Source organism: Camellia sinensis, chromosome 9, assembly GCF_055761805.1.
Source record: "Camellia sinensis isolate YWXY chromosome 9, ASM5576180v1, whole genome shotgun sequence".
Taxonomy (NCBI): domain Eukaryota; kingdom Viridiplantae; phylum Streptophyta; class Magnoliopsida; order Ericales; family Theaceae; genus Camellia; species Camellia sinensis.
In genome coordinates, this window is record NC_138969.1 from 130,432,928 (window position 1) to 130,505,016 (window position 72,089).

The following is a 72,089-nucleotide window of genomic DNA, read 5'->3' on the forward strand; positions in this document are numbered from 1 at the left end:
GATTATGGGAATCTGTAGCCATAATTTTGTCTGCTCACAGTTAAGCATTCTGTAATTTGTACTATGTACTCTGCCCTCTGTAATCTGTAATCTGAAACCTAAAATCTGAAATTTGTAATCTGTTTTGTTTATGTTTCATCTGTAATCTGTATCGGGATTTCTTATAAGAAATGGTCGAAGAACATGAAGATCCCCACCTATATTATGTGTCTGCTTATATGACACTCGTAAAAAAAAAAAAAAAAAAAAAAAAGGGGGGGGTAGTTAAGGACTACCGTGAAACCAAATTAAATGAGTGGGATCTGATAATTTGCCGCAAGAACGAAAACCCTACCTATGTGTATTAATGATATAAGATTGAGAAATCATCTCTGTAATATATTTCTGTGAAGATATGTAAGGGTTGGATATTGCAATTTAATCCTTTATTGCCTATTGAAAGACCATAATGTAAACTGTTCTGCATGACACTGTGCATTTTGGCAGAAACAAATAGTTATAGGGGATAATCCATAATGATGAAGGGCTAGTGATACGTATGTTATATAGATTTGTACAATGCGCACTACATGGTTCGGAATTGATTTACTATCATGATGAACTAATCTTGCCAAGAATTCTAACTCTGATATTAGTTGATTAAAGCACTTTATCGTTATACTGTTGAATTTCTAGATATTATGGAACCCAAATGGATGTGATTACTGTATGTTTACTGGAATTATGACCCTATAAATGGACCTAACAAGACTTACGTATGTGGAAAAACTGGATGCTCTGTTTATGTTAATTGACTGAGCCAGATGATTGGTTTATGATTTCAGTGTGGTTGTTTGCAAACCCATTGTAACTATGAGTTGTGAATATGAAACCATGTGGTTGATCTCGTGCCTTATACTAGGAAAAGAAGAATCATCTGAATAGTGGAATACTGAAATGATTAAAAGAGAGGCCAAATTAATTTGTGCTATAACAAGAAGAAATGTTTACTAAGAGAAGACGTTACCCCTTAAAGTTATGACTGATTAATTGAACGTGATTTTGAATTTGATTCTGGTTTTATTTTTGGATGGCTCTCTATACTTGAAAAGATAATTACCTGATATGTTTTTATTGCTCAGATACGAACTTATGATATTCTGATTAAGTGTCTCTCATGGTACATTTACAGGAAATTGCAAAGTATATAATGCTATTTTTGATATTGCTGTAACTGTTGGATTTGGAATATGGTTCTCCTTGCGTTGCGGTATTTAGACGTACTACTATGAAGAATTAATGATAGTGATTCGGATTCTTCTTCCCATCGTTCTGATTTTGCCTAAATTAGTATATATGGTTTTGAGTCCATATAACGATATGATTTTGATATGTTTACGGAAATGGAGAATACTAAGAACAAATGTGAAGCTAGTGACTATATGCTTACGCAACTTATTATGCCTGTTGGAATGATGTATACCCTGTTAAGTAGACGAAACCTCGATGGTGACTTTGATATTCAATTTTATTATCCATTATATGATTTGAATTTAACTACATAATTGATTTTTGTGACGATGATGTACAGCTTATCTCTAAGTGACTTATAATATGGAATTTAGCAAGTAATGCGATTTGCATATGAACTATTAATATCGGGTCAATCTGGATATGAACATAGTAAAGAACATATTGTGATTGGAATTATGGTATGCTGTGGAATGTGTGACTTTTGTGCCTAGAGAAACGGAATCTACTATATTTTTGTATTTAAGAATTGTATGTTTTGTATTTGGGAATTAACATTGTGAAACTTTGATCGGGAAATATTGTGATTATCGACCCTGCCTACTGAGGATTTTGTGCCTTAAATATTTTGCAATGGACTCTTGTAGTCTTATCTTACTTGACGCATGATCCTATAAAATAAATGTATGGAATGGTTCTTTTCATTTCTACCTGCCTGAATAGACATAAAAACGACTAGTTGGATCAAATCATGAGATGCTTATTATGCTAAAAACTTTGGAATGACTGCGATAAGTATTAAGTTAACCTGAGAACTGTTCGAACCAAGGAATGTGAACATCTATGACAGAATTGGACAATAATGTGAGACTGAGATTGCTAATCTGTCACATGGTAAAACAAGTTTGAGGGGACCAAACTTATTTAAGGGGGGGAGAGTGTAATAACCCGACCCTCGTACATGTTTCCTGATACACTTTCGGTCCCTTATTCTGTGCATCTAAGTACTTATTGTAAAACCTTATGTGAAAGTAAGTTTAATGAAGTGAATCTTATGCTTATGGATGTGTATCTGTTTAATATGAGAAATATCTGTTACAATTCTAATGTTTGAATCAGAAATTGAAAGCCTTAGAAACATAATTATCTGAAATTGACTTTACATCTGGGATCAACATAATTTTTAAGTCATAATATGATTTTCTGTGAAATTTCAATTTGGAATGATTAAACTGATTACATTTCGTCTTATTCACTTTATATATATATATATATATATGTATCAATGCTTCTTATATAATTGACTTGGAACCATCACTCAAAAATATCTCCTGGAGAGAAAAAAATTAGAGAACAAGAGGGTCGAAGGGAAGAGGAGAAAGTCATCAAGAAGAAGGGAGATTGAGAGGAATTTAAGAGAATCAAGCTCAAGAATTTCCTTAGTCATCTTGTGTAACTTTAGTCATGGAGTGGGGTAAGAATTTCCTTTTGATTCATGTCATTTAGGGTTTGTAATTGTGGTCTTGTGTGTGAGCTTGGGGTTAATTGATTGTTTAAACTTAATTTGAATCATCTACTGAGAATTCTATTTCTTCTATTAGTAAGCTTGAATTCATTTCATGACCAAATGGTTATATAAATGTGTGTGTGTGTGTGTGTGTGTGAGAAAGTTAGAAATTCCAGGGAATTGATTGATTATAATTATGAATTCAAAGTGATTACGAACCTAAGTTGATTTATGATTAATTTTCCATGTGATTTTGAGCTTTATTTTGTGTTAGATTGATCTATTTTGAACCTTGCTATGTGTTCTCTAAGTTGGGTTTTGTGTGAGTTTCGGACTGGTTTTTTTCTTGCCCAGACCGCACGAGCAGCCATGGGCCCCGCACAAGCGGACATGAAGAAGAAAAAGAGGTTTTCATTCTGCTTTTGGGCGCTCGAGCGGCCGGGTTCTTCCGCTCGAGCAGAATTGGGCCGCACGAGCGGCCAAAGTGGGCGCACGAGCAGCCAACCCTGTTTCAGCTTATACCTTGTAACTTTGAACAAGCATATCTTTTGCATCCGGACTCCGTTTTGAGTGATTCTTGAGCATAAAATCATGCCCCGGAAGTCTAGTTTCCAATGGTGGTGGTCTCACTCCAAAATGCTATGTACGTGAATAGTTATGCCCAAATTAGTGATGACTATTCACTTTCTATTTATTGAGTTTGTACCGTTTCTTTGCCTAAACCTTTCTCCAATCGATTCCTCCTATTTTATGATAACCTATGGAGGACTAATGAGTCTAGCACCACCATAGCTACTAAGTAAGGAATAAAAAGAGATTGGTTTTATTCTCATAATCTGCTATGGGCATTATGTTTGTAGGTGAAGACGAGGACATCGTTCCACCGCTATCAGAGACCTACCACTGTGAGTAATAGTACTGTAATCACACATTTGATTACCGTTAATAATTCTTTTTATTAACGCTCTGTGCTTCAGACGTAGTTATGTTTATATTATGTTGATTGGGAAACAGTGTGGACATTGAAAGATTTTTGTGAACATTGGTATGACTCTAAACCTACGCTGTATTTTGGCTATGGCTAATGATTATCATGAATGTACCATCCTATGAATTACTCATGATTCTGCATAAGAATTGCATACAAACTATTAACACTATGAAGTTGGTTAATTGAAAGGAATTGAGTATCAATAACATTGTTACGTGGTTCATGTTATGATATGAACTGTTCTAACCTATTGATGTAATGGTACCTTTACCTTCGGACTATTGTCAATATTAATGTTCTATTAATTACGAGACAAGTATGTCGACCTACAAAGAACCATGAGGAAATCTAAGTGCATCGTTGGATCATGCGTTTTGTTTACTGTTGATAGTTAATGTTGACATTCCATTATCTGCAAGTTAGTGGTATTGGTTCATGACAAGCAAATGAGATGTATGTGCATTATGGAACTATGGTATCTACATATCTCTGGAATGTGGTTACCTTTTGCTAACAATTATCAACAACGTTCTGTTAAACTTATATTACCGATGGTAATTCATGTGAATAATGAGAGGAATGTATGTACTTTTTGTATGATTCTGAAGTTAATCTGTTCTGATGATTTCGGGTATGGAACAAAGTGCTATACGGAACTAAGTGCTACACTTTGGTGGAAGCCACCTCTAGAATCCGTACGAGCCACCTCTTGAGTCCATACATATATATATTTCTGGGCCGCTACGCCGTTCTGTTATTCTGGGCTGATAAGCCATTCTGTTATTCTGGGCCGATAGGCTGTTCTGTTATTACTAGGCTTAAAGCCACTTTGTTAAGGAAATTGGGCCCATGGCCATTCTAGAAATGACTACAGAATGTAATTAATCATATGCCTTCACATTTGTATGCTTTGTTATTTAAGTTAACCATTACATTATTCATGTGCTATTATTCACTGAGTTTTACTCACCCTGTATTTTGTCTATTTCTGTAGGTAACCAACTGGAAAGCCAGTCCTAACCCTTGAGACTTGTCTATCTCTTGTCAACCTCAGTGTGCCCAAGCACTTAAGATGGAACCCATGCATTTTGTAAAGCTTTAACTAGGTTTTCGATTTATGCTTTGATTGTCTACCTATGGATGAATGTAAATAACCCCTTTCTTCTTTAGTACTTTCGTATGAATGTGAATGACTATAACTAAAGCTCGGGTGTATGCTTCCTGTGTATTATCTACCTAATGTAATGTTTGCAGTCCTGGCATAGTAGTGGTAGCTCAATGGATGATGTATTATGTTATTTAATTTTATTAATGCTTCCGTCCAGGCCCCATATACTACGTATATCAGGTTAAGTGTCCGTTTCTGAATAAGTCGCGCCCGAAACTTTTAAGGGTGGGTTTGGGGTGTGACAAGCTGTGTGTTCAAAGTGAACAGAATACTGTGTTGACTGTTTCACTATTACAATCCAGAATGACGATCAGAAGTGCTCTTCCTGAGTACCATTCCTCGTCAGAGTAAAGCGATTTACCGCCACTCACTCCATGAGGTGCTTTCTAGAGTGCCGCTTTGTTTATTTATTGCATTCCCTTAGCATCATGCTCCACATTACTTGTAACATGTATTGTATCATCGCACTTATTGCGTTTATTTGCATCTTGTGTTATCTTGTATCATTTATCCTTTTACGCCAAGCTGCGTTTAGGATCGTTGTCCTCTGGGACTTTCTCAGGTGGCACTGAGCACGCGCCTGATAGTTTGTTGGACCTCCTCTCACGATTTCAGCGTGGTTTGAGTGTCCCGTTCCTTACGCGATTTCAGGGTGTTTGGAATTTATCCCAGGTTGCGTTGTAAACGCGCTGGGCGGATTGTTGGACCTCCTCTCACGATTTCAACATGGTTTGAGTGTCCCGTTCCTTACGCGATTTCAGCGTGTTTGGAATTTATCTCAGGACGCGTGTGCGCGAGCCTGGGTGTGTTTTATCTCAGGTTGTGTTTGGTACACACCTGGGTGGGTTGTTGTTGGACCTCCTCTCACGATTTCAGCGTGGTTTGAGCGTCCCGTTCCTTACGCGATTTCAGCATGTTTGGAATTTATCCCAGGTTGCGTTGTAGACGCGCTGGGCGGATTGTTTGATCTCCTCTCACGATTTCAGCGTGGTTTGAGTGTCCCGTTCCTTATGCGATTTCAGCGTGTTTGGAATTTATCCCAGGTTGTGTTTGGTACACACCTGGGCAGGTTGTTGTTGGACCTTGTAGACACCCCATTTTTTGACCGACCTTAAGACTCAGACGTCACCGATTGAGCACTTGGTGATATTGCATAATGTGCTCGTTCAGAAGTTTCAGAGTCTTGGCTGCGAGCCCTGCCTCCGGACTTCCGAACCCTCTTCTGTGCCTTGCCTCGGTTTGCGAACCAAACTCAGTTTTCTCTGTTTCTTTTCCCAAGGGGAGGGAGAGGTCCTGTAGACCATCTCTCAGTGGCCGTGGGCTACATTTCGCGGCCGCAGGCCATTTTGCCCATTTCAGAGTCCGGTTTCCGGTTTTTCGGGACCGTTGGCCGTGTGCCTCGGTTCGGGACTGCCTAACCATCTCCGTTTACTCTAAATTTTGGCATACATCTTATTTTCTCCCTTTTGAGGGACACTGGGGTCTGAGAAACCTACTTCGTGGCCGAACGCCACTTTCGGTGCTTAACAGCCCATTTTCGGGACCCCGAACTGCGTGTTTTGGCCCCCGAGCATTCGTTTTGCATCGGTTTTTGTTCATTTTTGGCAGGTACCTCTGTTTTATCACCGGAAAGGCCGTAGAAGGGTGGGAGGCCAGCAATTATCTTGGCAACCAGTTATGTTCCATTTTCGCCGTCCGACACCCGTTTTTCGCACTTCTGGGCCAATGTTGAACACCTTGGAGCCATTTTCTTCAAACCCAAACCACATATTTGTGATGTACACACATGGGAGGACCCTAAAAGTTCATGGCCGGCCACTAATGTTTCTTGACCCTTTTGAACCCCTCCTTCCAAGCCAATGTCGAACACCCTTGGGCAACTTTCTTGAACTTTAAACCACATATTTGTGATGTACACACATGGGAGGACCCTAAAAGTTTATGGCCGGCCATTAATTCCATTTGAACCTTTTGAACCCCTCCTCAAAATGGCTTGTTCTCTCTCCTGTTTTAGAGTTTCCAAATTCGAACCACAGGGTTGTGAACAGGGGACCTGGGAGGCCACCAATATGTGGTGGCCGGCCACTAAAGCCACTTGGCCTTTTTGACCCTTGGCCGGCCGGCTAGGGGGGGTGGCCGGCCGGCCACATCCAAGTCCAATAATGGGCCGGCCATGTTCCTCTCTCTGCACACTTTATAGCTGTATAGCTGTTTCCCCCAGAAAATATCCCAATCCGGGGGATATTTTGTGGGGGAAAGCTTGCCTCCTTTTTCCCCCACCTTTACACCCTCCTTTGGTTCCTTATAGCCAGCTGCCAACACTGGTATGAGGGGTGGGAACAAAATTACTTTGAAGCTTTACATACAACTCTCCCTCTATCTCTCTCATTTTCTCAAAAATATCCAAGTTCTACACCTCATTTTCTTCATCATCATCAAGCTCTACCACCACCCCTCCATTCCAGCAGCAAGGGGAGGAATTCCAGCAGCTTAAAGTCATCAAAGTTGGTCCAAGAAGCAACAAAAGCATTGGTCTTCAAGGGTGAGTAGCATTTCCCCCTTTTTGGTCCATTTCTTGCACCTTTTGTAAGCCATACATTCTTATTGATTTGAGCTCCGACCAAAACTGAAAAGGTCATTTTTTTGAGCTCATTTTCTTGTTTCATTAAGGGCTCAACCCGGTTTCAGCCCTCCATATTGCACTTGCTTCAATATCCTCCTTGAATGCTTTGGCAGCCTATCATGCTTTGGCAGCCTATCATGCTTCTGTTTTTGGTCTTTTTACAGGCCTAGAAATAGTCTTATTTTGACATTTTTAACATGTTTCATTAAGGGTCTTTGGCTGTTTGATGAATATTTTGCATACTTTGTGTTATAGCCACTTTTGAGCCTCATTTTGCATTGCATTTCTAGCATGTTTGTATACTGTTTTGGAGTTTTTATAGTTCTGTAAATAGTCATATTTTTGGTCCCTCTTCAATGTTGTAGAAGGGAATTTTTCAGTTTGGGCTTTGCATATACCACTTGCCTCTTTGGCCACCTTTTGGCCCTTTTTCTTGCATGGGAGTGCAGCCATACCTGTGTTTGTTTTGGGGGTTTTTACAGTTCTAGAAAACACCATATTTTGGGCCCCTCTTCAACTTTGTTGAAGGGACCTAACCTGTTTGAGGACAGCAGCTGTGAGTTGCTTCTTAATCCCATGTTTAGGGCCATTTCTTGCATGCTAGTTTTGCACTGTTTTTTCTTGCTATTTGGCCATGTTTTGAACAGAAAAAATGCTTATCTTAGGATTTCCTTGCTTCTTTATTTTCATTGCATGTCCATATTGTGCATGTTTGGTATAGCTGTAGGCCATTTCGGGTGCCAAAATTCATATTTCGGGACTATTCCCTGCATCGGGTGTGTTTTCGCCTCATTTCGGGGCTGTTTTCCCCCACTTTTCATTGCTGAAAATCCATTAGCATGTTTGCATATCGTTTTAGCCATATTGCATTGCGTATGCCATTGCCTCGGTTTGCGTGCCCGCGTGCACGCATTTCGAGGCACTTCATTTTCATCCATCGGCCTCTTATGTGAGTGTGGCTGAGGCTCTCTCATGTTAGTATAAGTCCATGTTGCATTCTATATGCCATTTCCATGCCATTGCATTGCGTATGCCATTGCCTCGGTTTGCGTGCCCGCGTGCACGCATTTCGAGGCACTTCATTTTCATCCATCGGCCTCTTATGTGAGTGTGGCTGAGGCTCTCTCATGCTAGTATAAGTCTATGTTGCATTCTATATGTCATTTCCATGCCATTGCATTGCGTATGCCATTGCCTCAGTTTGCGTGCCCGTGTGCACGCATTTCGAGGCACTTCATTTTCATCTATCGGCCTCTTATGTGAGTGTGGCTAAGGCTCTCTCATGTTAGTGTAAGCCCATATCATATTTCCATGTCATTTGCATTGCGTATGTCATTTTCTCGGTTTGCGTGCCCATGTGCACGCATTTCGAGGCATCTCATTTTCATAGCATTGTGCATACTAGGTTGTATCTTAGATCGCATTTATGTATTTTCTCGATTTGCGTGCCCGTGTGCACGCATTTCAAGACATCTCATTTTCATAGCATTGTGAATGCTAGGCTGTATCTTAGTTGCATTCGTGCATATCATGCATATTGCATCGTGTTCGGGATAGGAGTTAGCCCGGGCACGGGAAACGAGATGCGTTTCGTACTCCGAGTGACGGAACGTATCTCAATTCCCAGTCACCGACACTCCGGATTACCCATGATGGAGTTAGGTTCTTGTTGTGTTTATACGTGCATTCATTCTATATGGAGTTGCATATTTCGACTCCTCGGCCATCATGCCTCGATATGCGTGATTGGTGGCACGAGGATCGAGGCATGCATATATCTGTGAAAATACATTGCCATGCCCCTTTCCTGCTCTCTGTTGCAGCAAAATAAAGAATCAGCAACTTTTCAGAGTCTGGCCCGCTTTCCAAGAATAACTGCTAAACAGAGGCTAATTGGGGCATCCCGGTGGATTTCCGCGCAAAGCAGCCTAACATACATCATTCATCAGAAGCGAGGCAGTCCCTGGCTTGCACGCCAGTTTTACAGCTTTCTTAGTTAATTTGTTAATTAAGTAGGAATTTGTATATTTTTCGGACTGTAATATTTGGACTGTACTATTCTTTCATTTGGGACTGTATTATTTATTCGGACCCTCTGCGTGAGGGCACAACTGTAATAAGTGTGCGTGTGTGTGTTGTATGTCTTCCAACCCCACGTCTTTCTCCCTTTTATTTATCCGCTTATGATGGTTAGATTAGGGCATATCTCAATTAGCATACAGTATGACAGCATGTTTGCATCATTCATCTGTTTTGCATGCACCAGGCTCGGCGCATCATACTAACTGCATTTGTATTTCAATTCTAAATTGAATACATGTTAGTTGTAGCATTTCATATGCCATGTTTAGAATAGCCGAGCCTGCTATAGTTTGCATTTTTGCATGTGTTGCATTAGGCATCTCTGTATACTTAAGGATCATGCATGATTTCTAATATAGTTTATGTTTTGGCTTGGAGTACTTGGTGAGTTTTATACTTTAGCATCCTTGCATGCGTGTGAGTGAATGCCATGAATAGCATGCTTACCATGAGGCTAATTGCTTATGTGATATAGCTGCCTGAATGCCTGTGGGTGAAGGTTGGGTTGTTTAAATTGGAACAAATCATTGACTGTGAGTTTTAAGCCCACTAGATAGTGACAAAACCATCTTTTCTAAGCCCACCTGAGGGTGGCAAAATCTGCATTCTAAGCCTACTTGCGAGTAGCAAATCATCCTTCAAATAAATAAGCATGAAATGTTTTGTTCCAATTCGGGCGACCCAGTCTATACTTATATGCTGTGTGCATCACATAGTAACCTAGGCTAATAACCGGAATAAGGACACACAAAGTTTTCAAAAATTGATATCATGGTTAGTAGAGGCCAATCTTTGATCGGGCGAGCGGGGGTGCTCACGAAGTGACCTTCCCCAATCGTATCCAAGTTCCCGAGCCGAGGCAACTTTGGTGATGACGGACACGTGGCCTTTGGCACCGAGTCAGGGTTTCCTAAATTTCCCATTAAAAAACATTTAGGTGGCGACTCTGTATCTGGCAAAGCAGTCCATGTTTAGCACTTCTTTCAAAAAATCTGTTTTTCTCAAAACGATTTGCCGGATTTAGACTCTTTGGTTCAGACTTAGAACCGTGACAAATTTGAGAGTCCTGAGCTGTAGTGACCCCAATATGAACAGAACGGGAGCTCGTTCCCTCCCGGGGCGTTCGGGGGACGTCTACAGTTTCTGGCGACTCTGTTGGGGAGTTAGAGAACTTGACTCGAACTCTTGATATCTGTTTTTGATTACGCTTGTGTGTTTCTTTGCATTGCATTTGCATTGGTGCGCCTAGGACACCGTGTTTGCCATCTGTTATTCCTGAACGGTTTGCCGGAGGCTTGTCTTGTCAAGGCATGACCATAAAGCTGACCGGTTGTGGGCTCTGCCAGTATGGGAACATGAACCCCGGTTTTACCGGGGCACCCTCTTTGACCATTCGACCTAGTGCATATTCGGATCCATAGTGACCATTCCAAACTAAGACAGGTTGCTTACCCGATTGTAGGTTGTTTGAAACCGCTGCGTGCGTAGTGAAACCCTAGCTCCTGACAAAATAGGACAGGGAAACCCTACCCCAACATAGGGGTGTTTTGGCTCTCACTTATCTGTTATGTGCTTTAGAGTGCGTCTCTACAGGAATGCATGTATCAGTATATGAGTTTGGGCATCAGGCCTGCGGGCACCAGTTTGCGAATTTGGGCATCAGGCCTGCGGGCATTACTATCAGTATTTGGGAGTTAGCTTTACCTGTGGGTATTAGACTCAGATTTGGGGCAGATTTTTGAGACAGAATTCAGTAGAGGGCACACTCATTTAACTATGGTCGTATCTGTTCAGATGGAATCAGGCTGAGGTGCTGTCAGTTTTCTCTTTTGCTAGGTAGTCTTGGAACTATAGCTTCAGAAGGCTCCGATATCCCCCGAGGTTCATCGAACTTGTGCTGATAGACTTTGTCAGGCCAGAGATTCAGTTCAAGGGCAATCAGTGTTCCTTTGCCAGAGGCAGGGTAAAAGGGCCAGTCAGGCACAAATCACCAGTTCAGCAGTTACCAGATCAGTGGCCCTTATCCACCCCACCAGTGAACAGTCAGGCTGAGGTCTCAGTTTCTACTGTAGGGATAGATACCAGTCAGTTAGATGGATCAGCAGAACACATCAGAGATGGAGGCAATGATGCGCCAGATGCAATAAAGTATGAAACTCATGCAGCAGGATGCTGCCCGTCAGGAGGAATTTGCCAAACAGCAGGCTGCGGTCATGGCCCAACAAGCAGAGCTAATCACCAGATTGCAACAGCAAAGCGGTGCGTCCGCTTCACAACAAGTTCCTCCCCCAGCAGGAGCTCCAGCACTTGGGGAGACGCCAAACGTCCAGGATGATACGGACATTCCAGGCGGGCCAGCTCCGCCCCCAATTTTACCTCAACTATCTAAAACACCTACCAATCTACCGGACTCTCCCTCCGAGTTCGAGGTTGACCCCACAACGTTGAAGTTGAGCAAGCTTGAAAAGCTGTTCAAGAAATCCCAGGGGGTAAAGTCCATCCCGGGCATTGAGGACGGGTACACCGACGCAGCTGTAACTCTGCCGGACAGGTTCAAGATGCCTCACATCGACCGTTTTGACGGGTCAGGAGATCCCATGGTCCACTTGAGCTTGTTTTCAGATGTTTTGCGCCCGATGGGCTTGACAAGATTACAGAAGCTCTCCCTTTTTGGCAGGACCCTGTCGGGTATTGCAGTCACCTGGTATGCCAAATTGGAGGATTCAGTGAAACAAAGCTGGGAGGAGATGGTCGAGGCCTTCGTCACACAATATTCATACAATACCCAAATCGAGATTACAATCCGTGATCTTGAGACGATGAGGCAGGAGCCGAAGGAGAGCTTCTCAGAATTCGTGACCCGCTGGAGAGCCAAAGCCTCAATGATGACCATTAGGCCAACGGATAAGGATCAAATACGGATGATTGTGCGCAATCTCCAACCCAAGCTAATGTAGAAAATGATTGTGATCCCCTTCCCTACCTTTTCAGATTTGCATGAGATGGGAGTACAGATCGAGGACGCTATGAAGCAGGGCCTTTTTGACCAGGAGAAGGAGCAGCCCAGGAGGGCGTTTTCCCGCAGTCCGAATGCGACCACCAGTGGTGATGCAGCTGCAAGATCTTCTGATGTGGGCATGGTGGCTACCACCGTATCAAAAACAGCTACCCCATTCGCCGGTGCGTCCGGAAGTAGCTCGCAAGCAGCCAAACATTCACCCCAAGCCAAGAAGGTTTTCACCCCACTTTATATGCCTTTGTCAACGGCTCTAGGGGCTTTGATCAAGAAAGGGCATCTGAAGCCCCTAGAACCGCAGCCATTACCAAAGAACCTCCCTCTCTCACACAACCCAACCGACTACTGTGCCTTCCATCAACGAGCTGGCCATGACACTGACATGTGCTTCCGTCTCCGCCACGAAATACAAGATCTGATCGACAACGGGGTCATCCCCGCACCAGGTCCTGCAAAGTCTATCGGCACTTGATTAGTGAACTTGTAGGGGATAATGTGATGTGATCGAGGGATGAACCACCTGCGGGCGGCGCTCAGTTTACTCCAGATATGGCGTATGGCACGCACCGTTTTGAGCAGTTGGCGAATGCTACATTCTGACTTGGGTATTGAGTCAGTCTTGTCATTTTGTTTTGAGTCTGTCGTTTTGTTTTGAGTCAGTCTCTTTTGTTTTGGGTCTGTCTTGTTGTATCGAGTCAGTCCTGTTGTATATGAGTCAGGTGATTCCAGGGGGTGTTGCCTCGGGCATCACCATTTTGTTTTGTGTTTGTCTTTTCGTTTTGTTTTGAGTCTGTTTCTGTCAGGGAGCCAGTTGTGCCAACAGATTCTGAATGAAACAGCAGTGGTTTTTCACGCTCTTGTGTTTGCCTCGGCCGTGTGCCAATTGTGCCAGAAAGTTTGAATGAAACGGCGGTACTTTTCGCCTACTCTTCTGCACCCCAAAATCATTGCATTGACCTAAGTTTTTCAAAACTTTTTGAACACTGCGGTGAAAACGAAGAAGAAGTAATTTCTCGGGTTTTGCAAAAATTTGATCATTTGAGAGAAAGAGAGGCGTGCTAAGCCTTTAACGAATGGAATCATGCTTGTTAGCGTGAGTATTGAGAAGGACCCTGGCTTGATCCAGATTGGTTCTACACTATCTTCAGCGCGAGCGATTTGTCGCTTTCTTAAAAATTTTCAAAAACAAAATGTTTTGCGCGGCCTTGCGAAGACCTGTGTGGAATCACTCCTGAGATTGTGCAGCCTAGGATCGCTCTCAGCCTCGAGACTCAACCCCTTTGCATCCAAACCTTGAAACTTGAATTCAGAAGGTTCAACGGTCAACTATGATGTGAGGCCTGTGCGGCCGGATTTGAAGCAGCCCTCGAACAAGAGGCCAGGAAAGTCAGGTCAAGAAGATCAGATCTCAACAGAAGAAGCTTGCAAAGAAAAACAGCAGCCATTCCCCTAGATTCAGATGACTTCAGGATCTCAAAACCATTTGACATGGACAAAGCTACACTTTTACCCTTAAGAGGCTCGCTGGGCCGAAAACCCGGAAGGGCGACCCGGGCAAAAGTTAGAGCAAAAGAAAAATACAAAAAAAAAAAAGAAAAAAGAAATATGCAAAGAAAAGAACAAAAAAGAAAATCAAAAAAAGGGGGAAAAGAATTGAAAAGAAAGAAGAACAAAGCTCGCAAGGTCGAAAACCCGCAACGGGCGCCTTGGTAAAAGTTAGAGCCTAAAAAGGAGAGGTTAATACCCGAGTGTACCTTAACCCCGAACTACGTGAGGCTTGATTCCCATCTTTGGGATACATAGGCAACTTCATTCTGAAGTCCAGCCGTAAAACAATTCGATTGTGTCCATGCGATGGTTCTGATCATCTTTGCTTTCTCTGTATCCGAGAGTTTGGTTGTGTTCGTTGCTCTGAGGACTGCCTACAATGCGCTGCGGTGCTATTCAAACAAGGGGCAACTTTCCGTTGCCATTCAATGCACCGCGGTGTCATTCAAACAAGGGGCAACTTTCCGTTGCCATTCAATGCGCTGCGGTGCTATCCAGACAAGGGGCAACTTTCCGTTGCCATTCAGAACGCCGCAGTGTCATTTCAAACAAGGGGCAACTTTCCGTTGCCATGCAGTGTCCTTCAGACAAGGGGCAATTTTCCATTGCTATGGATCTGAGATTGTGCATCTCAAGAGTAGGTTCCGTGATCGTTGAGTAGTGGTCGTTCGCAAAAATAGTTTTTGAAAATTTTTACTAGGGTTGACTAAATCTTCTCGAAAAGTATCCCATTTTCAAAACTGGACCATTTCTTGGACCCAAAAGAGGAAAATTTTCAGTGCTCACAGCCTAACTTGCATGATTTTAAATCAGAAAATTGAAGAAGCATGTTTATCTAACTCTCATTTTGGTCAAAATTTTTTTAGGAGAAAACTAAAACAAAAAAAAAATGGTCAAAATGATGAATTAGGGGCACAGTTGAGTCAGGCTTCCTGTCTTTCCCATTGTCAACATACTTGCCAAGAAGGGCACTCTACCTGCCAGAATAGGGCACGACTGAAGTTAACAGCAAAATGGCTGAAAGCTCTCTCATCCTCCAAGCAATGAGGTATCAAGCCAAGTGCGAAGCACAAACCGGAATGGATCAAGATATTTCACTCTCTCGTCTGGACACATCTGATCACGTCCAAACTCCCCAGCAGAGCATCATCGACCGATGTTAGCTGCCGATTTGCTACACATCCTGTTGCAGCGCAACCCCTCTGAGAGAGGAACTCACTGCTATGAGCAGAAGAAAGAGAATCTAGCAGAACGCTAGGGGCGCGAGCCCACAATTTGCTGTTCGTCCATCAACCACCCAGGGGAGGGTGAAAAACGAGAGATTGAAGAATAGAGAGATGTACGATGAGAGAAAAAGTGAGAAAAGGGTTTTTTCAGAAAACAAAAGATTGAGTGCCAGAGTGATGTGAGAATCACAAATGAGAAAGGGTGGGAAACACTACCCGGTGAAACAGGCTCCCTGTGCACGTCTGAGTGTCGTGTCTTTTTGTTTTATCTCGATTCTTGTTTTGAGTCGTTTCGAGTGTTACTTGATGTGTCTAGGTTGCGTGCCTTTTATTTCCTTGTTGAGTTGTCTTGCTATGTTCAGTCGTAGGCTCAATACCTGGTCAAGAACTCATTTATCAATTTCAAAATAAAATCGTTTTGCGCTCCGAGTGCCGTGCCGTTCTCCACATCTGTGCAAAACAAGATTTGTTCTTTCATAAAATCTCAGGATTCAACCCAGGTCACATCAGAACAATAGAACTAGGACCTATTTGAAGCTATATGGGTTCAAGACTACAAAGCAAAAGCAAAAGAGGAAAATGTCGGGTATCTGAGTTTGTTTCAACTTCAGTAAGTTCCGAGACTACATTCTGTGTGTACCTCTTCAAAGTCTCGCCAAAGCTCCGAAGTATGAGTGTGCCTCTACTTCAAGCTCAAGATCAAGTCTGCTTCAAGCCAAAATGACAATCGAAGTGCTCCCTCAGAAAACCAGCCCCTGCCAGATGCATCTTGGCTGTGTTTGCAATGAGTTCCTAGGAGACCAACTGCGACGGTGGAAACTAGAGTTCGGACGGCTATTGCCTAGAACGCAAAGGTTCGGAATTTCCGAGACTAAAGTCTGGTTTAAATACCCAGGGGTCTATCCTCGGCTTGAAATCTGTATGGCGGCCCCATAGATTGAGATAGCATGTGAATGCGCCTTGATTCTGGATACTGAATCAACCTAGTCTGTCACCCCGTTGGAGAATAGGGAAAGTTGTGAACATGACCAGGAAGGAAAGGTAGTAACTGCAGTTTGGAAGTACAATCAAGAAAGTGCAAGGAGAACCCACTCTTTTCAGCTCAAAATGTTTCTGCGGAATTTTCAACTCATGTCTTCAATGTGTAGCTCATCGTCAGTCGGCATGCACGAGGTGTATCCTTTTTGGAATGTATGGTGACCCCTTCGAGAGGTAAATCGGAGGCTGCGTTTGGAATTTGGTCTACTTAAGGCTTGCATGCCCTTATTCGGTATTTTTGTTTCAAACGGGCGTTGTCACGCACACTCCACTTGCATTGTTATGCATCCTTCCACCCGCATTGTTATGCATTTCTCATTGCTTGCATTGTTATGCATCCTTCCACCCGCATTGTTATGCACTTCTCATTGCTTGCATTGTTATGCACATCTATCTAGCATTGTTATGTTCATTCACTGCATTGTTATGCTCATCGCTTGCATTGTTATGCACATCTATCTAGCATTGTTATGCTCATTACTTGCATTGTTATGTACACTTCACCTGCATCGTTATGCACCTTTTCACTTACAATTGTTGTCTTTTCTCCTCTCGCATGCGATGCGTTAGGACATCTTTGGTTTCGAACATTCGGATGAGTTCCGGTGTTCATCCATCCCTTTCTCTCTTGCATGTGATATGCTGAGAGGTTTTCTCTTGCGTGTGATACGCTGAGAAGCTTATCTTTTCTCTCTTGCATGTGATATGCTGAGAGGTTTTCTCTTGCGTGTGATACGCTGAGAAATTTATCTTTTCTCTCTTGCATGTGATATGCTGAGAGGTTTTCTCTTGCGTGTGATACGCTGAGAAATTTATCTTTTCTCTCTTGCATGTGATATGCTGAGAGGTTTTCTCTTGCGTGTGATACGCTGAGAAACTTATCTTTTCTCTCTTGCATGTGATATGCTGAGAGGTTTTCTCTTGCGTGTGATACGCTGAGAAACTTATCTTATCTCTCTTGCATGTGATATGCTGAGAGGTTTTCTCTTGCGTGTGATACGCTGAGAAATTTACCCTTCCTCTTTTGCGTGTGATACGCTGAGAGGTTTACCTTCTTCCTCTCCTATGTGTGATACGCAAAGAGATGTTGTGTGTTAGGCTCCGGGTAGTCTCAGTAGTCGCTTTTAGCCTTCTCCGCGTGAGACGCAGTGAGAATTGCATAATTTTCTTACATCCTTTCTGCATGAAATGTAGTTAGATTTGTATTCACTTGCTTAAAACTGTTGCATGGTATGCTTCATTACAGCTTTCTTTGCATGATCATAAGTTATGTTCAGCTTCTTGCATTCGCTTTACATTCTGCCCCCTCACCTGCGGGCATGCCTGCGGGCACATATCTGTTTATCTTGTACGTTTGTCTAAGTCTTCGGCCTTGTCAAAAATAGGTCGTCTCTGGGCTTTGACATTCACTCCCGTCACTTGTGACTTCCGAGTTCTGTCAAAGAGGGACAACTGTAGACACCCCATTTTTTGACCGACCTTAAGACTCAGACGTCACCGATTGAGCACTTGGTGATATTGCATAATGTGCTCGTTCAGAAGTTTCAGAGTCTTGGCTGTGAGCCCTGCCTCCGGACTTCCGAACCCTCTTCTGTGCCTTGCCTCGGTTTGCAAACCAGACTCGGTTTTCTCTGTTTCTTTTCCCAAGGGGAAGGAGAGGTCCTGTAGACCATCTCTCAGTGGCCGTGGGCTACATTTCGCGGCCGCAGGCCATTTTGCCCATTTCAAAGTCCGGTTTCCAGTGTTTCGAGACCGTTGGCCGTGTGCCTCGGTTCGGGACCGCCTAACCATCTCCGTTTACTCTAAATTTTGGCATACATCTTATTTTCTCCCTTTTGAGGGACACTGGGGTCTGAGAAACCCACTTCGTGGCCGAACGCCACTTTCGGTGCTTAACAGCCCATTTTCGGGACCGCGAACTGCGTGTTTTGGCCCCCGAGCATTCGTTTTGCATCGGTTTTTGTTCATTTTTGGCAGGTACCTCTGTTTTATCACCGGGAAGGCCGTAGAAGGGTGGGAGGCCAGCAATTATCTTGGCAACCAGTTATGTTCCATTTTCGCCCTCCGACACCCGTTTTTCGCACTTCCGGGCCAAGGTTGAACACCTTGGAGCCATTTTCTTCAAACCCAAACCACATATTTGTGATGTACACACATGGGAGGACCCTAAAAGTTCATGGCCGGCCACTAATGTTTCTTGACCCTTTTGAACCCCTCCTTCCGAGCCAATGTTGAACACCCTTGGGCCACTTTCTTGAACTTTGAACCACATATTTGTGATGTACACACATGGGAGGACCCTAAAAGTTTATGGCCGGCCATTAATTCCATTTGAACCTTTTGAACCCCTCCTCAAAATGGCTTGTTCTCTCTTCTGTTTTAGAGTTTCCAAATTCGAATCACAGGGTTGTGAAGAGGGGACCTGGGAGGCCACCAATATGTGGTGGCCGGCCACTAAAGCCACTTGGCCTTTTTGACCCTTGGCCGGCCGGCTAGGGGGGGTGGCCGGCCGGCCACATCCAAGTCCAATAATGGGCCGGCCATGTTCCTCTCTCTGCACACTTTACAGCTGTATAGCTGTTTCCCCCAGAAAATATCCCAATCCGGGGGATATTTTGTGGGGGAAAGCTTGCCTCCTTTTTCCCCCACCTTTACACCCTCCTTTGGTTCCTTATAGCCAGCTGCCAACACTAGTATGAGGGGTGGGAACAAAATTGCTTTGAAGCTTTACATACAACTCTCCCTCTATCTCTCTCATTTTCTCAAAAATATCCAAGTTCTACACCTCATTTTCTTCATCATCATCAAGCTCTACCACCACCCCTCCATTCCAGAAGCAAGGGGAGGAATTCCAGCAGCTTAAAGTCATCAAAGTTGGTCCAAGAAGCAACAAAAGCATTGGTCTTCAAGGGTGAGTAGCATTTCCCCCTTTTTGGTCCATTTCTTGCACCTTTTGTAAGCCATACATTCTTATTGATTTGAGCTCCGACCAAAACTGAAAATGTCATTTTTTTGAGCTCATTTTCTTGTTTCATTAAGGGCTCAACCCGGTTTCAGCCCTCCATATTGCACTTGCTTCAATATCCTCCTTGAATGCTTTGGCAGCCTATCATGCTTTGGCAGCCTATCATGCTTCTGTTTTTGGTCTTTTTACAGGCCTAGAAATAGTCTTATTTTGACATTTTTAACATGTTTCATTAAGGGTCTTTGGCTGTTTGATGAATATTTTGCATACTTTGTGTTATAGCCACTTTTGAGCCTCATTTTGCATTGCATTTCTAGCATGTTTGTATACTGTTTTGGAGTTTTTATAGTTTGTAAATAGTCATATTTTTGGTCCCTCTTCAATGTTGTAGAAGGGAATTTTTCAGTTTGGGCTTTGCATATACCACTTGCCTCTTTGGCCACCTTTTGGCCCTTTTTCTTGCATGGGAGTGCAGCCATACCTGTGTTTTTTTTGGGGGGTTTTACAGTTCTAGAAAACACCATATTTTTGTCCCCTCTTCAACTTTGTTGAAGGGCCCTAACCTGTTTGAGGACAGCAGCTGTGAGTTGCTTCTTAATCCCATGTTTAGGGCCATTTCTTGCATGCTAGTTTTGCACTGTTTTTTCTTGCTATTTGGCCATGTTTTAAACTGGAAAAATGCTTATCTTGGGATTTCCTTGCTTCTGTATTTTCATTGCATGTCCATATTGTGCATGTTTGGTATAGCTGTAGGCCATTTCGGGTGCCAAAATTCATATTTCGGGACTATTCCCTGCATCGGGTGTGTTTTCGCCTCATTTCGGGGATGTTTTCCCCCACTTTTCATTGCTGAAAATCCATTAGCATGTTTGCATATCGTTTTAGCCACATCGCATTGCGTATGCCATTGCCTCGGTTTGCGTGCCCGTGTGCACGCATTTCGAGGCACTTCATTTTCATCCATCGGCCTCTTATGTGAGTGTGGCTGAGGCTCTCTCATGTTAGTATAAGTCCATGTTGCATTCTATATGTCATTTCCATGCCATTGCATTGCGTATGCCATTGCCTCGGTTTGCGTGCCCACGTGCACGCATTTCGAGACACTTCATTTTCATCCATCGGCCTCTTATGTGAGTGTGGCTGAGTCTCTCTCATGTTAGTATAAGTCCATGTTGCATTCTATATGTCATTTCCATGCCATTTCATTGCGTATGCCATTGCCTCAGTTTGCGTGCCCGTGTGCACGCATTTCGAGGCACTTCATTTTCATCTATCGGCCTCTTATGTGAGTGTGGCTGAGGCTCTCTCATGTTAGTGTAAGCCCATATCATATTTCCATGTCATTTGCATTGCGTATGTCATTTTCTCGGTTTGTGTGCCCGTGTGCACGCATTTCGAGGCATCTCATTTTCATAGCATTGTGCATACTAGGTTGTATCTTAGATCGCATTTATGTATTTCCTCGGTTTGCGTGCCTGTGTGCACGCATTTCGAGACATCTCATTTTCATAGCATTGTGCATGCTAGGCTGTATCTTAGTTGCATTCATGCATATCATGCATATCATGCATATTGCATCGTGTTCGGGATAGGAGTTAGCCCGGGCACGGGAAACGAGATGCGTTTCGTACTCCGAGTGACGGAACGTGTCTCAATTCCCAGTCACCGACACTCCGGATTACCCATGATGGAGTTAGGTTCTTGTTGTGTTTATACGTACATTCATTCTATATTGAGTTGCACATTTCGACTCCTCGGCCATCATGCCTCGATATGCGTGATTGGTGGCACGAGGATCGAGGCATGCATATATCTGTGAAAATACATTGCCATGCCCCTTTCCTGCTCTCTGTTGCAGCAAAATAAAGAATCAGCAACTTTTTGGAGTCTGGCACGCTTTCCAAGAATAACTGCTAAACAGAGGCTAATTGGGACATCCCGGTGGATTTCCGCGCAAAGCAGCCTAACATACATCATTCATCACAAGCGAGGCAGTCCCTGGCTTGCACGCCAGTTTTACAGCTTTCTTAGTTAATTTGTTAATTAAGTAGGAATTTGCATATTTTTCGGACTGTAATATTTGGACTGAACTATTCTTTCATTTGGGACTGTATTATTTATTCGGACCCTCTGCGCGAGGGCACAACTGTAATAAGTGTGCGTGTGTGTGTTGTATGTCTTCCAACCCCACGTCTTTCTCCCTTTTATTTATCCGCTTATGATGGTTAGATTAGGGCATATCTCAATTAGCATACAGTATGACAGCATGTTTGCATCATTCATCTGTTTTGCATGCACCGGGCTCGGCGCATCATACTAACTGCATTTGTATTTCAATTCCAAATTGAATACATGTTAGTTGTAGCATTTCATATGCCATGTTTAGAATAGCCGAGCCTGCTATAGTTTGCATTTTTGCATGTGTTGCATTAGGCATCTCTGTATACTTAAGGATCATGCATGATTTCTAATATAGTTTATGTTTTGGCTTGGAGTACTTGGTGAGTTTTATGCTTTAGCATCCTTGCATGCGTGTGAGTGAATGCCATGACTAGCATGCTTACCATGAGGCTAATTGCTTATGTGATATAACTGCCTGAATGCCTGTGGGTGAAGGTTGGGTTGTTTAAATTGGAACAAATCATTGACTGTGAGTTTTAAGCCCACTAGATAGTGGCAAAACCATCTTTTCTAAGCCCACCTGAGGGTGGCAAAATCTGCATTCTAAGCCTACTTGCGAGTAGCAAATCATCCTTCAAATAAACAAGCATGAAATGTTTTGTTCCAATTCGGGCGACCTAGTCTATACTTATATGTTGTGTGCATCACATAGTAACCTAGGCTAATAACCGGAATAAGGACACACAAAGTTTTCAAAAATTGATATCATGGTTAGTAGAGGCCGATCTTTGATCGGGCGAGCGGGGGTGCTCACGAAGTGACCTTCCCCAATCGTACCCAAGTTCCCGAGCCGAGGCAACTTTGGTGATGACGGACACGTGGCCTTTGGCACCGAGTCAGGGTTTCCTAAATTTCCCATTAAAAAACATTTAGGTGGCGACTCTGTATCTGGCAAAGCAGTCCATGTTTAGCACTTCTTTCAAAAAATCTGTTTTTCTCAAAACGATTTGCCGGATTTAGACTCTTTGGTTCAGACTTAGAACCGTGACAAATTTGAGAGTCCTGAGCTGTAGTGACCCCAATATGAACAGAACGGGAGCTCGTTCCCTCCTGGGGCGTTCGGGGGACGTCTACAGACCACTTCTCACGATTTCAGCGTGGTTTGAGTGTCTCGTTCCTTACGCGATTTCAGCGTGTTTGGAATTTATCCCAGGTTGTGTTGTAGATGCGTTGGGCGGATTGTTGGACCTCCTCTAACGATTTCCAGCATGATTTGAGTGTCCCGTTCCTTACACTATTTCAGCGTGTTTGGAATTTATCCCAAGTTGCGTTGTAGACGCGCTAGGCGGATTGTTGGACTTCCTTTCACGTTTTTAGCGTGGTTTGAGTGTCCCTTTCCTCACACGATTTCAGTGTGTTTGGAATTTGACTTAGGTTACGTCGTATGCGCGCCTGATTGATTCTTTTTCCTCCTCTCATGATTTCAGCATGGTTGGAGTATTTTCCCCTTTGCATTCACCATTGCATTTTGCATGCATTGCATCGCACTATCTTGCGCACCTTACCTGTATCGTACTATTTTGTGCATTCACCCTACTCGCACTGTTTTGTACACCTTTAGCTTGCACTGTCTTGTGCACTCTCTGGTCCGGGAGACCTTACATCCTCTGGTCTAGGAGACCTTAAATCCTGCATCTTTATTCGCGCTGTCTTGTGCACCCTCTGGTCTAGGAGACCTTAAATCCTCTAAAGGTGCAATTCCTTTGGTGTTTATCGTGCCCGAACGACTTCCGGTGGTCTGGTATAGCCACCTGTCTGTGTTTGCGATGAGTTCCTAGGAGACCAACTGAGACGGTGGAAACTGGAGTTCGAATGGCTCATACCTAGAACGCAAAGGTTCAGGATTTTTGAGACTAAAGTCTGGTTTAAATACCCAGGGGTCTATCCTCGGCTTGAAATCTGTATGGCAGCCCCATAGATTGAGATAGCATGTGTATGCGCCTCAATTCTGGATACCGAATCAACCTAGTCTGTCACCCTATTGGAGAATAGGGAAAGCTGCGACCATAGTCAGGGAAAAAAGTAGTACCTGCGGTTCAACTGAAAAGAAGGGGAAGATTCCCACATCAGCATGAGGTAGGACATTGCTGAGGTAGGTCATTGCCAAATGCCCCTATAAGGTACCTTCGCTTCCTAACTACTACATCGTCTAGTATGTCCATTGCATTGCATATAGAATACATTGCATTATAGTTTGCATGCATTTACTGCATTATCAATCTATGGCTTGCGCCTTTCCATGTTGAGGTTGGTTTGGTATGTGCCCATACTTTTCAGGTCGAAGCATGATTTATGAGATTTTGTGTATGCACCTATTCCACTAATGGAATTGTGGTTTGAGGGTGATGGCACCATTTTCGTGTTAGATGTGGTTTGTTTGTGTCCATGCCTTTCCTAGGCAAGATACAGTTTGGCCGCGCGCCTTATCCATTGCATTCATTGCATTGTAGTGTAGTGTGTTGCATCCAGCATTTAGGATCATGATCTTTCCTCAGTAGATCATTCCTCACTTATATCACGCCACCCAATTACTTGTATCTTGTGTTCCGTCTACACACGCATAGTTCTGCATGTGTACAAGCCTATTCCACTGATGGGATTGTGGTTTGAGGGTGTCGGCACCTTTTCTATGGTAGACGGATTTTGCATCTCCATCATCTTTATGATATTTGTGTGGTTTTATACTGCTTGTGGTTTGATCATCTCAAATGCATTGCATATCATTTGCATTGTTTCATTACATTGCATTGCATAAATTCTGAATTTTCAAACCAGCTTCGCGTAGCGTATAAGTCCAATTTTCAAACTGACTTCGTGTAGCGTATAAGTCCAATTTTCAAATCGGCTTCGCGTAACATATAAGTCCAACTGCCAAAATCTTCTTGCATATCATTTTGCATTTTGCCCCCTGCCTGCGGGCACATCTTTGTTTATCTCGCCTGTTTGTCTAAGTCTTCAACCTTGTAAAAAATGGGTTGTCTCTGGGCTTTGACATTCACTCCCGTCACTTATGACTTTCGAGTTCTGTCAAAGAGGGGCAACTGTAGACACCCCATTTTTAACCGACCTTAAGACTCGGACGTCATCGACTGAGCGCTCGGTGATGGTGCATATTGTGCTCGTTCTGAGGTTACAGAGTCTCGACTAAGAGCCTTGCCTCCGGACTTCGGGACTCTATTGTGCTTCGCTTCGGTTTGCGAACCAAGTTCTGTTTTCTCTTCCCGAAGGGAGGGAGAGGTCTCGTAGACCATCTCTCAATGGCCGTAGGCTACGTTTCGTGGTCGTAAGCCACTGTTCCCGTTTGAAGACCAATTTCTGGTTTTCGGAGCCGTCAGCCGTGCGCCTCAGTTCGGGACCGCTTAACTTTTTCCGTTTGCTCTGATTTTTGGCACATACCTTGTTTCCTCTCCCTAGAGGGACACTCTGGCCCGGGAGACCACCTTCGTGGTTGCACGACACTTCCGGTGCTTGATTGTCAGTTTTCGGGGTACCCGGCTGCGCGCTTTGACCCCAAAACCCTCGTTTTGCATCGGTGTGGGTTCATTTTTGGCATGGACCTTATTTTCATTGTTAGGAAGGTGGTACAAGGGTGGGAGACCACCTTTTCTTCTTGGAGACCACCTTTCTCTTCGCCGCCCGATTTTCTTGTTAGAGAGCTGGTCTCCCTCACTTTTGAGCCACATTTACTGGTCTCCCACCATACCACTGGCTTTGTTTCAGTGTGGAGACCACCAATTACCCTTGGAGACCACTTTTCTCTCTCCTCCAGCCAGTTTTCTTGTCAGGAAACTGGTCTCCCTCACTTTTGGGCCACAATTATTGGTCTCTCATATCACCATTGAGTTGTATTCACCTGGGATACCACCAATATGGGCTGTCGAACACCTAGTTTTGAGTTGGACCTTTTGACCTGGTTGGCCGACCACCTGGCCTGGTCGGCCGACCACTTGAACTGGTCGGCCTACTCCCTCCTGTTTTGTCTTCCTGAGTTGCTTCCAGCTGTGCCAGCTGGGAGGCATTTGCTCCATCCTCCATACACGTGTATGGAGGATGTTTAATCTTGGTTTGAAGCTTCTCCAAGAAACTTTGGACCCTTAGCTCTATAAAGGAAGGCCTCTCCTTCCTTTGCAAGGGTTCAGAAGGTGCTGGAGCATACACCATACATTCTTCCTCTATATCTCTACATCCAAGCCTCAAAAGAGCTTGGTTCTTGGCCCTTTGCCTCCCACCTCTTAGCCAAACCCTTCCACCTTTGCTTGAAGCATCTTGGAGCTTATTTTCAGAGGCCAAGGAGCTGCTATTTTGGTCCAGAAGCTGCTGGAGTCATTGGCTACAAGGATAACACTCTTATTCCCTCTTTTGGTCCTTATCTTGCTTCATCTATTAGCCTTACTTGAAAGCATATTTGGGCTTTGTCATGAACTGAAAAAAGTCTTATTTTGAGCTCCTCTTGAAGTTTGTTTAAGGTCATTTGTCTGTTGGGGGTCATCTTCCCCCTTGCATGCTTGTTTTGACTTTGTTGTGAGCCATGCATCTAGGCCTTTGCATTGGCCTTCGTTTGACCTCTTAGCCATTGAAATCCAGTGGATTTTCAGTGGCTAGTGTGCTGTTTTGAGCCCCAAAATCAGATAGGGGTGACCCTCTCACCCCTTGTTGTGTTTACTAGCATTGTTGGCTTTACAAAAGGAGCCCATATTTGCACACTTCTTGAGCATGATTCAGGCCATTTTTGATGAGTTTTAGGACCCGCATGAACTCTGTCTAGAGTTTTTTTTTTGCCATATTAGGTGTCCCTCTTGCATGTGTAGAGTAACCCTCTTCATAGCCTTTCAAAAGAGCCTTTACTTGCATGCTTCCTAGCCTCATTTCAGGCCCTTTTCAGTGAGTTTTAGGGCCTTCATAACCTCTGTCCAGAGGTGGTTTTGTTATGTGGGGTGTCCATCTTGCATGTGTAGAATAACCCTCTTTTTGGTCTTTCAAAGGAACATATCATTCTTGTATGCATTGACCTTGTTTCCATGAGTTTTTGGGCATTATTTGACATGGCATACTTCTGAATTTTGCTGGTTCGGTGACCTCTTGATTACCTCACATACTTGTAGTGCAAATCCTCTTTAACTAGCTTACATTGCATGCTATGTTGACCCTTGATTCTAGCACTTTTTGGCCATGCCCTAAATTGATTTTGTGCATATTTTGGACTTCCTTAGCTCTGTTTTTGGGTCTCATGGTCAAATGATGCTTGTTTTGCATGCTTGTAGTGCAATATCCATGCTTAGCTTTGAGTTTCAAGGTCTATTACATGCATATGCTGAGGTGTTTTCATTTTTTGGGGCCATTGCACATCATATTTCAAAGCTTACATGTATGCCATATTCCCATGATTTTCACTCTTTAAATGCGTTTGAGAGTTATGCTTGAATGCCTCATTTACCGGCCATTGCATGAGCTTCATTTGAATGCATTCCAAGCTATCATCCCAACACATTTTACCACTGATTTTGGTCTACATAGGGACTATTTGGGGTTGGTTTCATCATTTGTGCATTACTTTGTGTAACTGTAGTGTAATCCACTTCACTAGTTTTGGTATCCGGGTCATCTAGCATGCATTGTGTGACATATTTGCATGATTCGAGACCATCTTTTATGCCATTTCAGAGTTGGATCATGTGCCATTCTATGCCATATTTCATCATTTGCCATGCTTTGTTAGAGTTGCATGTTGTGCCTTAGGATCGGTCCTTTGCATCCCTGCATGTTTGCATGTATTTCGGTTGTCTCATTTTCATCATTTGACCACTGATTTGGGTGTGGTTGAGGCCCATTCATTTTAGTTTAAGTCCATCTTGCATTGTGTATGTCATGTCCGTATTGTCGCATGCTTGATCGTCGCATTGTGTATGCCTTGATTATGCCATTGTGTATGTCCATCTTCATATGTGTGCATTGCGTATGCCATATAGTCCTCATGTGCATTGAGTATGCCTTTGATCATTTCATAGCATTGTGTATGCTAGTAGCATGTTTGCATATCATTACTTGCATGTTTGTATCATTTAGTGGCATTGCATTTAGGTTGCATGTTAGAGTTGCATTCATGCATGCCATGTGTGTTGCATTGTGTTTGGAGTAGGGTTTAGTCCAAACACGGGAAACGATGGACGTTTCGTACTCCAAGTGACGAAACGTGTCTCGATTCTCGGTCGTCGACACTCCGGATTACCTATGATGGAGTCTAGGCCTTGTTGTGTTTATATGTGCATTCGTTTCACATCGAGTTGTGTAATTCGATTCCTCAGCCATCATGCATTGAAATGCATGATAGGTGGCCCGAGGATCGAGGACTACATTCCCTAGAGCTTGTGCAATGATAGGGAGAGTAGTTGTGCACACATATGTTGATAATACTTTGCCATGACCCTTTCTTGCTCTCTGTTGCAGCAAACCAGAAATCAGCAGCCTTCTAAAGCATTGTACAGTGTTCCAGGATCAATTGCAAACAGAGGCAAATCGGGGCATCGCGAGGAATTTCCCGACAAGGCGACTCGAGCATGCATGCATCTTTCATCATTCAGAACAAAGCTGAGGCAGTCCATTACTTGTAGTATTGCATGCTAGTTTATTCACTTTCCTAGTTAATTTGTTAATTAATTAGGGTTTTGTAATATTTAATTAGCTAGAGTAGTTAATTATTTATTCGGACTGTATTATTTATTCAAACCCTCCGAGAGAGGGCCAATTGTTGTAATAAGTGTGCGTGTCTGTGATGTATGTCTTCCAACCCCACTTCTTTCTCCATTTTATTTACAAGCTTATGATGGTTAGTTTAGGGCATGTTTCAATTAGCATACTTATGATAGCATGTTTGCATTCATTCATCTGTTTTGCATGCACCGGGCTCGACGCATCATACTAACTGCATCGTATTTCAATTCCAAGTTGAATACGTGTATCAATTGTTGCATTTCATATGCCATCTTAGAATAGCCGAGCCTATCTTAGTTTCATTTTTGCATGTGTTGCATTAGGCATTTCAGCATAGTTAGAATTCATGCATGATTTCTAATTAGCTTCTTTCTTTGGCTCGGAGTACTCGGTAAGTGTTTATGCTTTAGCATCCTTGCATGTGTGTGAGTGACTGCCATGATAGCATGCTTACCATGAGGCTAACTGCTTATGTGATATAACTGTCTGAATACCTGTGAGTGAAGGTTGGATTACTTGGATTGGAACAATTCATTGATTGCGAGTTTTAAGCCCACTAGATAGTGGCAAAACCATGTTTTCTAAGCCCACCCGATGGTGGCAAAATTTGCATTTTAAGCCTACTTGCGAGTAGCAAACCGCTTTCAAAAACAAACATGAAATGTTTTGTTTCAATTCAGGCAATCCGGTCTATACTTGTATGTTGTGCGCATCACATAGTAATTCTAGGCTAATAAACCGGAATAAGAACACATATGTTTTCAAAACTTGATATCATGGTTAGTAGAGGCCGATCTTTGATCGGGCGAGCGAGGGTGCTCACGAAGTGACCTTCCCCAATCGTACCCAAGTTCCCGAGCCGAGGCAACTTTGGTGATGATAGATACGTGACCTTAGGCAACGAGTCAGGGTTTCCTAAATTTCCCAAAATAAAATATTTAGGTGGCGACTCTGTATCTGGCAAAGCAGTCCATGTTTGGCACTTCTTTCTTAAAAATCAATTTTCAAAAATGATTTGTCGGATTTGGACTCTTTGGTGATTCATTGGTCTTGCATTGCACTCTGCGAGATTAGATACAGGACCATGACATTTGAGTCCTGAACTGTAGTGAGCCCATATGAACAGAACGGGATTTCCCTCTCGGGACGTTCGGGGACGTCTACACGAGGCAACTTTGGTGATGACAGACATGTGGCCTTTGGCACGAGTCAGGGTTTCCTAAATTTTCCAAAAACAAAACATTTAGGTGGCGACTCTGTATCTGGAAAAGCAGTCCGCGTTTGACACTTCTTTATTAAAAATCAATTTTCCAAAACGATTTGCTAGATTTGGACTCTTTGGTGATTTATCAGTCTTGCATTGCACTTTGCGAGATTAGATTCAGAAACGTGACACGAGTCCGAACTGTAGTAGCTAATAAACAATGATTTCGCGCCCTCGTGCGCGGAGTGGAGTTCCAGGCGGTCCACACATTGTTTTTTATTATTGCATTGGCCTTTTGCAATCAATGGTGGGGATGCTCAAAATTCAACAACTCTTGTTCCAACAATCTTAACATTTGGTGACTCCGCAGTAGATGTTGGGAACAATGACCATATTCACACCATTTTCAAAGCTAATTTCCCACCTTGTGGCAGAGACTTCATCAATCATAAACCAACTGGAAGGTTCTGCATTGGCAAACTAGCCACTGATATCACCAGTAAGTTGTTCAACAGCTTGAGAATATTATCTTTGTCAAGTCCAATATGTGTATCAAATCAAATATTATTACTTAATAGTCATTTTAACCTGTCTTTGCAAGTTCAATCTATGTATATCTAATCAAAGATCACCTTACTCTTGGGGAAGAGGGAGGGCTTATTGGCGATTCATCTTCTGATTATCTTTCATGCATAGATCCCTTAGGTTAGACTCTCTTAACCCCTTGCTAATTAAGATTATGTGTACATATTCACCAAGTTCCTTGAATGGAACTCAACTCTTGATTCAAGACTTATACTTGTCTAAACTAGTTATGAATTGTTTAGCAATGTTACTATCGTAAAACTTTTACAACTTGACATGAGTTTAATATTGTTTGATAGAACTTATTGATTCATTTTCAATTATATATTAGAATTTGTGTGGTCAAATTAGATGACTTGCATAACCTATTTTTCTGTTCCTTTTGAAACTTATTAGGCTTCTCAAAATTATAAGCCACAAGACTAACTTATTGGCAATAACTTTTTGTTTCTTGTTCTCCTTTTCGGAGTGTAGGAATGCACTTCAGTTGTAGTTTTTAGATTGAATTCTGTAATCTTTGTATATGAATAAAAATTCTGGAGAGGAAATTTTAATGACTCAAAAAAATGGGAAATGAGCTGCTTCTGAAGAGCAATATATAAGGTGTCTGATTGATTTATATGTAAGAAAATCATTTTTTTTCCTTCCACACCCTTTCCTCCTCCCAATCCCAATAATTTCTTCCACACCCTATTTTAAAAGTTCCTAATAATTTGTCTTTTACATATTTTGTTCGATCTTATATCTATCACCTAGCATTTCTGATTTCCTATGACATAATGGACCACATTTCTAGTTTCTATTTCCCATTTCTTTTTTGATAATGACAACTTTTCTCAATTCAAAGTGGATGTTGACACTTAACCGTTACTTCATTATGATTGTTGATAATTCCTTCATATTAAAACATGTAATCTTCGGCCTTCTTGAATGCGCTTCTTCACTTTTCTGCATTTATTTCTTATATTTGCAGCTAGTTTTCTGACGTAAGGCCATTTGCCTTTGATATTTATATGGATGGGACAACAAATTTTGGACATTGCTACCCTAGCTTTGCAGTCTCTGTGGGTGTTCTGTATAAAAGAAAGCCCGTTGTTGGTGTTGTGGTATATAATCACTTACCTTTATAGTCTCCAAAAAGAATTTGCATAATTCGGTAACGGTCCATCGGATTCAAATTTGATATGTAAATTAATATGGTCATTGAAGTTGTAATACTAAATGATGGTTTCCCTGGTTGATGTATCAGAATATAAAACATAGTTACATAAACCTTTTCATTTTCTATTTTTTTGGCATTGAACTTAACTCAACTAATTTTTGAAGTAGTTCTTGTCCAATTATTTCGTCAAAGTTCAAGAGTGAATGAGTTTCTCTGTTTCTGACTTGAAGGGATGACAATTGGTTTGTGTTTAAGGTAGAATTTGTTGGAGGTCCTATGTGTTGGAATACACGCACGTTTTCTGCAGCTGCTGGCAAGAAGGTTTTATGTAAACCATTATATAACAAGCTCTTTTACATACCAAAATTGAAATATAAAGTTCTTACTTAATATTTGTTACTCTTTATTCTAGGTGGGGGTGCTTTTTGTAATGGGCAAAAGATTCAAGTGAGTCATACCGATAAGGTGAGTGATCAGGTTGTATCTAGACTATAATGTTTTATTCAATAGGTGACCTTCAATAAGACCCCTTTTTTTTGTTGGTAGTGGATGTGGAAAAGAGACTGGTTGAGGATGTGCCCAACAACACTCTTTGTTTTATGGCGTTTAGACTCGAGGAATTTTTCCGTGAACTTTAATACTTTCAGACCTTGTGATCAGACTCCATTATGGATTTCTGAGCACATTCTTTGTAAGTCCCTCTTATCAATTCCTTCCCCAAGCTTAGTTTATGCAAGGAAAAGGAACTAAGTAGAAGGTATTGACAACAACAGACTTTATTACAGGACAGCTCAAATGCTTGTGTATATTTCACTTCTTATCTATCTATAAAATTAATCATGTTCCTTCTACTTCTGGAAACAGATCACATTGAAAAAAATTGTGTAAAAGTGTGGTGGTTTAGAGTTGAATGCTTGAATTTTTTTTTTCAGCTCACATTTTTCACTTATTTTTTTGGTGAAGCAATCACTTCACTTCTAGTTACTGGATTTAGGTATGAACATGATGATGCATGCAGTACCAACATAGAGTTATTCAAAGAATTTACTGATGTCAGCCGGGTAATATCCATTTTCTTTCACTTGCTTTATTGATAACTTGCTTTACTTCTCACATCATAGATAGGGATGGAAGATTTTGTGTTTCAAGTTTTTGTAATCTTTCTCTCCATTTTGACATTTATATGTGTAGGGCATGAGAAGGCTTGGTGCTGCTGTAGTGGATATGTGCCATGTAGCTTTGGGAATTATAAAAGCATATTGGGAATATTGTCTAAAACCATGGGATATGGCTGCTGGTGTTTTGGTAACATCAATCATTTTAAGAAACATTTCCTATTTTTTCTTCTAGATATCAATGAAAGAACTATATATAAAACAACGCCCAATTAGTACACATTAATGTGTATTTGGGAGGGGAAAGATTTAGTACACATCTAACCTTTGGTATAATGCACAAAATGGTGGCCCCAAGACTTGAAACCATAACCTTAAGGCTATTATCCCAAGACTTCAAATCCGCCCGTGCCATTTTTCATTTTCTATGTTTTACTACCTTTCTAATTGCAGTTAGATTCCTTATGGGTGCACTGAGTCACAATTTTTACACTTGAATTAGGAATACTATGGTAATTGTTTTAGATGACAATGTTTTTCAAGAATAGATTGAAAATCTACTAACCTAAGTTGGCTGACCAATTGCCATTTGTATTTTCTTAAAACTCATCACAGCATTCTATTTCACAACCAAATATGGCAGCCAGGGCTGGATAATATTGCTCTCATCATTCTTGGGGCTAACTAACGACTACCTCACCGGCTGTGTCCTTACTTCTACTCCAAAACGTTATAAGGTTCGTTGATTTAGGGGTTGTTTGGTTTAGCTTATGGAGCTACTTAATAGTTTATTTTCCTTTCTTTCTTTTTTTTTTTTTGGGTTGTTTTTTTGAAAGTCTGCTAGAGTGTTGATGTAGCTTTTGAGGCAAAAATAGCTAAGGTACTTTTAACTTTTGTTTTTTGAATCGGTTGACACATTGAAATGGTTAAACAACATCGAATGTCAACGAAACTTGATACACCCGACTAACTATGAACAAATGACTTGCAAGAGAAGACGAGACTCAAAATCAATTTTCGGTTTTGAATCTAGAGCCTAATTTCCATTTGTGAAAACTTGTCATTTAGAAACTTTTTTTTCCGAACCGGTTGACATACTAAATTGGTCAAACGGCATCAGATGTCAACAAAAGTTAACACATATGACTAACTAGGCACAAATGACTTATAAGAAAATACGGGACTCGAAATTGATTCCCGATTTTGAATCTAGAGCGTAATTTCCATTTGTGAAAACTTGTCCTTTAGAAATTCTTTTTCGAAGAACAATTGGAGAAACTTTTGGCAGATACATTGTGTGGCATTTGAATTATGTATATGTTACAATTTTATTTATTTATTTGTTTTATGAAATAAATATCAAATATTTTACATATTTTGTAAGCTTGAAATTAATTATATTATAAATATATATATATATATATTTGTTTCTTTTTGCAGATGCCACTATTTTGAGCACATGATGATATCTTCGCATATCGATGTTGGAGCTTACTGTTGATACTAAAACAAGCTATTAATATATATATTTTTTTATTTGTATTGTCGATACTTTAGTTTTGTTTTAGATACAAATATGAGTTTTTGAATTATCAAAAAATATTAGTATTGTTGGAGGATGTTTTATATATTTTTATAAATAATGTTTGGTTGACACTGTATCGTTACAGGGTACATATATATATAAATATATATATCATTATTCATATATATGATTTTGTGAATGTAAATGTGAATTCGGATGTGTATTAACAATTTGTACAGGAAATGAATTAATAAAATATATATTCATTTTATGGAAAAAAAAAATGTGTATTAATAATTTTTACAGGAAATGAATTAATAAAATATATATTTATTTTATATAAAAAAAAATTGAGACAGTAATAAACCGCCACTAATGGAATCATCATTTCCTTGCATTTTATTAGCAATGGGTCAACTTGTCCCATATACATATTAGTGATTTAAATTGTCTCGAATACATTATTGATTTAATTCTATTTTTTTGCAACGTTTAAGACCGTCGCTAATAATACTTTTTGCGACGTCAACTATTGTCTCTAAAAAAAATTTTGGTGACGGCATCTTAAACCATCGCTAAAAGAGGTGTTTTTCCGTTTTTTTTGTGTCAAGTTAAACCGTCACAAAAACAATAAATTTATCGTCTCTACAAGAAGGCGATGGTTTATAACCGTTGCAAATACCTTTTGTCACGCCCTCTTCTGCCACCCCTATTTCCCCGTCGCTACTCCGTCACAAAAAGTCTTTTGCAATGATATACGCACCTTTTATGATGTTTACAACCGTTGCAAAAGGTCCGACTTTTAGTAGTGTGTCGCTCGAGCGTCCAAACACCAAAACATGAGATTGCTTGAGTGCAGGAATTACCACTCAAGCAAAGAATACAAACTCCCAGAAGTTTTGCAGATAAAAGACCACCGCTCGAGCTAAACAAAAGCTACTTGAGCCAACACTGTTTGAGCGTAAGAAGTGTCACTCAAGCGAAGAATACCAACTACTAGTATATTTATAGGCCTACAAAAGTACTGAGAGTTTACGACTACAGGTCAAGTGTAAGAAGAGACGCTCGAGCGAAAAAGTCAAAATCTTGGCAACAACAATTTGGACCAACAAGCTACCAACCTATTCCAAACACACCCAAAACACTCCAACAACCAAACTCAATGAGGAAAGAGTGAAACCATTCTATGAGACAATAAAACCAGGATCTAAAACATCAACTGATCGGATCTAAACCAGAATCGTTATAAGTGTTACGTTTGAAAAAAGTACACTAATTTTTTTTTTTAATTTTTTTTGAGTGTTAGGTTATTATGTTTGAAAGAAGTACACTAAGGAGTTTCTTTCATACTTTTGTGTATGTTACATTGGAGTGCTACAATTCGAATTATATTAATTGGAATGTAACGTTCGGAAAAATTATACTAAGAAGTTTTCTTGTGTGTTACATTTGAAAAAAAAGTACAATAAGGATTTTTTTTTTTTTTTTTTTTTTTTGAGGAGTTTTACGTTGTTACGTTTGGAAAAAATATACTAAAGAATTATTTTAATGTTTATGTGTATGTTACATTAGAGTGTTACGTTTGGAATGACATTGATTGGAGTGTTACATTTGAAAAAAGTACACTAAGGATTTTTTTTAGAGTGTTATGTTATTATGTTTGGGAAAAGTACACTAAATTTTTTTTTAAGGTGTTACATTGGAGTGTTACATTTTTGTTTGTAATGTGGGATTTGTTCCAAAAGGAGACAAAATCCAAAACTTCTATAGTACAGATTGCTCAAATGTGTAATTTCAAATTTGAAGAAATCCACTTTTATCCCTCAAAAATTAAATCCAAATGTATAAATGACTATTCTTTTGTGTAAATTTTATTCTAATGGAACCTTTAAATTCGTAATAAAAAACGGAAAAACTAAACAGTTCACAAAATTACATTTTGAAATTTATTAGTACTTCATCCTAATTTATTTTGTTTTGAGGGTTAAACCCTAATTTTTTTTTTTTTTTATAACTTTCCCTACTTCTTTTTGCTTAAAAAAATAAATAATAATAAATAAAAATAAAAGAGGTAACAACTAATCATAAATAATTGCTTAGGTGCCATTTGGTAACACTTACGTTTTCAGTTTTCTATTTATATTTACAAAAATTTTAAAAACTCAAATAAAAACTTGTTTGGAAAAATTTTTTATTTATAAATCAGTGGTCTCAGTTTATAAATTTGGCCAAAAAATGTGTTTCCGTTTTGAATTTTGAGTTTTTTTTTTTTTTTACCACCCAACACTAGCCACCATCCGCCACTATTTTCCACCACCGTCTTCCGCCACCACCACCCACCACCACTACTTGCCACCACCACTCACCACCCACATGCAATCACCAGCCACCACCCGCCACCGCCACCCACTACCCACCAGCCACCAGCCGCCACCAGCCACCCACTCGCCACCACCACCCACTACCCACCTGTCATCCACCTGCCACTACCATCCACCGCCCGCCGCCGCCGCCCGCCACCAACTTGCCACCACCACTCACCACTCACCTACCACCACCATCCACCACCAGCCCACCACCACCAACCACCTGCCACCCACCCGCCGCCACCACCCACCACCCGCCACTCGCTCGCCACACTCGCTACCCACCTGCCACCACCACCCACCACCACCACCACCACCACCCACTCGCTACCACCTACCACCCGCCACCGTCACCCATCCACCCACCCATCATCACCACCACCACCCGCCACTGCCCACCACCATCCGCCACCCACATGCCACCACCACCCACCACCCGCCACTACCACCACCCGCCACTACCACCACCACCACCCACTCGCTACCACCCACCACCCGCCACCGTCACCGTCACCGTCACCGTCACCGTCACCCACCCACCCGCCACCACTCACCACCACCCGCCATCCGCCACCCACTATCACCACCCACCCGTCACCACTCACCACCACCCACCACCACTACCACCACCCGCCACCACCACCCACCCGCCACCCACCTGTCACCACCACCCACCACCTACTGCCACTACCACCCACCACCCACTGTCTACCACCCACCACCGTCACCCATCCACCCACCACCACCATCCACTCGCCACCACCAGCTACCCACCACCCACCGACATTACTTTTTACCACCGTCTTTCGCAGCTACTTGCCACCACTTGCCATTTCTCACACTTTTTTATATTTTAAATTTTTTAAAACATTTTGTTAATTACTAAACGCGTTTGTAGTTTATATTTTTTTAAAAATAAATAAAAATTAATTTATAAAATTTTTATAAATATAAACTAAAAACGTAAGCGTTTCTAAACACACCCAGCATTTAGTGATAATAGACAAGTATTTTGGATTACTAGTTTACTAGGAACTTCCTTTAGTTTACTTGGAAACTTTGCATCCAACTACCAAGATTGATTTGACTTTGGCTTGCGCAAAAGGAGGAGCCTCGCACTTTCTTCTTCCGATAATTATGGCATCAAAAGTGCTAGATTTTAACAAAATAATAATAATAATAATATTGGATAAATTACCGAAAAATCTTAGTAGATGAATTTAATTCTTATCAATTTATATTAAAAATAAGTTTTAGTACAATCATTACTATAATTTTTTATGACGATTTTATATATGTCGTTAAAATTTAAAAATTAAAAATTAGTGATTTTTTTCACAATTTTTATAAATTGTCACTAAAATGTATAATTAGTAACAATTTTACGTGACGAATTTTTTAAATTGTTGCTGAAAGTTGAAAATTAGTGATTTTTTTGTGACGATTTTTTAAATTGCTGCTATAACTTAAGCTTAGTGACTTTTTTTGTGACAATTTTCAAACTGCCATTGAAAATTAATAATTAGTAACTTTTTTTTAATAGTATATGATGAAAATGTCATTATTTATCATAGGACTTATTGGACACTAAGTTTACTTAGTGAGACTTACATATAAGTGCCCCAAAAATATATCAGGAGAAGTTTCAAGAGATCTTCAGAAATAATCTATTGTGATAGGCAATAAAAAATAAAAAATAAATTATAAATATATCTCTTGAGATTTGTTTAAAATATTTGTCTCTGAAATTTTAGAAATTACATTTCGTTCCTTTAAGTTTCTAATTTCATAACAAATTACCCTTTTTATAAATAAATCATCAAGTCAGTTAACCATTTTTAATGATATTAGAAATTTATTTCAATTAATAATTTAGGTAATTTTATCATTGTATAAGAGAACAGTTAGGAATTTTATTTTATTAATTAGTTCTATTAAATAAAAAATTCTGACAAAGAGATTTTTATAATTTTCTAAATCACAGATGGCAATTCGTTCTTTGAACAAATCTCAAGGGCTGTGTTTGTAATTTACCCTAAAATATATATATATATATATATATATATATATATATAAAGAAGAAGTTAAGCCCTTTAAGTTTTTAAATTTTATAAAAATAACCCTAAGTTATTTAAAGGGGTATTTTTTTTAGGATCCCTGGTATTAAGATTTTATAAGATAAAGGACATCTAATATTTTCATAATGTCTAAGGTTCCTCAATTTGATCTAGAGAAATTCTGCTCCAGAGAAATTCTGGTCCAGAGAAATTCTGTCCAGAGAAATTTCAACCCAGAGAAATTTCCATCCAGAGAAATTTCCATCTAGATAAATTTCAAACAAGAGAAATTTCAAATTTCTCTGGTTTGTCCAACTTTTTTGATTTTTTATGTTTTGAAATTTCTCTAGGGTTGAATTTTCTCTAATTTTCTCACAAATAACTCTGTGATTTGCTGCTTTGCTTGCCTTCACTCTTGGTGTCAAGCAAATTATGAGAATTTCTCTGGCCTTTTCCAGAGAAATTATCATCTAGACTAGATGATAATTTCTCTGGAGAGAATGAGAGATGAAATCGAACAATCTGTTCTTTGAACAAATCTCAAGGGGTGTGTTTGTAATTTACCCTAATATATATATATATATATATATATATATACATAAAGAAGAAGTTAAGCCCTTTAGGTTTTTAAATTTTATAAAAATAACCATAAGTTGTTTATAGGGTTTTTTTTTAGGGTCCCTGGTATTAAGACTTTATAGTATAAAAGACATCTAATATTTTCATAATGTCTAAGGTCCCTCAATTTGATCCAAAGAAATTCTGCTCCAGAGAAATTCTGTCCAGAAAAATTTCAACCCAAAGAAATTTCGATCTAGAGAAATTTCAAACCAGAGAAATTTCAAGCCAGAGAATTCTCTGGTTTGTTTAATTTTTTTTATTTTCTATATTTTGAAATTTCTCTAGGGTTGAATTTTCTCTAATTTTCTCACAAATAACTCTGTGTTTTGCTGCTTTGCTTGCCTTCACTCTTGGTGTCAAGCAAATTATGAAAATTTCTCTGTCATTTTTCAGAGAAATTCCCGAATTTCTCTAGATGAGAATTTCTCTGGAGAGAATGAGAGATGAAATCGAACAACATCAATATTGCTCTCATTCTCAAACTTATTATACTATCTGAGACACTCAAATAGTATAAATTTAGTTGTCTTATCATGCTCTATGATTGGTACCATGCAACTTAGTGAATGTGATTACATTACATATAATAAAACACACCAAAAACTAGTACAATGATGGAGAATGTTCATGACCATCTCCCTGAAAAGTTTTTCTCTGTTTATTTAATTTTTAAAGAATGTCGAGTAGAATATACCTGTTAAAAATTAAGTTGATTAGACATCAATAGTCTCTTCATCAACTGTATTTGTATTCAGTTTAATACTTACATATTTATTTTGTATATATACAAATGAAGAAGCTATTGATATCCAATCGACTTGATTTTTCGCATGCATATTCTATTCAATATTTCTTAAAAATGCATGATTTAAATCATCAAAATAGAAATTGAAGTGACTCCCATAAGCCACACAACAATCACTATTATGCAAGCTGCACAATAGTTCCTTCAATATTTAATTTAAAGAGCACAATTCAAAAATTAGTCATTATGGTATTTTGAGATATTTGTTTCGAGTGTTAGATGATGGCTGACCCAAAAAAAAAAAACAGGTGCTGGAGAGTATTTACTTCCCTAAAGTTTAGCTAAATGCTACTTTTGTATGTATATAATCTTTCAATTGGATTTTACTTTCAGGGTAAAACGAAATAGTTCATGGTATATTATGGCGCATTTGACAAGAGGACTGATATGGATTATCAAATAAATTTTATTGATTTTACTTTTACATATTATGTGAATATACACAATAAACGTCATGTTTGAATATGAAATTGTGACAATTGCTAAAAAGTGCTAACTTCACAAAATAATTGTAAATTGATAAAAGTACAAACAGTTTATATATTAAATTGGTACAAGTAACACTTGTACTTTCATAGATTTTTTTTTATCAGCGAAAAAAACTTTATTGAATAAGAACCAAGAAGGAAACCTTACATCTTACATCAATGAAGAAAAAACAAGGATGGCACAAGAAAGCCACCCAAAAGAGTGCTAACACATGCCAAGGGCTAGTTGATAAGAGTTCAACCAGCAAAACAAAGACACAACATCACACAACAGCAGTAGCAGATCCAACTAATGGACACACAAAAATCACACCAACACATGTACATCAAGTGTACTTTCATCACTTGATTGTTATTCTAAGTTGTTATCACTTTTTTGCAATTGCTTCTATAAAATTCACAGTATTTTCAAAAACATATCTTGAAAATTCAATCAAATAGAGTGTTTGATTTGGAATTTTCAAAAATTATTTTTTCAGTTTTCAATATTATTATTATTATTATTATTATTATTATTATTTTAAGATCTACTTAGATACCTTAAAACATACAAAATCTGTAATAAAAAAAGTCTTGAAAAAAAGTCACTAAATACAAATATATATATATATATATATAAATTTAATATATTTTCGTATTTTTCATATTTATTTATTTTTTAAATATTTCTTCATAAATATCTTACCTTTTAAATGTATCTAGATTAAGTGGATTTAAGAAAAATTGATTAAAATATAAAAAAAGTACACAAACAAAATTACGGATTGAAACTTAAAAAAATCTTTTTGAAAACTCAAAATCAAACAGATTTTCTATAGTTTGTGCAAATTTAATCTAATTTTATTAGTTGTGATAATTAAGTTAAGATTTTGTTAATGGTTAAAAAGAAATTTTGAGCCTTTGTTTACTTTGTCAAACTTCTTCATAAACAAAAAGCAATCAACGTGAAGACTGGGTGGGAGGGAAGAGCTATGCGGTAGGATAAAAGAAAACGTTTACTGGCAAAATGTAACGTGTTCATTATTCATTGGTTGCCCGTAAACTAGAGGGTTTACTAGTAAGCCGTATGGAATTTAATCTCATGGCAATCTTTGCCTATAAAAACCTAAGCCCTTGCAAAATTTTAATAAGTGTGCCCACAAATACATTCACTCACACCATGGCTTCTACTAACCATTTCCAATGCGTTTTCTTGGCCTTTCTCTTTGTCTTGGGAGTTTTGTCCTCTCAAGCTTCCTCTCGCTTTCTCAACGAACAAACCATGCTAGATATGCACGAGCAATGGATGACACGCCATGGACGTGTTTACAAGGATACCGAAGAGAAGAATACACGGTTTCAGGTATTCAAGGACAATCTCCAACATATAAATGCCTTTAATGAAGGTGTAGACCGAGGATACAAGCTTGGTGTGAATAAATTTGCAGACCTGACCAATGAGGAGTTTCGTGCTTCTCATACTGGTTACAAGAGGCAGCCAACCAAAGAGACATTTGTCTCAAAACCAACATCTTTTAGGTATGTAAATCTAACTGATGCGCCAACAACCGTCGACTGGAGAAACCAAGGTGCAGTTACTCCCATCAAGGACCAAAGCCAATGTGGTAAGCATTACATGATATGTTTCTACATCTATATTTTATATCAATCAATAATCTCTTCGTTGGTCTCTCACAACTAGGAAGTTGGAGCTTTTTAGCTCCAAACTCCTCTTTATTGATATAATTTTCATCCTTTTGTACATGTTTATAATCAATAAAGTTTTTTCTTTTGCCGATAAAAAAAATAAAAAAAATAAAATTTAAAATAGTGGTGTATATCGATTATGGTTGTCAGAAGTATCAACTAGTACACATAAAGAATTGAGTCATGTAGTCGTAAATATTTTAAAATCATTAGTTACCAAAAAAAATAATAAATGAAGAGAGTTTTATAGCGGTCGAAGCACCTACATCGACTATACTCGAGTCATGAATTTGCTCTAAATCGATACATACCATGAACTAGTTGATATCCATACCATTTTCATTCCAATGGTATATCATAGTGTATCGTTATTGAAACGACAAAAAATCGATAAATAATCACTACAAAAAATTAAGATTAAGATTTCAAAAAATCGTTTTGAGACATTTGTCTCAAAACCAACATCTTTTAGGTATGTAAATCTAACTGATGCGCCAACAACCGTCGACTGGAGAAACCAAGGTGCAGTTACTCCCATCAAGGACCAAAGCCAATGTGGTAAGCATTACATGATATGTTTCTACATCTATATTTTATATCAATTAATAATTTCTTCGTTAGTCTCTCACCAACTAGGAGGTTGGAGCTTTTTAGCTCCAAGCTCCTCTTTATTGATGTAATTTTCATCCTTTGTATGTGTTTATCATCAATAAAGTCTTTTCTTTTGCCGATCAATAAATAAATAAATAAAATTTAATATAGTGGTGTATATCGATTATGGCTGTCAGAAGTATCCACTTGTATACAGAAAGAATTGAGTCATGTAGTCGTGAATATTTTAAAATCATTAGCTACCAAAAAAATAATAATAAATTAAGAGAGCTTTATAACGGTCGAAGCACCTATAGTCATGAATTTGCTCTAAATCGATGCATACCATGAACTAGTTGATATCCATACCATTTTCATTCCAATGGTATATCATAGTGTATCGTTATTAAAAGAACAAAAAATTGATAAATAATCACTACAGAAAATTAAGGTTTTAGAGACCAAAATTTAGGGACAAAATTATTTTTCAAAAACCAAATATTTTTCTTGTGAAAAGTGCCGTTATTATATTTTTAGCAACAAAAATTAGATTTTAGTGATGAATTATTTTTTTTTTTTTGGACCAAATTTTTTGTCTCCAAAAATAAACCAAACTAAATTTTTTTGTCCCTAAAAGTCTATTTATTAGTGACATTTTCAAAATTGCTAAAAGCCTTGTTTTGAACTTTTCGGGACGACCTTTTAGTAACTATCCTCGTGACGACAGAAATTCGTCCCTATATGTCTTTTGCAACAAAATTTTCACTTTTAGAAATCAAAACATTTGGTTTCTAAAACTCTTATTTCCTGAGTGAATGGTCGGTAATTAAAGCCATTATATCAATAATTAATATTAAACCAAGCATATTATTCTCATGCTTTTTTGTAAAATAATCGCAACCCACTTGATTATATATCCTTTTCTAATTATTAACTGCTTTTTTTTTGGGTGGTTATCATTATGTATAGGATGTTGTTGGGCATTTTCAGCAGTGGCAGCTGTGGAAGGTATTAACCAAATTACAACCAGTAACCTATTATCACTCTCTGAGCAAGAGCTCGTTGATTGTAATACTGATAACGGTGGTTGTGGTGGCGGCTTTATGGATACTGCCTTTCAATTCATCCAAAACAATGGTCTCACATCAGAAGATAATTACCCTTACATTGCACAAGATAACACTTGTGACAGCACCAAAGCAGCAACCACTGTAGTCCAGATAACTGGGTACGAAGATGTGCCACCTAGTAATGAGCAGGCTCTTCTGCAAGCTGTGGCCCGCCAACCAGTTTCTGTTGCCATTGAAGGTGGTGGACAGAACTTTCATTTTTACCAAAGTGGCGTCTTCTCTGGGCCGTGTGGAACCAAACTTGACCATGCTGTCACTATAATTGGATATGGAACTACTACTGATGGGACTAACTATTGGTTGGTTAAGAATTCATGGGGCTCTAGTTGGGGTGAGAATGGATATATGAAGATCGACAGAGATGCTGTTGCGGAAGGTCGATGTGGCATTGCCCTGAAAGCTTCTTATCCAACTATGTGAAAGAACGAGGATGGTTGTGTCGTATTTAGCTTGTTGAGCATATAAAATATAAATAATAAAGTTATTGCTTTTTCTCTGTAATAGTTTATACTATTAGATGAGTTGGCGGGAAACGTTTTAATTATGATATTTAGAATAGAAAATAGACTTTCTATTTAAACCTCGCAGTTTATCCGATGAGGCTGGTTGAGCATATGATATAAATAACAAAGTTATCTCTGTCTCTAAATGTCAAATCTTTTAGATGAGTTGGGTAAATAACAATTTCATAATTTTTTGTCTAAACTTTATGTAGTTTGGATACATGCACACATACATACACACACATATATGTACATTTTATGTTTGCGTATTTTTGAAAATTGACTATTTTTGTTGATTTTTTAGTTTTCTACTAAATGACATGCAAAAAAATAGAGAAAATAGTATTTTTTTTCTTTCTCTTTTCTTTTTTTTTTTTTTTTTGTAGTGAATTTTTAACTATTTTAATCGGATTGTGATCTTCTCCATTCTAAAGTTATAATGGATGATCACCATTACGGAATGGAGAGGACAGTCCATTTGAAGGACAGTCCATTTGAAGGGCATGACTTTTCTCAATACTCTTATGTTTCATATATTTTCATTTTTTTTTTTTTTTTTTGGTGGCTCCATTCTAGGCTTACAGTGATAATCTAAACTATTTATCTTGTAAATTTCACAATGAAAACTGTTTATGCAAAAAACCAATAAGACATGACGTTGAATATATTGACTAAGTTTTGTTTTTATTAATTAATTTATTTTTTTGTAGTCAGATGATATTTTCATTAAAGTAAGGAAGCCAAACGGCACTTACAAAGAGATCAAATCAGTACACAGCTTACACCAAAATAAGAAAAATCATAGTTCAAAAACAAAGAAAAAATCATGAAATGATGCACAAAGGAGAAACTATGTATATATTAAGATCAAACCCGCAAACGTTTATAATACTTTCACAAAAATTATAATAAAATTTTAAATTAAAATAAGACGTTAGTAATATTTTTGTAATTAAATATTATTTAACGAGCGTTATTTAAAATGATAAATCTTAATGTAGTTACAAAATTTTATATTTTTTTAAAAAAATGGTATTAAATCTAAAGAAGGAAGCACATGGGACATTAAGGTCAGTGGCAGATTCTTTGAAGCAAAATAGAATTTTTTTATTTTTTTATTTTTGGGTACTTTTTGGGTGAAAAAGACATTTGTGATAGTTTTATCTTTATATATATTTTTTATTTGTTGTTTATCTCTCTATTCTTAAACATCCACTACAAGAATTCACACATTTGCCGACCATTTTTACCGACCAAAAAAATTTTGGTCGCAAAAAAATGACATTTAGCGACCATTTATTAATTAGTCGCGAATGATCATTATTTTTGGCGACCAAATATTATTGGTCGTAGAAGGTTATATTTTGGCGACAAAAAAATGAGTTGGTCGCAGAAAGTGGTATACTTTTGCCGACCAACTACAAATTTGGTCGCGGAAGGTCACATATTTTTTGACGACCAAAAATTTAGTCGCGAAAAACTTATTTTCCGCAACCAAAAAAAATTAGTCGCCAAATTAATACTTTTAGCGACTAATATTTTAGTTGCCGTTGATTAAAATTTGGCGACTAAAAAAATTTGTCGGCAAAAGAACCTGTTTTTGCGACTAATTTGATCTTTTGGTCGCCAAAAGTTTGGGGGCAAATTTGAAATGTGGGGCGGGAATTGAATTTCAGAAAAAAAAAAATTAAAGCCCTGATCTTCTTCGTCTCTATCTAAAACAAAGCCCTAATCTGTGTCTCTCTATGTTGGCCCACCCTTCCCTGTTTCTGTGTTCTCTCTCTCAATCGGTGCCCACTCTCTCTAGCTCACCGAAGTCCCTCACCACCATTGCTCACGTCGGTCGCACGTCGCCACCGCTGCAAATCGCCATCGCCAATAATTTTCTACTTCACACTGTTGATGCATCAATCGAACCCAGATTGGGGTAATTTGGTTTAATATGGTGATATGTAATAAGTTTCTCCTAATATTGGATCTCTAGTAATCAATTTCCTTTGTTGAGAAAGAACCCAGATTGGATGTCTCTCTCTCTTTCCTTTCTCTTCATCGGCATCAATTTTCTTCCTATGAACGAAGATCAATCGAAAACGACGACATCGATCGCCTCCTTCTCGTCCATTCCGATCTCTACTCTCTCAGTCACCAGGTAACTAATTCGTACTTCTAGAGAGAAATGAGATAGCAATTTCATATTTGATCGAACAATGGTTTGAAGAAAATTGATTCACCGAACTGCATTATTCTCTCTCTCCTTAAATTTTGTCACAAACTGCATATATATATATATATATATCTGCTACGTGATCAGAAGGAAGACTACAGATGATTAATCTGCATATATATTAATCTGATAGATTTTACGTGATCAGAAGGAAATTGTTTTCACCGAGTTCGACGTCTTTTTCGTGATACAGATGATCAATTGCTTCTCTTTCAACCTCTTGGCCTCTAACCTAGGTAATAAATTCCCACCTGAACAATTTGATCTCTTGTTCTTGAACTTCACAACGATTTCAATTCGTTTAGGGCTTCACATGTTTATTAAATCAATATTAGTATTGTTGGAGATATGGGTTTTATTAGATTCGTATCAATTTTGATTGGATTCGATGCTAAATTGAGGTTTGATTGAGTTGTCAAGCTATTACAATTCAAGTATTAATGCACCAAACCAATTGATGGTTTGAAAACACCTATATGGTTCCTGGAATTGTATAATGCATACATACTAATGAAATTTTTGTAAGAAGTTTATGCATTGGTTCTAGATGTGTTGAAAGGGTACAGTATAATGGTTCATGATTACGAATGGGTGTGACTCTTTTTTATTTTATTTCAATATCTGCATACCATTTGGAGTGGTTAATTATCTGCAGATGTACTGTCTGTCTGCCTAAAGTACTGAACTTTTATTCTTATGCGTATTGTAGGGGCTTTTTGGTAGATAAAAAGAGGGGGTTTAATTGTTAGGGGCTATGTTAATATATTTAAAGCTCTTCTATGCAATGTGACTCATCACGTGCACCTGCGCCTGCTGATTGATTGATTTTATTGGATCTTCACAAATTGAACACCTGACAACTTGATTTAATATTATACCAGTAAAAGAGAATGAGAGGAAATACTCAAAAGCAATCGGACCATTGGTATCTTGTGCGACTCAAGTTGTTAGTAAAAATATTGCTATCAGCCAGTCTCTTGGAGCACTTATGTTGCAATACTTGCTTACATATGTTGAGGATGAAAAAGAATAACACTAAATAGTATAACAATACAGTAATGGTCGTTCCATGCCCATGGGTCATTCTTAACTTCAGCATAGGGCAGGGCTTGCAGGCTTAAACTTCTTGGATAGGGTTTCCCGAATAAAGACTACAAACAGATTGTTTGGATGTTCTAGAATTGAGATGAAGGCTTTATAATTTTGAATAATATATATTTAGGAATATGCATGACAGTTAACAAACAATCTTTGGTTCTTTTAAACTTTTGGGGAAATGTATGGAGTGGGTTTTTGGCTGTTGGACCAGGTGTGCTATAAAGGCATGCTTGTTTTTCATAGTGAATAATTGAAACTGAAAATAAGTCTAAGGTTCAATTTGTGTAATGGTTTAGGATGTCAGAAACAAATTGGCAATGGTAAAGAAACTTCAGGTTTTATTAAGAGAATGGCATGGAAGACATATGTTTGGAATCGCTTACCACATTCCAGGTCTTCATTGGAGTTTTAATTTGTTAGTTGATCAAATTTACAGTGGTATTGGTAAAACATGTCAGGTGGTGTTAGAGGGAAGTAGTCTAGCATGCGTTATAGAGGACCGTTAAAAGTTCATGTGCTTCCTTGGCATGAGGCATGAGGCGTGGTCTCTAAGGGACCTTATGTCTAGGTGGCAAGCTCTGAATAATTTTAGGAGACTCTTAGGAACCCATGAATCACTACAAGAAAAGTAAGATTTAACGGTGTTGATTTGACGGCGTTTTAAAAAGCGCCTCTATTTCTAATATTTTACGGCGTTTTCTTAAACGTCGCATTCTTATTGACCAATACAGCACCGTTTTAACTTCCGAAAACGCCTTCAAATGTTTTTCTCTTTTTTCTTTTTTTTTAATGTAAACTTAAATAGCCTATTCTCTCTCTCTCTCTCTCTCTCTCTCTCTCTCTCTCTCTCGCTCTCACTGTGCCCTTGGTTTCACTCTCTCTTGCTTCACCCCCTTTCGTTTCTCTCGATTCAAACCCCTTCATTTATTAATCGATTAATCTGCAACCCTTCTCTTCAAGTATTCGATTCACCCCTTCGTTTATTCGATCACATTAGTACTGTTTCAATATCAAGGAACTTATCATTGTTACTTCTTGGAATTATTGTTAGATGAATTTGATTCTTGGTGGTGGTGGTGGTGGTGGTTGAATTATTGAAACTTTCTAATATGCTATTACTGTTCTGTTCACCATTGCATTTGGCTTTTGGAAATCAGCTCATTGAAAGAAAATCAGGGAGGTAAACTATCTGTCGTAGCATTTGAGTTCACTGTTGGATGCCTTGTCTAATCTGATGACTTACAGGTTGACCGATCCACAGCTGGAATTGTGACACCAACAAATAACTAATACTACGATAAATATTAGTTTGGAAATATGTAAAACTTAATTGTTGCTATTTTAATTCAGTAGATTGTGAGTTGATGGAATTTCTAGGTTGATTATTGATCTTTGAGCTAGTAATTCCAACTGCTAGAGGACCAGGGAATTTGATGGGATAACTAATTTGCGATATGGTTAAGTATTTAAAATGATTGAAGATAACAGTATTACTAACCTTGTCAATAAGAGTGAATAAGGTGTGAATGTTTATCCTTGTCATGCATCATTTTCTGTTTCTTTATGCTTATGCTTAGGATATTGCCACCGGAGCCATCATTAATGATTTCATGGTTTGACTTTCAGAGCCTTTGTTTGAATTAGATTTAAAATCTGATCAATAGTTTTATCTTGTTGTTTTTGGGTTCCAGGCGTCTCAAGATAAAAAGAGCTTTGATGTTGGAGCTAACCTTTTGTGGGAAACCTTGATCCTGTAAGAAATTTGATGCACTCAAATGTATTTTCATGCCTTGTAAACTTCTATATGCCTATGACACAGTTTTTCAATTTCAAACCTGGCTCTGATTTTCTTTGCAGGATGTGGATGAGAAACTTTTGTGTGATACTTTCACTGCATTTGGAGTCATTGTTACAAATCCCAAGGTCAAACTTCTTTTCTCTTGCTCCCGTATAGTTGTGTTGTTTGTTTCTTATTGATTTGTGTCTCCCTTTTCTGTTGTTTACCATAGTAGATTTATGCTTCTTGAGGATTAGCTTGATGTTGATTCAAGGTCTAATAGTAGTGCGTCAAATGACAAAGAGGAAAGTGGTTTTATTTATTTGAACCATTATACTGAAATTCATTTATCTTTGCTTGTGACATTACACATTGGCTTCTTCCTGTTGGTATAAATTATTAACTTTAAACTTATTCTATTTCCTACTTTGAGCATTCTACTTTGCTCTTCTTGGTTGCTTGCATTCTCTACCAGGAACCGGAAAAACCTATTATTATTTCCTTGAGATTCACTTGACGAAACCCCTGCTTAATATCTACCTGCGTGGTTAGGCTCAAGGGATTCCCCTTTTTCCCATGAAGCGTCAGTGTGTTTTAAGTGCATAGTCGATAGAGCTTTGTATTCCTTAATACTCAAATGGCATATCAAATGCTTAATGATATAAACAATATCAATTTTGTAACACAAGCATTGTTAGAAGATAAAAACTGGCAGCAGCTTCCTCTTTAACTTTCCCTTTTTCAGAAGGTTAAATGACATGAATCACCTAATTGACAGTCGTGTATAGGAATATGAATGGTTCCAAGGTCTCTGAAAATTGGCTACTCTAATTAACAGTCTTGTATAGGAACCGATGGTAGTTTGCCTCCATAGATCTCTGGGAGTTGGCTCTCATCAATGTCAGCAAGCAGAGTTGATTTCAGCTTTTTATCCTCCACAAAAACTATCTGCACAGATGTGTTTAAACATTAGTAACACAATCAACCAGTGATAAAAATACAGTTAATAACTTTCAAGTGTTCTAGCTCTCTCCTACTTCATTTCTTTCATGCAAAAGATTTTCATTCATTGTTATTTTTTTTTAATATTTAATTATCATATATTTTTCTGCTTTGATTTAAATGACCAGAGAAAAAGTTAGCTCATGGTCTTTATATAAAACATGCCTAATTCATATTGCTCCAACTTTAATCATGCCAAACACAAATGCAATGCACGACTCTATTTCTATTTTTATTTCTATTCAAAAAGGACAAGGACACGAGAATTAAGTGGTAGAGACCATTATCCCAGCCCAAATTCAAGTTGATATTTGATAAGAATGTATATTACAAACAAGTCATGCAAGGATTTTTTTTTATATTTAAAGATACCTTCTTTTTTTGTTTTCTTGTCGATAAATGGATAGACAGCCTTCCATGCCGTCATAAATACATATGGCACATGGACTACAAATAACTTGCCTAGCCTCTCTGGGTAACAATCCTGTCATTGAAACAATCAAATTAGAACTTACAAGCTTTTCTAAGTTTCTAGAGCAACTCTATATTTATACTGCCATTGTGGCATCCCTTCCCACTACTTGGATGTTGGATTCAATATGCACATCTCAAAGAAAATTTTCATCAAATAAGAGTGAGTTTGTGCAGTCAACTAAAGGCTGGGGTGTTTCTGAGTCTTCACTTGACTGAGGGACTAAGTGAGTACATTAATTTCACATATTTGCTTATGAAATACAATGTGGTGAGAACTTAAACCTGTAAGATTGATAGAGATGCCAGGTATCCTACTTAATGGCAATGAAGGAGACACAACTCTGAGGTTTTCATGTATGAATCCCTTGAACTGTGTCATTTGAATCATAAAATTGTTAGAAATTGATTCTATTGTCTTTTGGATTTGTAAAATTTTCCAATTGCCTCAGTATAATGCAGCCTAACTCCTTGCTGTAGCAAAAACTCAGTAAAACTATGGAAGTTCAGAATTTTTTTGGAAAACTCTACATGTTTAGAATTGTCTTGGTTCCTAATGACCATATACAGTTTGGCTTTTACAATTTCAATACTGTGGTAGTAGCATTGCTAATAGTTAGTTTGTTCCTTTCACATTTTTGTGACTTTGATCATTGTTGCTTCTAGGGTAATTTGTAATGGCCTTGGTTTGAACTTACAGTTGGGGGCCTTTTAAATGCTACTTTTGGAAATGCAACAGAACTGATAATATCAATTCATGCAATGAAAAGTGGCTTGTTACGTGTTGTCCAGCAGTCATTATTGGGCTCAATTCTGTCAAACATGTTGCTGGTGCTTGGATCTGCATTTTTCATTGGAGGAATTTCTCATTCTAATAAGCAACAAGTGTTCAACAAGGTAGGCTAATTTTGATTCCCATCATCGTTTGTTCTTTCTTTCTTTCTTTTTTTTTTTTTTTCTGAAAAAGGCTGGTGTATAGCTTAGTTTTCATTTTCCCATGTCTTGTTATCTTTGATGGACTAAATATTAGTGTTCAAATCCTGTTGGCAGGCAAATGCTGAGATGAATTCAGGATTGCTCTTGATGGCAGTTATGGGCCTGATGTTCCCAGCTGTGCTTCACGTTACACACACTGAGTTGCATTATGGGAAGTCAGAGTTGGCCCTTTCAAGGTTCAGCAGCTGTGTTATGCTTGTGGCATATGCTGCCTATCTTTTTTTTCAGCTAAAGAGCCAGAGGAATCTCTATGGCACTATTAATGAGGTTGGAGTCATTCGACCTTTGATGCTTTCCTGAAACACAGACATGCATTTCTTATGTTTCAGACATCAAATATATTAATCTGTTGGTATCAAATACTTGTTGTTCAATGTAGAGTTTGGTCTGACTATAATTATGACTATTAGATGTTTCAATCACAAGATTCTCTCTCTCTCTGTCTCTCTCTCTCAATGAAGATTATTGAGCATGTTTGTTATGATGAAGAGGAGGAGAACCTTTACAAGCTTCCCCTCTTTTATTACCTTAGCAGAGGGTTACTTTTCCTAGTTGCTTCTCGCTTCCTAATTTTGCCCCTCCAATTTTTGAAACCTTACATATCAGTTCCACTTTGCCAGTTGCTCTTGCACTTGCTTTAGCAACCATGCTCTCATAGGCAAGTTGCTAAGGTGAAGTAGGGACTGTGACAGATAAAAATAACTTGACTGAAGAGTTTTATTCATTGTCTCAACACTTCTAAAACCTGCACTACCTTTTTCCTTTCTTTCTCTGTGCATCTCTGCATCTCATGCAACACATGGCATAAAATAGAAAACCTCAGAGTTTATTGTCTTGTTACATGACTAGGTGACCAAGAATTTGAAAGATATTCAAGGACCTACCTTAGCTATTGTTCTTGAACGACTGAAGCACTCTGGGGCTTTTCAAGGTATGTTGCAGTGAAGTTTGTTGAGGTTTTATTATCTTTGTTTGGTAGTGCTGTTTCATAGTGACATAATTTTTCTTTGTTCCAAGAAACATTTGAAGTGGCTAAAACAATATCGATGGGGCCATCATTGAAAAGTGGATCAAAAGTTCACGAACCAGACGAGCACCCTCCCCAACATATTTCTTAACAAGTTCACGAAGCTAAATTGTACTAGACTACTTGGCAGTATGAGCATTTTTTAGAGGATTAAATATTTTTGGATGGATGTGTATGGATAACAAATATTAATAGTTTTATTTGTTGATAGCTGTGCATGGATAACAAATAGTTATGTTTCAAATTGTTATGCTAGATGGATGTGACTTGTGAATGAAAACTTAGAATAGTTGTATTGTGTCAAATGTTAATGAATTATGTATTGTGTCGAATGTTAATGATTCAGTTAATTTGAATGATGCTTTAAAATTATAGGTTTGTTATGGATTGAATGAATTATTAGGAATTACAGGTGTATTGTTTTCCTGCTTTGGCGACCAATTTATTAGTCGCGGCATCCAAAATAAATTTTTTTCGCAAAAAATGATAATTGCCGACCAAGAGTTTTGGTCGCAAAAAATACATCTATTGCCGACCAAAACAGCTATTGGTCGTGGAAACTCACTTTTGCCGACCAAAAGTTTTGGTCGCGAAAAGTAACAAATGGCGACCAAATTTTTTGGTCGCGAAATGTGATAATTGGCGACCAAAAAATTTGGTCGCGAAATGTGATAATTGGCGACCAAAGTTTTTGGTCGCGAAATGTGACAATTGGCGACTAAGAAATTTGGTCGGAAAAATATCACTTTTCGCGACCAAAGTGTTTTAGCGACAAAATAAATTAGTCGCGGTAATTAAATATTTAGCGACCAAAAATTTAGTCGGCAAATCCAACTTTTGCCGACCAACGAAAATTTTGGTCGCGAATTACTTTTGCCGACCCTCAATTGGCGACCAAAGTAGCGACCAAAAATTTTGGTCGCGGATAACTTTTGCCGACCAAAAATAGACTTTTAGCGACCAATTTTTTTGTTGCTAAAAGTGTTAATTCTTGTAGTGATCATTGCAAATCATTACTAAAAAAGTTGCTGACGGTGACAGTGAACAGATAAGTGACATATGGATATATTAGTAGACCGATAAATAACACATGGACAAATAAGCGGGCATGGGGATAGATATATGAACAGATTGACATATGAGTAGAGATAATATGATCTTTCAATTTATTTTTGTTCTTATGGTCTCAAAAGAATAGATTTTGAAATATTAGTCGTACAAATTTTAAAATTGAACCTTTAACCTGAGTATCCTTTTCTATTTATATATCAATATTGATTAGAAAAATTAATAAACCAAGGTTTGAAGGATACAATATTAAGTGAGCATCAAGCCTTGGAAAAATGAGTCATTAGAATTATTAGATGAATTAACAATGTGAGAACCTTATAAAATAAATTATTCAAATTATTAAAATTGAACTCGTGATGGGCCCGATTAACCTCCTAAGTTTTCTTAAATTCAAATAAAAACTCTACCCGTAATTTTAAATTTACATGATACATATCACGACGCAAACTCGCCCCTATAGATTTAGAGTCATGACCGGCCAGTAATTTTAAATTACTTTCAGCCTCAAAGACAAAATTTCAAAATATTTAAAATCATATCGGGGCTTAAAGCGGAAACAAAACAAAAATAATGATGTCCATTGAGCTTATACCTACATGATACAAGCATAATTTATATACATGTACAAATCTTATATATCTCACACATACATACATTTAAGACTCAGCAAAATACCAAACTTTGACAAAGCTAAGGGGCTGATTTTCTTGGCTCTACTCAAGCCTAATTTGTTCCATTCCGGAAACCATTCAAAAGGATGACACGCGTAGACTCTGAGACTTTCTCTATCCTTGTTGTTCATTTTGCTCACCTACATATATATTGTTAGGTTTTTATTCTTGGCAATCTCGTTTGACAAAACTCCTTTCAATTGTACTTGTTTGCGCACTTTTATTTCAGTGAGGCAATGAGTTTCTTAGATGCAAATACGACCCGAATTGTGCCGTGCAGAGAAGTTTGTGATGTTAATTCTTACAAGATTGCCACTTCGCGGACTATGACGGGGATCGAGCTTCCCAGTCAACTCGCCGGGGTCCAGGAGGCAACGCTCTTTGGCGGGTTTGGGGCAGCGCCCCCGAAGCAAAATGCAAAATTGTATTCAAAGTTGCATGTCCGCCTTTGCTCGCTCGAGTGGAGGAGCTTTCGCTCGAGCGAAGGCTGCGTCTGGCAAAAACCCTGAGAATGATGAATGTACACTCGAGTAAAGGTTGTGTGGCTTAAGCGAAACCACTTATGGAAAAACACGCGAGATTAGTTCCTTGCTCGAGCGAGCTTCGCAGTCCCAGTTTTCTATAAGTACGTGTTTCTATCAAATTTTAGGATTACTGCTCCAGATCTTCTTTTTGGATATTAAGGTTTATATCTGGGGATATTTTGCTAGTTTTTTTTTATGTTTAATTGAGTATTCAACTCACGGGTTAAGAAGAATACATCAAAGGTTTGTTTGTTCCTTCTATACAAAAGAGAGAGTTGTTTTTCGGTGGATTCTGAAGAATTTGAGCCTGAAGCTTTGGTGGATTCTGGAGTGGCTCATAGTTAAGACAATTCTGAGGTGAAGACGGGGTTGGAAGAGACACATAGGGGTTGGTTCAATTTGGGCATGGATTCGCTAGGTAATTAAGAGTATACCTGTGTAATTCCTTTATGTCTTTTTAGTGGATTGTTTTGTGACTTTTGCCCGTGATTTTTTTATCACAATTGGAGGTGTCCAATTGTGATTTTTTCACGTAAAATCGTTGTGTCGATTTGTCTTGATTGTTTGATTGGAATTGTTGTTTACTGTTTAAAATTGATACATAATCACAAATCAACATCTAGGGGATTTCTAGATTTTATATATATATATAAATAGTGAGTTAAAACCCAACGAGTAATAATAGTATAAAGAGGTTAAGTGAATAAAGTTTGACCACATGTCTTACAAATTTGAAATGAATCTTAAATCATTTTCAAAGTGAGGCATTTGCCACATTATATCAAATTCATAAGAAAACATTTTTCATGTTGAATCCCATATCAAAACATATCTTTTAATTTTCGAAGCAATCCAGTTTAATAGGCTGAACATTTTGTTTAGCAATCATATCATCTCTTTACAATAACAAAAGTCATTCATATCATTATATGTGGTACATCCACGAAACATTAATATTCCAATAACAATGGACCACGAAGGGTCAAACCAATGGACCACGAAGGATCAATTACTAGAGATCTCTGTGTTTCAATCAATCCAATAGACATTGTATTGTTACCTTTAGGCATGGGCCTATGATCAAAGGATGCTACAATACAGTTTCAAAAGTGAACTTCATTCATCGATAGGAAATAACATTTTAATAACTCATTCAATCGATCACATATTGATTTCAAGAACAATACCAATTTCAAAAACAAGTATTACTTGAACATATCTTTATAAAGTCACTACTCACAGTGGATTATGTTGTTATTAGGCCCCAAACGTCTACTTATACAAAAACACATAACAAATACCCAATTGAAGTACCATTCAATATCAATTTTATTTTAATTCAATTCTTTTTATGTGTTTCTACCTTATTCCATGACTATATGAGTCCAATTAGTGCCTAAGAATACTTAGAATGTCATGAGGATGCAAGTAGGCAGTTAGAAGAGTTATTCAAAAATTGCTGAAAACAAGGTTTTCGCTCGAGTGCATCTTTGGTCGCTCGAGCGGTTTGCAAAGCTCTGTAAAAATGCTGGATGATCTCAATGTTCACTTAAGAGGTGACTTTTCCACTCGTGCTATCTGCAAATTTTCTGTGTTTTTGAATACCAACAAAATTAATTTCCAAACAATGTAAACATGTAATTTTATTAGTAAAGTTGAACCCATGACTAATTTTCCACTTTCTAATACAAAAATCTCTTTGATAATTAAGATTAAAACCAATAATTTTATGAATATAATAACTTCAACATTTTTTTTCTTTTGTGTTATAAAACATAAAATTAGAGCTATAAAGCTCTTTAAAAGAAATATTTGCATATATAAAATTCAAATCAAAGTCAAACTAATAATTTTCATTCTCAAGTATAAATTGTAATTTATTTCCAAATTTGTCCAAATTTAGATTTAATTCATTTTTTTTATATCAAACCCAAAAATTTTAAAATATGAATTAAACTTTCAAAACTCTTGAAAATTTCATGATGTATGTAAAAATGGAATCCAATTTCATCATTAATAACAAAAATCGAACTTAAGTAATGAATTACAAGATCAATTTCTTAGAATTTCAACTTAACTCAATTTTTAACCAAAAACTTAATTTATGATCGAAGAAGTTCCAAAATGTGTTTAAATTGAATAAAAATTTTAAATTAAATTACATGCATGAATTAAAAATCAAAATCAAACAAATTCCTAATTTTCATAATAAAATCAAAACTTTGTCTAACTTTATGATTAACTCCAAATTTCCATAAACTTGATTTTTATAAAGCTTTTCCTTTTTCTCTTCAAAACATGAAATTGAATTAATTCAAAATTTTCAAAATCAATGATGCATGTGTAATTAAAGCATTAATTTGCTCATCCATTTAACATTGAGGCTCATTTTCATGCAAGATCACAATATCAAACCCAAAATAATTAATTTTCATAACCAGGAACCTAACTTGATCCCTTCATCTTTGTTTTCTAATTTCTTCCAATTTATATGAAATTGAACCCAAACTCATCTTTAATTTCAAGTGTAACACAAGGATTCTACAAAATGAAGTGCAAATTTCATACCTTAAACTTTAATTTCAGCATATTTGGTTGATTTTCCTCTACTTCCTCTTTTCTTTTCTTCATTTCTTTCTTCAATACATAGCTTTTTCCTTGAACTCTTCTCCATTTCCAACAATGTGCTGACACACACACACTCTCTCTCTCATTCTTTCCTTCGGCTGCTTCCAGGACACTTACATCCCCTTCATTTTGATTTCCCTCATTCCTTTTTTCTTTTCTTTTTATTTTATTTTACTTAGTGAGACACTTGTCCTTGTTATATGAACTCAAATCAGTCTCACTTAGACTCTTGAACACATACACACACATGCTCTGCTTTTGTTGACACAATGCATAGGAATGGCAACGGGCCGGGCCGAGCCGAGGCCAGGGACTACACTCCCTGTCCCTGATCCCCGAAGGTTAAAAAAATCTCCGTCCTCGATCCCAGGCAGGGGAACCCATCACCCCCCGTCCCCGTCCTCGAAAATCCCCGAGTTTTTTTTTTTTTTTTTTTTGAATTTTGTTCAAGAATAATAAATCAATATATATGATACATCAGTATGTTTCATCATCATCAACAGATTTAAATTAAAAAAAAATGTTTTCAACAACAATATCAACAATCATCATCAACAACAACACAATACCAACAAGATCAGATCAGAGAGAGAGAGAGAGAGAGAGAGAGAGAGCGAGAGAGGGGGAGAGAGAGAGATATAACAAATCTGAGTACACCTCCATCATCTGGCACAGATTTGAGCAACGCCAGTGACCAAGTTCTATGGTGAGATCGATGGTCACTGTGGCGGTGGTTCGGTGGTGGTAAAAAGAGAGATGGACCATCTGCGGTGGCGGCGGTGGCGGTGGCGGTGGCGGTGGCGGTGGCGGTGGCAGTGGTAGTGGCAGTGGCAGTGGCGGTGGCAGTGAGGAATAGAGAAAGACGAAGTGGAGAGAGAGAAAGAGAAACTGAGGTAAGGAGAAGAGAGAGAGAGAGAAGGGGGTCGGGGCCAGCGATGGTGGTGGTATCGATTGTCGATGACTGTGAGAGTGAGAGAGTTGAGAGAGAGGGAGAAAGAGGAACGAGAGAGTTGAGATAAGAGAGTTAGAGAGTGAGAGAGATATATAATACAACTAAACACATAGGTATATAGCGGGGATGCTTCGGGGAAATTTTGGGGTGGGGCCGGGGCCTAGGAGCCTATCCCCGTCCCCGGTTCAAAAATCATCGAGGATGCATTTTTCAATACCAGCCCCAACCCTTTGGGGTATAATTTTTGGAGAAAACCCTATTTATCGGGACAGGGCGGTCCAGGTTCAAATTGCCATCCCTAACAATGCACACACGCACCTTGTTTTAAGCTTCCAGCCCACCAGATTTCTCAATATACCCACTCTTGACTTTAACACAAATAATACACACACATAAGCAAGGCTCCAGCTTCTCTTTATTTTATCAATTGATCAATATAAAATACGTTGGCACACAATTTCGCAATTTATTACGTTAGTAGGGTTAATTCAACTCTCAATTACATAATTAGTTTAATTAAACACCACTTAATTTTAATAAATCTCGATTAGTGCATAATTTAATTAATCATAACTAATCACAACCTCCACATAATTTAATTAATCTAATTTGACCTCCATTAAGACCCAATCAATTATAATTAAATTTATCAATTTAAATCAGATTTTTGATCAAATTCTCAAAACGCTCCAAATATTAGACTCATTTTCATCATCAATTTTGATTTCTTACACCAGTGAGGCCTTCAATTTCATATCAAACTCAAAATCTTCATCAATAAACTACATATTTAATTGAACAACTCATAAATAAATTTAATTCATAATAATCTTAATTCTCAATCTTCATAACTTAATCAACTCCAATTCGGACCCAATTAATAAAATCTCAATTTTACTAAACTGAATCGGATATTTAATTAAACTCTCATATGATCCGATACTCGAAATTAAAATAATTAAATTCGTCAATTTCACCTTCTTGAGCCACTTAAGCATTAATTCCAAAATAGCCCTTTTATAAAATTACATACGAATAAACACCAATATTGTTCATCAATTCCGTAATTAACTCAATATAATAATTAATTAAAATTCAAATCACCTTAATTAATTAAATATAAAATATTATATGTTGCAGGTCGTCACAATACTTGCATTCAAATTCTAAACATCTGTATAACATTTTTGTTAGATGGTTCACGAAGTGGATTGATCATATCAGCCATCATGAATTTGGTTTTTTCTATGACCAATTGGTAGAAAGTAGATATTTTAGTAACGCTATATTACACTCATCTTCTTTTGTCGAGGTTTTTTTTTTTTTTTTTATGAGAAGAGGAATATCATTAAAGTAGCCAAACGGCACTTACAAGGAGAGAATCCATCCAAAAGATCACTTACACCATCAAAGAAAAAGATGAGAAACAAAGAAAACATAGGAGTAAAACTATGAAGAAAACCCAGCTGCACAACAAGTGCTTGTGCTCGTGCTCGTACCGCAAAGCAGAGGCCAACAAATGGCCGTAGAGCATGCCAAGAATAGATCATAGAATACAAGTACAAAGTGGGTAAGCATCATCAAGCACTAATGGATTCCATAGGCAAAACCAACCAAAAACCAAAACAAAAAAGACCAAAACTCAACCTCAAACCACTGGGTTAGCACATTTCCACCATGGGCTTGTACATAAGCTCTTATAAGCCAAAACCGAGGAGGTCGGTGTGTGGAGGCAGCAGATCTGGCGAGAAGTGGCAGAGTTGGGGTCGATGTGGTGTTGACGACGCTGGCGTGAAGCACAGAGGAGGTAAATGGCGGGTCTGGGGAGGGCTACTGCTGGAGTGAGGCAGAGTGAAGGAAGAGCGGAGAAAGACAGACTGCACACCCACCAAAAGGGGAAACACACCTCACAAGGAGGGAGAAGATGGAAAGTAAAGCTTCCAAAGCTTATTGACCAGAAAATGAGAGAGCAAAACGGAAGAAAAAAGGGGGTAGAGAGGAGGAGAGAGGCGGCCGGAGGTCGGAGCCCCCCTCCCCACCCCAACGGTGCTCAAAAAGGAAACCCTAGAAGAAGAAAAGGGTAGAGAGAGAAGCTCTCAAAAGTAGAGAGAGAGAGAGAGAGAGAGAGTCTAGAGCTCCCTCTAGAACTCCAAAATTCCTTTTGTCGAAGTTTGAAAAAAAAAATATAGTTGGTCATATATTTTTGGGTTAAATTTATTTTATTTTTTTTGTGGTTTGAAGTTAGAGTACTTTATGTTTTATAGATTAAATATAATCAAAAAATCTCATGTGATTTTAGACTAGTGCTACCGCTTGTTTTTCTACCCAAACTAACAAAAGTTGTATCACACACCATATTTTAAAGTGGGTTCGATTTTCTGGAAAAAAAAAAGGAAGAAGTAAAATTAATAAAGCAAAAGACAATTTTACTTCAATTCTCTCCAAACTTAAAATTACATTAATAAGTCAATAAAAATAAAATATAATATAATATAATTAAGGATTGACTTAAGATATAATTAAATAAAAATATAAAATAAATAATAGGGTAAACTACCAATAGGTCCTAATAGTTGGACTTAATTCTTATCAATTCCTATTGAAAATAAATTCTAATATAATCGTTGCTAAAAATAATTTTTTGTGAAGATTTTTTATATATGTTGCAAAATCAAGTGTAAATTTCATACTTTAAACTTTAATTTCAGCATATTTGGTTGATTTTCCTTTACTTCCTTTTTTCTTTTCTCCATTTCTTTCTTTAATCCATAGCTTTTTCCTTGAGCTCTTCTCCATTTCCAGCAATGTGCTGACTAGAACTCTCTCTCTCTCTCTCTCTCTCTCTCTCTCTCTCATTTTTTCCTTCGGCTGCTTCCAGGACACTTACATCCCCTTCATTTTGATTCCCTCATTCTTCTTTTCTTATCTTTTCTTTTCTTTTCGTTTTATTTTATTTTACTTAGTGGGACACTTGTCCTTGTTATATGAACTCAAATGAGTCTCACTTAGACTCTTGAACACATACAGACACATGCTCTCCTTTTGTTGACTCACAATGCATAGGAATGGCAACAGGCTGGGCTGGGCCGAGGACAGGGACTACACTTCCAGGCCTCGATCCCCGGCAGGGGAACCCATCACCTTCCCGTCCCCGTCCCCAAAAATCCTGATTTTTTTTTATTATTATTTTTATTAAGAACAACATGTCAATGTTATGATATATCAGTATGTTTCATCATTATCAACAGATTTAAATTAAAAAAATATATTTTCAACAACAATACCAACAATCCTCATCAACAACAACACAATACCAACAAGATCAGATCACAGAGAGAGAGAGAGAGAGAGAGAGAGAGAGATAACAAATCTAAGTACACCTCCATCATCTGGCACAGATTTGAGCGGCGCCAGTGAACAGGTTCTATGGCGAGATCGATGGTCGCTGTGGCGGTGGGTACGGTCGTGGCAAGAGAGAGACGAACCTTCTGCAGCGGCGATGGCGGTGGCCATGAGGAATAGAGAAAGATGAAGTGGAGAGAGAGAAAGAGAAACTGAGGTGAGGAGAAAAGATAGAGAGAAGGGTGGTCAGGGCCAGCGGTGGTGGTGGTGGTGGTGTTGGCGTGTCGGTGACTGTGAGAGTGAGAGAGTTGAGAGAGAGATAGAAAGAGAGAGAGAGAGAAAGAGAGAGTTGAGATAAGAGAGTCAGAGAGTGAGAGAGATATATAATACAACTAAACACATAGGTATATAGCGGGGATGCTTCAAGAAAATTTCGGGACGGGGGCGGGGCCTAGGAACCTATCCTCGTCCCTGGCTCGAAAATCATCGAGGATGTATTTTTCAATACCAACCCCGACCCTATGGGGAATAATTTTCGGAGAAAACCTTATTTATCGGGACGGGGCGGTCCAAGTTCATATTGCCATCCCTAACAATGCACACAAGCACCTTGTTTTAAGATTTCAGCCCACCAGATTTCTCAATACACCCACTCTTGACTTTAACACAAATAATACACACACATAAGCAAGGCTCCAGTTTCTCTTTATTTTATCAATTGATCAATAAAAAATACGTTGCCACACAATTTCGCAATTTATTACGTTGGTAGGATTAATTTAACTCCCAATTACATAATTAGTTTAATTAAACACCACTTAATTTTAATAAATCTCGATTACTGCATAATTTAATTATCATAACTAATCACAAGCTCCACATAGTTTAATTAATCTAATTTGACCTCCATTTAGGCCCAATCAATCATAATTAAATTTATCAATTTGAATCAGATTTTTGATCAAATTCTCAAAACGCTCCAAATATTAAATTAGACTCATTTCCATCATCAATTTTGATTTCTTACACCAGTAAGGCCTTCAATTTCAGATCAAACTCAAAATTTTCATCAATAAATTACATATTCGATTGAACAACTCATAAATAAATTTAATTCATAATAATCTTAATTCTCAATCTTCATAACTTAATTAACTCCAATTCGAACCTAGTTAATAAAATCTAAATTTTACTAAACTGGATCGGATATTTAATTAAACTTCCATATGATCCGATACTTGAAATTAAAATAACTAAATTCGTCAATTTCACCTTCTTGAGCCACTTAAGCATTAATTTCAAAATAACTCTTTTATAAAATTACATACGAATCAACACCAATATTATTCATCAATTCTGTAATTAAATTAAAATAATAATTAATTAAAATCAAAATCACCTTAATTAATTAAATATAAAATATTATATGTGACAGGTCGTCACAATACATGCATTCAAATTCTAAACATCTGTATAACATTTTTGTTAGATGGTTCACGAAGTGGATGGATCATATCGGTCATCATGAGTTTGGTTTTTTCTATGACCAATTGGTAGAAAATAGATATTTTAGTAACGGTATATTACACTCATCTCGTTTTGTTGAGGTTTGAAAAAAAAATATAGTCCGCCATATATTTTTGGGTTAAATTTAATTTAATTTTTTCTTGGTTGAAGTGAGAGTACTTTACGTTTTATATATTAAATATAATAAAAAAATCTCATGTGATTTTAGACTAGTGCTACTGTTTGTTTTTCTACCAAAACTAACAAAAGTTGTATCACACACACCATATTTTAAAGTGGGCTCGATTTTCTGGAAAAAAAAAAAAAGAAAGTAAAATTAATAAGGCAACAGACAATTTTACTCCAATTCTCTCGAAACTTAAAATTATATTAATATGTCAATAAAAATATAATATAATTAAGGATTGATTTAAGATATAATTAAATAAAAATATAAAATAAGTAATAGGATAAATTACCAATAGATCCTAATTGTTGGACTTAATTCTCATCAAGTCCTATTGAAAATAAATTCTAGTATAATCGTTGCTAAAAATAATATTTTGTGACGATTTTTTATATATGTTGCAAAAATTGACAATTAGTGACTTTTTTTTTTTTAATTACAATTTTTATAAATTGTTACTAAGCTTACAATTAGTGACTTTTTTTTTTCGAATTTGTCACGTCCTAGATTTACGAGATCCGGCCCATGTGAGTAAACCACCCAACGATAGATGATCACTAACAACAGTCATGCAGATGTATATAATATAAGCACATAGTACATATGTTATTCCAATTTTATACACTCATAGATACAACATCTAAGTCAAATGAATGCTCTATAATAAAGACATACAAAGATGTTATAAATCAACTTAAGATGCAAAAGGCTTGCATCATAAACAAAGGGTATATCCCTTACAAGAATGGCACGCGACCAACATATACAAAAATGACCCTTGGCCAACAAATAAAGGAACCACCCTACACGGTTCCAAACATAACGTCAACGTTTCAGTCCACGTCCGTATAAGCATGGCCCTTTAGCGGAGGTTCCAACTTAGTCTTGTGGCTTAGAATTTTGAGAAGCCTAATAAGTTTCAAAAGGAACAGAAAAATAGGTTATGCAAGTCATCTAATTTGACCACACAAATTCTGATATATAATTGAAAACGAATCAATAAGTTCTAGCAAACAATATTAAAATCATGTCAAGTTGTAAAAGTTTTACGATAGTAAAATTGTTAAACAATTCACAACTAGTTTAGACAAGTATAAGTCTCGAATCAAGAGTTGAGTTCCATTCGAGGAACTTGGTGAATATGTACACATAATCTTAATTACCAAAGGGTTAAGAGAGTCTAACCTAAGGGATCTACGCACCGAAGATAATCAAAAGATGAATCGCCAATAAGCCCTCTCTCTTCCCCAAGAATAAGGTGATCTTTGATTAGATATACACAGATTGAACTTGCAGAGACAGGTTAAAATGACAATTAAGTAATAATATTAGATTTGATACACAGATTGAACTTGACAAAGCCAATATTCTCAAGCTGTTGAACAACTTACCAATGATATCAGTGGCTAGTTTGCCATTGTAGAACCTTCCAGTTGGTTTATGATTGATGAAATCTCTGCCATAAGGCGGTAAATTGGCTTTGAAAATGGTGTGAATATGGTCATTGTTCCCAACATCTACTGCAGAGTCACCAAATGTTAAGATTCATGGAGCAAGAGTTGTTGAATTTTGAGCATCCCCACCACTGATTGCAAAGGCCAGTGCAATAATAAAAAACAATGCCCCTTTCAATCTCAAGTAGTTGTTGTTGATACTTGTAGCTGGTTTTTCATGCTCCTCGGAGGGGTTTAGTCTCCTTGGATACGATAGCTCTACAGTTCAGACTCCCGTGGTTCTGGATCTGGATTCACAAGTGCAATGTGAAACAGAAAAACACAAAAGAGTCCAAATCTGACAAATCTTTGGAAAATCAATTTACAATAAAAAATGTCAAAAATGGAGTGCATTGCTAGATTTTAGAGTCGCCACCTAAATATTTTTGAAAAATTTAGGAAACCTGTAACTCTTGCCAAAGGCCACTTGTCCATCATCACCAAAGTGTCTCGGCTCGGGAACTTAGGGATGAGAGGGGAAGATCATGAATTGAGCACCCCACTCACCCGATTAAAGATCAGCCTCTACCAATCGTGATGTATTTTTTAGGTAAAGTATATTCTCTTGTTTCGATATTATGTTATATTTACTATGTGATGCACACAAGTATAGACTAATTCGCCCAATTTGGAACATTTTGATTTCATATTTGTTTGAAAAGAGTTTTGGATATGTGCTACTTGAAAAGTAAGCTCACATTTACATTAATCACATCATCCCAACTTAAGCGAAAAAGCCTTCATCCACAGGCATTCAAAGAGATATATCAAATAAACACTTAGCCTCATGGTAATATGCTTGATATGGAAACACAAATATATGCAATATGTTAAAGTAAGAAATACACACCCAGTACTCAATCAAGGCAAGCCAAAATAGAAGAAAGTAGTTAGAAAGATGCACGCTCTAATTTATGCAAATGACTAATGCAATATATACAAAATGCAACTACGAGGTTCGGTTTATTAACATGTCATATGACTCAACTCAAAACATGCGATAGTGCACGTATTCAAAGATGTAAGAAATGACAACAATGTTAGAATGATGAACAAAACCCGATGCATGCAAAATGGATATTTTACACACAGTAATGATATGAAATCAAAATATGGTGCTACATGCAATCCATCATAAGCGAGTAAATAAAAGGGAGAAAGAATAGGGGTTGGAAGACATACACAATATTTACAATTTTTCCTTCATGTGAGAGGGTCCAAATAAATGTTCTAATTAGCTAAATATTACAAACATCAAATGAATGAATACAAGCTAATTTTAACTAATTATTCAAATTCAAAGGAATTTAATTACTTAATTACAAAACACTAATTAATATAAGGGCTACAAGCTAATGAAATCGAACAAGAGTCGAAGAAGCACACGTGCAACCAAGAACATCCTCTTGGAAACTCCTCTGTTATGCTGCCAGATTTTGTTCTGTTCTCAGTTAGAGGATTAATCTGTTTTTGCCCCATCTTCTGCTCTGTTCTGTCGTGAAAATGACACTGCTTACCTAAAATGGAGTGGCCAGCCGACCACTATTTTCAGGTTCTGCCCTACTGTTATAGAATGGAAACAGAGCAAAAACAGAGTGTTTCTAGGGGATGTTTATCCTCTCTGCCTCTCCTTATCATCAAACTAATCAATGGAGGAGTAGAGTTGGTTCGCAAATCATCAATTGTTACAAAGTTGTTGCGTGATGATCTATGAACCAATGGGACAAAAAGATCAATGAAATGAAATGAAAGATCAACAACACCTCTTTCCTATCATGGAGTTACCTTAAGGGAGGTAGTAGACATCGCTTCTCGAATCATTAACTTCACTAAAGAGTATGTCATGACTTGAGACGCAATAGGTTCAATTAACGTCCGATTGAACCCAACTTGAATTTATTACTCTTGTTACCACTTTTAGTCCAATTTTAACCTCTTTTACATTACCTCATCATTCGTTATTCATTTTTTCCAAACATGATAATTACGTCCATTAATGAAGAGAAGTGGCAAACAAAAAATTGCATTTAGCATGAGAGAGATGTAATGCCTTGATAATGAACCTCCGAAGAGATTAAACCATTAAGCATGGAAGGTCCCTTTCTCATGCCTTGAGCAATAATCGATTGTTTGAAACAACTCTTAAAGAAAAAGAAGAAAGAAAACCAAGAAATGAGGGAGGTTGTAGAAATGATTATTACAAGTGTGAGTATATGTAAGAAAACTATGAAATAAAAGCTATCAACTCAAATATGTTGGTGTCTAAGGCCTAACCCACCAAACCTATGAGGACTTACAACAACACAAGCATAATATTCAAAACATGAATGAAGTAAACACATCAACACATTCCCAAAACTCATAAAACAGTACTGAAAAATTAGTTTGAAAAGCAAAAAAAGTGAACAAAAATGAGAGACAATTAAAGCTAGTAAGTAAGTCCAAGGAAGGGTGGCTAACCCCTCCATTTTTTTGGACCTTAAAACCACATGTTTTAGTCTCTGAAAAATCTAAAAACCAGTGGCCAAAAGTTGAGAAATAAGTGGGAAACACAAGGATAAAAGCTTATGGAATAAGGTTCAAGAAAAGGGTAGTTAACCCCTCCACCTTTGGTAGCTTTAAATCACAAGAAAGGGTGGTTAACCCCTCTACCTTTGGTAGCCACAAGCCTAATAAGTCCACAAGACTAAGTTGAGAATAAGTCCATCCAAAGCAACCCCCCAAAAAATTCCATGGTTCAAACAAAATTGTATAAAGCCCATTTGAAATATTCCAAATATGTCTCAAAAAATTGAAGTGGATGAACATGATCAAAAAATTCCATGGTTCAAACAAAATTGTATGAAGCCCATTTGAAATATTCCAAATTTTTCCATCGACCTAATATGTACCTCTTAGGAATTTTCATAACATTCATCCTATCAAGTGCTTTGATTATATGAATACATAAAATTCCAAAGTTTTCAAACTTTTGACAAGTGCAGTGAATTTTTTGTCAAATTTTGTCTCCTCCTTACTCATGACCATCCATATTACCCTCTACAATCTACTCTCTATCAAGCTAATCTCATACCAAACTTATCCTTCTAACTCATCACATTGTTTCACTCGACAACAAAGAGACATGTCCAACTGATTATGAAAGAAGTCAAAGATAGGAGGGGTGTACAAATTCGCAACTTGGTTCAAAATATGAGACTTTTTCAATTTCATTCTTGGCAATTGTTGTCTAGAATTGTATATAACTTTTACTTCATCATACCACTTATCTATAACAATTCGGTTGAAGTGGGTAAAGAATTGAGCAATGTTATGGTCAACTTCCAAATATGTTTTTAATGCTGCATTAAGGCTTTCACAAAGTTGGGTGCCTCTCATTCCTGCAGTAAACAAATGTTTCATGTATATGTGCGCCCATTGCTCTCTTTTTTCCCAAATCTTCTTCATCCACACATTTTCATGCAAGTTGTATTTATCAATCAAAGAATTTCAAGCTTTAATTAACTCTTGTTCATCCTCGTATCCAAAAATACAAGCTTTGAAATCACTACCAAATTTTGAACCACTCTTACACAAGTACTCTAAATGCTTCAAAGCATTTTGCATTAGGTGGAAATTGCATAATCCACGGAAAACCTTAGGCATGACTTCAAATATTGTCTTAGCCATTATCTGATCTTAGTCTGTGAAAAAACTGTTAGGCTTTTCCCCTGACATTACATGGGAGAAGGTTTCTAATAACTCCTCAAATGAAGCTCTAGTTTCATCATATAATAATGAGGCACCAAAAATCACCGTCTTTCTAAAGTGGTCAAACCCAGTAAATAAAGCGGTCAAACCCAGTAAATAAAGCTAGCTGTCGATACTCTTTGTTTGTGCAAAATGTTGTGGCAAAAAATGACACGGCATCACCAAGAAATTTATAATCTGTAATCATCTCATGGATAGCCCAAAAAATATTAGTGACTATCTCATCCACATCTAATTGAATTGCATAGTAAAACTATGGATTTTTAGCTGGTTGTTGCTAAAAATATCTTAATAACTCCTAGCTTCCCTGTATTGCAAATTTCGTTGTCTTTTTCCAAGCAAGTAGCTTTTTTGCTCCTCTCTTGTGAATCCCAAATTTTATTTTCCCCTTGCTAAGGTACTGTGATGTCCCGGGTGTATAACCCAGTTTATTCCCTTTTTAATAATGTTTTATTCCTTATTTTCGAGATTTCAAAACCAATTCCAGGCGACATCAGCAGTATAGGTTTACCACTCTTGAAATCTTCCTCAAATTAACATCTCTATATTGTTTTCGGAGTTGAGTTTTTCTTGTTTTGGAGGTGTTGTTGGAGTCGGGGTTAGTGTAAGCTTGCAAAATCTGAAGCAGTATCGAAAACCTCACGTGTGGGGGTTCAAGCCGCACGTGCAGCAACGGGTGTCGCACGTGCAGAGAGGGGGTAATTTTGATAGTTGAAAACTGAAATAATTGTAGGTGCGGAGGTCGCGTGAAGGGAGAGTGCCACACGTGTTATAGTGTTTCTGGCTTAGACCCGACCCATTATATGTTTTGGATCCGGGTTTCATTTGTCTTTCATAGTTATTCATGTCTTGTTTCCCTTATACCTCTTTGAGTTTGGCTATTGGGTTGTATTGGTTGCATTTGGAATAGGTTGGTAGCTTGTTTTTTAAGTTGTTGATGCCTAGAGTTTGGCTTCTACGCTTGAGTGGTGCTTCTTGTGCTCGTGCGGTCTTTGACAACTCCCAGCACTTTGCAGAACTTCTGAGAGTTTGTGTTTTCTACTCGAGCATCACTTATTGCGCTCAAGCAATGATGCATTTTTCCTTGTGTGTTGACACTCGAGCGTTACTTTCTATGCTCGAGCGATAATTATTTTTGTGTCTGGACACTCAAGCGTCACTTTCTTGCACTTGAGTGGTCTGTGCGTATATCATATCGTAGAACCACCTTTTTGGGTCACTTTTTCATTGCAGTCTGTCTCTAAACACTTCAAACCCTAGATCAATACACTATCTCCCTAAAACTTACATTTTCCCTACAAAAACACCAAGACCTAGTGATTTCATCACCATACTCCCTTTGTTAAAAAGGTAGAACACTCCGTGGGCTCTCTTTTCATCCGAACAAAAGTGGATTTTGGCTTCTTTGAGGTTTCTTCACTCTCTCCTTGGTCTTCCAGCTTTGAGGTAGGGACTCTCTACACTCTAGTATAGGTTTTGTCTTTTCTATTTTCTATTTGAAAGGATTATGGCGGTTTAGGGGTTTTTGGCAAAAACCTAGGGTTTGAAATCAAAATGTAAAAGAGGGATTTTCAAATGGTTTCTTTAAAAAGGTTATGATTATAAATTTGGGGTTGATATATGTTGAAATGAGATATTTCTTGCATTGAAATGGATTTTCAAAGAGAGAGGGGTTTTGCCCTAAAATGTAAATGTAGACGCGCCCCGAGAACTACCCGGGCTCCGCGCCTGCGAGGGCGTGAATTCCGACTTGTTCTCTAGCTACTACAGTTCAGACTCAATGTCACGGTTCTGAATCTAATCTCACAAAGTGCAATGCAAGACCGATAAATCACCAAAGAGTCCAAATCCGACAAATCATTTTGGAAAACTGATTTTAATAAAGAAGTGCCAAACATGGACTGCTTTGCCAGATACAGAGTTGCCACCTAAATATTTTATTTTGCGGAAATTTAGGAAACCCTGACTCGTGCCTAAGGCCACGTGTTCGTCATCACCAAAGTTGCCTCGGCTCGGAAACTTGGGTACGAGAGGGAAAGGTCATGCAACGAGCACCCCCGCTTGCCCGATCAAAGATCGGCCTGTACTAAGCATAATATCTTGTTTTTGAAAACACATGTGTTCTTATTCCGATTAATTAGCTAATCTTACTACATGATGTGCACAACAAACAAGTATAAACTAGATCGCCTAATTTGGAAGAAAACATTGCATGTTTGTTTGTGAAAATGATTTGAAGTTTGCTACTCGCAAGTAGGCTAAATCGCGGATTTTGATGAATTGTTCCAATTCAAGCAATCCAACCTTCACCCACAGGCATTCAGGCAGTTATATCAAATAAGCAGTTAGCCTCATGGAAAGCATGCTTTCATGGCAACAAATAACACACATGCAGTATGCTAAAGCGTAAACACTCACAGTGTACTCCGAGACAAAACAAAGAACTAGTTAGAAATCATGCATGATCCTAGTTCATTTTAAGATGGCTAATGCAACACATGCGAGAATGCAATTTAGAATAGGCTCGGCTATTCTAATCATGTCATGTGAAATGCAACTTCATACATGTATTCAAATAGGTATTGAAATACAATGCAGTTAGTATGATACGCTGAGCCCGGTGCATGCAATACAGATGAATGGATGCACGCATGCAAGCATAAGGTATGCTAATCGAAATATGCCCTAAAACTAACCATCGTAAGTGGTTAAGTAAAAGGGAGGAAGAAATGGGGGTTGGAAGACATGCATCACACACACACACGCTTATTACAACAATTGGCTCTCTTGCAGGAGGGTCCGAATAAGAAGCTAAGTAGCTAATCTAAGCTAATTAAACTAATTATTACATCACAAAACTAATTAACTAACAAGCTAATTAATTAAGCTATTACAACAGAAATAAGCAGCTAAATGCGTTAACTACTTAAATACATAATCAAAGCATAAATTAGCTAAGAAATTATCTAAGTAAAGCGATAAATTAGGAACCTCAGAGGGAGAAGAATGCATGCACGCTCAGTCGCCTCGTTCTGAAATCCGTCGCGATGCCCCGATTTGCCTCTGTTTGCAACTGTTCTCAGAACCTTGCACCAAGCTCCAGAAAGCTTAAACTCTACCATGGGAACCTGTAGGAGGGTGGCCGACCAGTTGTTGAGGAGGGAGACCACCTGCCAACCACTTTTCTTTACTAAAAACCAGAAAAAGTGGTCGGCCATCCAACTTTACTGGTCAACCGACCAGTTGTTG

The 72,089-nt window shown here is 38.1% G+C and overlaps 2 protein-coding genes and 1 non-coding gene across 14 annotated transcripts; 2 read left to right on the forward strand and 1 right to left on the reverse strand.

Annotated features, from left to right (window-relative positions):
• The first annotated feature begins 41,319 nt into the window (after positions 1-41,319).
• LOC114311662 (senescence-specific cysteine protease SAG12) lies at positions 41,320-44,267 on the forward strand. The gene is made up of 2 exons (XM_028257791.2): positions 41,320-41,815; positions 43,458-44,267. Exons 1-2 carry the CDS (start codon positions 41,371-41,373, stop codon positions 44,036-44,038), a joined length of 1,026 nt encoding a protein of 341 aa, XP_028113592.2. The 5' UTR covers positions 41,320-41,370; the 3' UTR covers positions 44,039-44,267.
• A 1,549-nt stretch (positions 44,268-45,816) lies between these two features.
• LOC145798764 (vacuolar cation/proton exchanger 2-like) lies at positions 45,817-53,052 on the forward strand. 12 transcript variants are annotated; one of them, XM_082887667.1, is made up of 9 exons: positions 45,857-46,048; positions 46,131-46,270; positions 46,539-46,581; positions 49,135-49,196; positions 49,301-49,366; positions 51,360-51,590; positions 51,744-51,956; positions 52,539-52,620; positions 52,707-53,052. In XM_082887667.1, exons 6-9 carry the CDS (start codon positions 51,456-51,458, stop codon positions 52,805-52,807), a joined length of 531 nt encoding a protein of 176 aa, XP_082743793.1. In that variant the 5' UTR covers positions 45,857-46,048; positions 46,131-46,270; positions 46,539-46,581; positions 49,135-49,196; positions 49,301-49,366; positions 51,360-51,455; the 3' UTR covers positions 52,808-53,052. The 12 variants fall into 12 exon arrangements, with proteins under 12 accessions (XP_082743794.1, XP_082743802.1, XP_082743793.1 ...); XM_082887669.1 differs by having other exon boundaries at positions 45,878-46,048; positions 46,479-46,581; XM_082887676.1 differs by lacking the exon at positions 46,539-46,581 and having other exon boundaries at positions 45,843-46,048; positions 51,394-51,590.
• On the reverse strand, positions 49,811-51,009 carry LOC114315858 (uncharacterized). The gene is made up of 3 exons (XR_014340311.1): positions 50,979-51,009; positions 50,595-50,706; positions 49,811-50,168 (listed from the first exon to the last, which is right to left on the reverse strand). It is a non-coding gene; the product is annotated as an uncharacterized LOC114315858 (transcript).
• Positions 53,053-72,089: the final 19,037 nt, after the last annotated feature.

What these genes read in the sequence shown, in the direction of transcription:
- LOC114311662 (XM_028257791.2), top strand. Translation starts at nt 41,371, where the DNA reads ATGGCTTCTACTAACCATTTCCAATGCGTTTTCTTGGCCTTTCTCTTT. An exon ending in CAAGGACCAAAGCCAATGTG is followed by an intron (nt 41,816 to 43,457) that starts GTAAGCATTACA and finishes CATTATGTATAG; the next exon opens with GATGTTGTTGGGCATTTTCA.
- LOC145798764 (XM_082887668.1), top strand. Translation starts at nt 51,456, where the DNA reads ATGAAAAGTGGCTTGTTACGTGTTGTCCAGCAGTCATTATTGGGCTCA. An exon ending in AGCAACAAGTGTTCAACAAG is followed by an intron (nt 51,591 to 51,743) that starts GTAGGCTAATTT and finishes TCCTGTTGGCAG; the next exon opens with GCAAATGCTGAGATGAATTC. An exon ending in TCTATGGCACTATTAATGAG is followed by an intron (nt 51,957 to 52,538) that starts GTTGGAGTCATT and finishes TTACATGACTAG; the next exon opens with GTGACCAAGAATTTGAAAGA.